The sequence below is a fragment of the Liolophura sinensis genome, chromosome 12 (genome assembly GCF_032854445.1).
Source record: "Liolophura sinensis isolate JHLJ2023 chromosome 12, CUHK_Ljap_v2, whole genome shotgun sequence".
In the NCBI taxonomy this organism is placed as follows: Eukaryota; Metazoa; Mollusca; class Polyplacophora; order Chitonida; family Chitonidae; genus Liolophura; species Liolophura sinensis.
This window is the reverse complement of record NC_088306.1, coordinates 438,725-510,813: the sequence shown is the minus strand read 5'-3', so window position 1 is coordinate 510,813 and position 72,089 is coordinate 438,725. Positions and strand designations below refer to the sequence as shown.

Below are 72,089 nucleotides of genomic sequence, written 5' to 3'. Positions count from 1 at the left end.
TATTGTAAAGGTGGAGGTGGGGGGGGATCCACGACCATCCGCAGGTTGCTGGTACGCCTTCCCACGTACGGCCGGTGAGGAAGCCAGTATGGACTCACCGCATCGGTCAGAGGCTTTTGGGTCGCCTCGGTCACGGAGGTGCCAGGATTTCACGACAATGTTGAAATAGTAGCAGCCTGTACGCTCCATAGTACCATGGCTTAAGTAGAATTAGGTAAAAAAACACCAGTGAAGTTATCTGCAGCTTACTGAAACTTCACTCAAAAGCTGTGTTGTCGTCCAGTACTGACATCTGAATCGTCAAATACAGATCTGGGTCCATGAAAACAACGCTTTAGTGTGCGCAGCCAGTCAGGGCCCTTGTTTTTTGTATGGGTGCTTTTTGTCATTTTCGTTTTTGTCGATAAATTTTATCAGATTTTATTTTTCATCTTTACAATTCATTCGTGAATGTCTTAGCGATAATATTTTATATATTTAAATAATATTTAATTATTATGAATTTCAAAGAGACCCACTAATTTAAATGGAAGAAAATCTTTGTGTATTGAATATGTGTGAATTTCACGTTTTGCATACACCGTGATATTATACATGTAGCTCAAAAACCTTGTTACCATGCCTTCAGTCAGAAGTAAAAAATGTAGAACAAGCTTTGTTGTTGGAAACGTGTTTCAAACAGATGCAACTTTTGGCTTATTCTTGGGCAAAGTTGTCTTTGTCTCCGCACATGTTGATAACTCCGCATCATAAACCCTCACTTTTCACACACCTGTTTGAATTGCTACGACATTTATGGTTCTTTATCTTCATGTTTTTGATCCTGGCGTGGGAATTAGCCAGAGAGAAACACGCAGACTTGAAGTTTCTAATGAACCGGGGCCTCTGTGGTTAGTGAGAGATAAATATACCTGTCATCAGCGGATGACGTGACACTTGTCAGGTGAGTTGATGACAGGTAAGACGTTATCAGCTCGATGTGAAGATGACGAACCCAGAGGCCCGTCAGACCTCGCTAGAGTAGGGGAAAACAAGTACGTAACTCTTAAGCCTGTCCATCGCGACGAAACAAAAAAAAAAAAGCATTGACAGATGCAGGAAAGACTTATACAACGAAATGAGTCAAACACAAAATGATTAAGTGGTGCAATCTCACGCACAACCTGTGAACTAAATTTAGTCTGTTTCCAAAGTCTAATATTGTTGCCAGTGTTGTTTTCATCTGATTGTTTGTTAAATGTGATGACACAGCATTTTGGCAATTCTTCATCACCGACATCTTATAAATTCCAATTGAGATCACTGCACCTTTTTTCTGTTTCTGCCTATATGTGACGTGGTGCTAGGCGGATGTGTAAGTTGCTACTTTTTGAGCATTCACGTGAACGTAATAAAACTCAAATCGAGGTGAACTGAAACCCGGCTGTATTTCACGGGTTACGTGAGACCATATGCCAAGTGTATTACACTGTCGCCAATGTTCTGGTTTTATTGTGTATGCTGTAGTTTTTAATATGTCAAAAATTAAGATTTTACTGGTAGATGGATGTCCCAAAGGCCTTCACGATTAAGTGGAATAACCTTTATGACTACCATCTGCAAAAATCAAATATATATCACGGAGGAACAAAACTTATCATATATCCCAATGAGCTATGCAGAAAATCAAAACTTGACAGACTGTATCTGATCACACAAAGCCCCTGAACTACGCCCACTGGACAGGTCTCCACATATTGATATCTGCCCCAGTTGTTTATCGCAATGTTTAATTCAGTATTAGTACATTAGTTGTGCATGAGATCAGATTTTACATATACACAGTAAAAACTAGTTTGTCAAAATGACAGAGGACCGGTGTTTTCTATTTACTATTTTCTAATATTCGATTGGTGTTTTTCGTTGTACTCAAGCATATTTCACTTATACGACGGCGCCCAGCATTATATACATTACTATACTGCATTTCTATACATTACGGACGTCATCTGTTAATTTCAACAGAATATTTGGATATGATGTTTCAGTAAAATAATATGACGCTACAGAAACATCATCTATTCGGACATCACTCGAAAAAACATAATTATTTTTAAGGTAACACATTAGTTTTTACTATTAAATTTATGATAACTCATGTTTTCTTTTCTTTTTTTTTCTCTGCATGAACATGAGGGATCTGGCAAATCTTGTTTGAGGAGTGAAAAACAAATACGTAACTCTAAGAGTGCTTCCCCGGAAAAAAAACCCACTCCAGATATGCGAACCGAAGGGTAAAACCATGGGGGAAATTGGCTATGTTATATTAAAATTCTTAAATATTGCGGTGAGTAAATTTCTCTTTTTAGTAAATATAGACGGAATGTTCATAACCCCTGGCATCCTTCTTCAAAATTATCTGTAACGTCGTTTCTGTCGAAACTACAGTATGCATCGTGTTAATTCAAATGACCATGTTGGATATACGAACATCCAGTTGCAATCAAAGGCCAACTGAATGACATATTTTGATTGACAACAGCTTATGAATTATGAAATGCTTTAATGTTTGAGCATGGATTCCATTCGCGTGGCTAGAACATTCTCTGAGTCTCTCAGACATCATTATTGACCTGGAACATCCAGTGTTGTTGCCGATTGGTATATAAGTATCTGTTGTTTTAAACCATAGCGTAACAAATGACAGCATTTTTGACTTATCATTTTTGTGACAATGCCTTATAATTAAAGTTTATGCAGTGGGGTTATACTTGCACGATGCAAAGATGACGACTCAGAAGCTTGGCAGAAATCACCTAAACAGCAGTATCCTACTGTGGATCTCTGGCGTTTAACTAGGTTCAATTTGTGTGCAAGCCATTGATGGTATTTTTGTTCAATCTCCCGCGGAGAAAATGTCTTTTAACAACTTTAACCTCTGTCATGTATTTATCACATTGAATCAGATCTCCTTGTTGGATATTTGAACGCTTGCAATCAAAGCGACACATATTTTGATTATCGACTTACAAACTAGCGGGAGCCTCCCTGGCTCAGTTGGTTAGCGCGTTAGCGCAGCGTAATGGCCTAGGAGCCTCTCACCAATGCGGTCGCTGTGAAGTCAGGCTGGCTTCCTCTCCGGCCGTACGTGGGAAGGTCTGGCACCAGCCTGCGAATGGTCGTGGGTTTTCACTAGGCTCTGCTCGGTTTCCTCCCACGATAATGCTGGCCGCCGTCGTATAGGTGAAATATTCTTGAGTACGGCGTAAAACACCAATCAAATAAACAAAGATAAACAAAAAAGTTGTGGTATATCGGATTGACGGAAGGTGCGGATATACTCCTCTGTTTGAGAAAGTACTGGTGTTTTTTAAATAGTTCCTCCAGAATATAGGTCGTTAGAGAATACGTTGATGTTGCGGCAGTTATTGCATAGTGATACTGAGCTCCTCTCCAAGAACCTGATAGTAATAATTCTTGCGGATAAATATACTATTATTAGGAGCATTGGCCGCTGGACCAGTGACGTATTTTCTGTGAAGGTCATCAAGTATATCTTTCGCACGGTTGTGACACATACACACTGAGCTTATCCTTTCGGTGAAACTGGTACGTCGGAAAGTTAGCCAGTTACTTGCCGAACGTTGGAAGTTACTCCATGCACTTTGATTTCCTTCTTAGGTGACCGTTGTGCTACATAATTTATTTATTTATTTATTTGATTGGTGTTTTACGTCATACACACTAATATTCCACGCATACAACAACCGCCAGCATTATAGTGGAAGGAGACCTGGCAGAGCCCCAGGGAACCCACAGCCAGACATTTCCACATACGACCGGAGAGAAAGCCAACAGCATTGGCGGGGGACTCCTGGATCATTGCACCGCGTTGGTAAACTAACCATCTCGGCCACGGAGGCCCCTCTATATAATTGAGCACGCCACCAAAGTTAAAGGCGGGTGGATTTTTCCTTAGAACTTGAGTTATGATTTGGGGCCTCCGTGGCTCAGTTGGTTAGCGCGCTGGCGCAGCGCAATGACCCAGAAGCCTCTCACCAATGCGGTTGCTCCGAGTTCAAGTCCAGCTCATGCTGGTTGTGGGTTTCTCCCGGGCTGTGCCCGGTTTCCACCCACCATAATGCTGGCCGCCGTCGTATAAGTGTAATATTTTTGAGTACGGCGTAAAACACCAATAAAATAAAATAAATAAATAAATCAGTTATGATTGTCCATAATCACTGAATCAAATTCAGAACCAAGCAGTATTTTGATGTAACTCTGGAAATCTAAAATCGTCACAGGCAAGAAAGACTCATCATCGTCACCAATTTAATGATAGATAATAATAATATTAACAAACCTATTCTATAACTATCATCTCTTGCCCAAGATTTCAGATAAAACTTATGAATGTCAGATCTCCTATGAATTCTTTAGAGTGAGTGAGTGAGTGAATGCTTGGGGTTTAACGTCGTACTGAGCAATTCGGGTCAAACAGTCGTTGCACCATCCCCTTCATGCTGAACGCCAATCAAGGAAGTTACAACTTCCTCTTTTAAGGTCTTAGGTGTGACTCGATCCAGGATTGACCCTGAATCTACCGCTCCCGAAGCTGACGCACTACCAACTGTACCATTGTGGTCGGTAAAAAATTATTTAGAATTTGTCACTTTCGCGATAGTATTAAGGTCTGTATGGATAAATATATGAAATGGTATACATCCGATGCAGTAAGAGCTGGATTCGAATCCACTTTTTAAACTAAGTGTCCAACTGCCCTATGTAAAACATGGAGATGTCAGTTAAATGCTGCTTAATTCTACATACAAGTTATAACCACCAGATAAATGTTAAAGTGCAATTTTGCAACATATGGCTACGTATTCTTGACAAATTGAAACCTGAATGATACACTTGTGATGTAGATCAAAGTCATCATTTAGATTTTCTGGATCTATAGGTTAGTTAAATATAGGGAGTGTTGTACAGGGGTCATATCATCAGGCTTTTGCTTTCTTGACTTTTAAACAAAAAAAATCTGAAATCATCCAATTGGAGGAAACTTCCCATACCTGTTTAATATTCACGGTCAGTCTGGTTCCTTCCACCTATAAACGTTACAGGGGCCTCGGTGGCCTAGGGCGTTGGCACGCCAGCGCGGCGCGTGGACCCAGAGGCCTCGGTGGCCTAGGGCCTTGGCACGCCAGCGCGGCCTATTGACCCAGGGGCCTCGGTGGCCTAGGGCACGCCATAGCGGCCTATTGACCCAGGGGCTTCGGTGGCCTAGGACATTGGCACGCCAGCGCCGCACATTGATCCAGGGGTTTCGGTGGCCTAGGACACTGGCACGCCAGCGCGGCGCAATGACCCAGGAGCTTCTCACCAATGTGGTCGCTGTGATTTCAAGTCCAGCTCATACTGGCTTCCTCTCCCGCCGTACGTGGGAAGATCTTGCAGCAACCTGCCGGCTCTGCATTGTTTCCTTGCACCATAATGCTGGCCGCCTTCATATGAGTGAAATATTCTTGAGTAAGACGTAAAAGACAAATGAAATAAACAAATAAAATAAAATCATAACTGTGGTAACTTGAAAATAAATAAATAAATAAACAAATGTAAACGTTACCATCAGTTCGAAAAAGGAAACATCAGTCCCCACACCGGTGGTTTATATATACAACTCATTGTTTAACATTGCTACTGAGGGGGATCGAGCTGACAAGAACTTATTGATGATGCTCTTCATGATGGCAATTATAAGTACATATGTTAGTTCTTCCGAGTGTGATGATTATTTACTAATTATTCTGACATTAAAATGGGGGATGCAGCCGTGATGCAGTCGTGATTTGAGGAAATTCACCCGTGCAGACTGATATAATCAGATCTCAACGCGTAGGTTTTCTTTTGTATAACTTATCAAAGAAGCCATGGTGAATAGAAAGCGAGAGCCGTCAAGAATGGTTAATCTAAAGGCAAAATGTTCAAACCTTTGAGTGACAGAGTTTGACAGAAGCACTGGTGCATTACTACTTTAAATTAGGAAAACATATATTATGGTGTTGTTAATTCTGCACGTACTCACAGCCATACTATCACTTGATGTAACGTAATTAGGCTCGCGGCCCCACATTAATCTTATGCATAAGACGTGTTCTTTAAATATCTATGAGCATTTTTAGTTAAATTAGAATTAAAAAAAGTACGACTGTTTTTCTGTATTTAATGCGTATTAAAACTAGAAAAGAGCGTATAGACAGTATATTCGAGGGTTTCCCCGGTTTATGATCGGTTTCCTCCCACCATGCTGGCTGCCGTCGTATAAGTGACAGATTCTTGAGTATATAGCGTAAAACACCAGTCAAATAAATAAATAAATATAGAAAGTAGAACTACAGCAGTGTGATAGCTGGCAAATGGTCACACGTAACCGGTGAAATACGGCCTCAATTTACCTCAGTTAGTGCTTAGCTGTTTATGGTAATGCCAATAAATTTATTTATTTATTTGACTGGGGCTTTACTCACGAATATTTCACTTATACGACGGCGACCAGCATTATGGTGGGAGGAAACAGGTCAGACGGTGGGAGTAAACAGGGGGAAAACCACGACCATCCGCAGGTTGCTGGTAGATCTTCCCATGTGCGGTCCGAGAAGAAGTCAGCATGAGCTGGACTTGAACTCAGAGCCACCGCATTGGTGAGAGGCGCCGGTGTCATCGCCCCCTCGGCCACGGAGGTCCTACAGTGCCAAAAGTTTATCACGGTTTAAGCAGTATTAGGTACAGAAAGGCAGTTCACGTTAACAGCTATTTATTACACAACACTATATATATATCATTTGCAGCCTTTTAATGAACACTGTGTGACCAGAAAGGTCAAACCATATCTGTCGCTCATGTTAATACTGAGTAAATATCGAAGCTTTTTTTTTCTCACTATCATAATTTGAGGCATTATTTTTCTTGTTCTATATGCATTGTAGCCTGTCTTGAGAAGAACAACGATAAAAGCTAACAAAGGCACTGGCGAATAAATGCAGGAATCTTAATGATATTAATGCATCAATGCATCATTAAAGCGACGACGTGATGAATAGGTCTTTATTCTTACAGAAATATTCCCGCGGCTGTTTTAGTTGTCATATCAGCAGACTGAAAATTATTCTATTAAAGTTTCAATGAAAATCACACTTGTATAACTTTAATTTAACAAATACAGAAAGTAACACTCGTCCCGTAAGTAATGCGTATAGAGGAACTCGACCTAAGAGCGACATGTGCTTATCATATAACATTCGGATGTTCGTCTGTGACAGGTTTTCGTGGTCAAATGGAAAACTTTATGCGTCAGAAAATATTTGTGGAGGTTCATTAGCTAAGACTTACACACAAGAGTGGAACACTTTACGGTAGTCTTCACATCTTTAGCCACTATCAACTCGCTCAAACTCGCGATGTGTACGCTCTGCCTGCAGAACCTTCGGGCGAACTCTTCTTTTGCGAAGGTAAAAAAAAAACTTTACCATATCAATTATGTATCCGTGAATATCAGCGTAAATCACTTGACGTTAAATTTTAAAAGCATTAGTTTAGGGGGAATGACACTGGGTACAACAAGCACGTTGTAGGGGTGTTTTACTGCCTTAGGTAGAACATGCTCAGAATGCGCCGGTGGGAGTTATAAGCTCAAATTATGCGTCATTCTTTTCAAAAAGGAGTGTAATAAATAAAAACTTAACCAACAGGACTCGTTCCGAGAGCAACAGCTCTTGTTTATGTTATGCAACCTCTAACTTCGTAGCCATTAGTTATGTCCTTGTAGACATAAGGTTAAGCGGATGTCGTAGTACGCCACAGGCCTACGTATGTGAGTTGTGTACATGTACGTCATGTGATCACGTGGCTTTCTGACTGACACGAAGATGTTTCTTAAAGCGCATCGTCCGGAGGTATGGGGTTCAATTATGGTCTTATACAGCGAATTTGTTGATTTTTCTCCTCTTATTGACTTTGGTGACATAAGCGGTCGTTCAAGCCCCTGTGGCCCCATTCGCGCAGTCTAACGTTCGTAAGACCACTGGTCTTTCACCAGTATTATTGTGCGCATCTATATATACATCATTGTGGAATTAAGTCACAACCAAATAAATAAATAAATATATTACGAGTAGGACGGTCGCGAGGCTATAATGATGCTTTATGCTGCATTAAGTAAGAAGGACTACTGAGCAATAATATGGAGTCCAGTAGCAGATACGGCCTTACGTCAGGAGTTGCCTGACACTTGTTGACGTGCGGTTGTTTCCTGCGCATTCTGCTATATATGTTCCTCGTGAAAACGTATTAATCTGGGCCCCTTTTGTTCAAAACTGGTTTAAGACTTAATACCAAATTTAACTTAGCCAAGCCTTCAGTTTTGTACTTAACCTAAAAAAATTGTGTAACATTATATTAAATACGAACTAAAACTGCTGCTGTTATACGTTGTCTTTGGAGAACGGCGTTGGCTGCAGAGTTCGGCTAAAACTTTACGGATGATATATGACTTAATACCAGTATTAGCTAACACACTTTTGGAACAACTGGGCCCTGCATTATACAATAGCTTCACTCCGCAGTGCGGCACAAAACACCAATCAAATAAATAGTTAAGAGGTATAAAACCTACACGAGTATGTGACATCGTAAAGATAAAACAATATTGCTACAGGCGTCATTCATGTACTACCTTATCATCAGCTTGCATCAGACCTATGACACATATCGACTTAAATGAAGATTTATATGAAGTATGCGATGCATCTACTGCAGTAAGTTGCAATTTAAATACTTCGTTACTGGAAATGACAACCACTGTGTAACTTGTTCGTTTTATTCGAGTTTCATTATTATTATGCATGACTTTGTTTTTAACGCCATGTTAATCGTATTGTTCCCAGTTGCACCAGGTAGAAAAACCCTTATGTGTTTTTTTGTCTGTTTTCGGTTTTGATGTGTTGTTTCTGTTCTTGTACATTAATTTGATTCCGTCAAGTTTTCCACAAAATTTATGGCCATTACAGTGTGGTCCGTTGTGAACAAGGCCAGGTGAGAGCGAGAATTGGCGGCAAGCGGTAGATATCTGCGGGGCAAGGGAGCGCTGACTCCGCCGGGCAGAGCCACTGTCAAATGCCGGACGGGACGCCGATGAAAACAAGATTGATGGCAGATATTTTCGATACAGATTTCGTCTGTTGTGATATGTGAAAACAAGGTGCTTATCGAAAAAGAAGTGCACAAACCACACAAGTAGAAAAGTCGAGGATTGTATCAGTGTTTAAAAGTCCCCTCCCCCAGTCTCCCTGCCCGGGGCAGGTCGTTTGTTTTAATGAAGTTTTTGACAAGCCTATCGGGGAAGAAGCGCTGCTCTCAGCGGCGCGGACGCAACGACAGGCGGCCGGCCGCAAAATGAAGCCATGTGGCCCGGGGGTGAGAGTCGGTGTTAGCCCAGTCAAGCAACGCGCAGGCTGTGTAGTGGATCCGCGAAATTAACAACAGGTAGAGAGGTACAAGGTGTAGGCGCTAAGTCACTACAGATTTACTAACAAGCTCATCCATCATAGCAGTAGCCAGCCCAACGGTAGAGGAAAGACAAAAAACAAAACAACAATGGCGAGATATCCTGGACGAAACGAAATGCGGGACCTGGACCCAGACGCGGGCGCGAACTAAAACCAAGCCTGTTGTTATTAAGGTCCCAGTCTTTGTTCAATTTAGTCATTATCCGCTCTGATTTCATCAGCTCTAATGATCTGGCGTTTTCATGGTGATTTATCGATGCTTACGGTGATCTTATCAGTGTCATTCAGCTTCAGACAGTTGCCATGTTGAGTTACCTAGGCAACCAACATCCCTGGAAGCTCTAGACGTTCATAATGTAGGATGCATCTCTGGAGACAATTCTATCCATTTCCACTGATGAGTTTCGCAACGTAGAGTGCTTGAAAATGGTTTAAATAAAACCCTAATATTGAAGCATGTATACCGTATCGCTCTGCGTCGTTTGTTGGGGGTTGCAACACTATACTGTACGGTGGTGACAGATTTTTTCTGAAGTAAATTTTTTCATACATTGTAGTTTTCCACAAAGGAAAGGAACCCCAAACTACACTATTCCACAAAGAAAAGGAACCCCAAACTACACTTTTCCACGAAGGAAAAGAACCCCAAACTACACATCACAACAAAAACAAAGTGGATGAAGTTCTTTTTGCCGTTGTCTTGGCTACAGGACAGACATTTCGATTGTTGATTGATTGTTAATTAGGCTTTATTGCTAGTGATCGTGATACACAGTTTACAGAAGACAGTCTTGAGCGGGTTGGTAATTTACATAACTGGCGGCAAGGAAATTCATTGAAATGCTTACTTTAAAGTTCATTATGAAAATACAGAGCTTTGTTCTGGCAATATAATATTTAAACACTGACTTTGTTTCTCTTTAACTGACTGGTATCTATTTTTACAAAGCTGCCTCAATGGAATGCAATGTTGCAAACAGCAGGTATGATGTCCCGTTCAGTCGAACATTGAGCCGAGCAATATTAGGTGTATCCCGTTACACTGAGGCTTCTGACGAGGAATTACAAAATTCTTTATGCGGTTGGCTCCATTTATATGCATTAACATGACAACTGTGTTGACAAGAAAAGGGAATTATTCTTTTATCTGAGGAAGCTAGGTTTGAACTCGCAGCCTTATTGGTGCTTTGAACCGAGGAAGGGTTAAATGGCCACGAGGTCAGCGATGAATATGTTGTAAAATTTCTTCGAAACTTCAAAGCTGGTAGGAAAATATTACACGACATATATCTATTTTGTATCTTGCCAGTGCTCATGTAAACTGCGTACAACATATCTTTTCGGTGAAAAGAAAAGAAAAATGATGCATTAAAATGTACACATTTACTGTAAACACTTCCTTATTTGTGGAATGTAGGACAAATTAGACAGGCGCATTATCTTCCGTCTGCAGTCTTCAAATCACGCTGACGTCATGAAATTTTACGTCATTAGGACAAATGTATTTGACCTTTGACTGGTCGCCTGGGCTGCGAGGCAATGTCTCGCGAATTATGCTTATGTAGGACAGTATTAAGACAGTGTTAGTCTTGCTTGTCAAAATAAATTAGTTTCCAGACATGCTGAGTAAATATGAATGGTTTTCAGTCTTGCGCCGTCGAGATGTAACGCATTGACGAGTGTATGATTTAATCTGTGTGTTTTTTTTTGTCTGCGCCCCAAACGTGTTGTGATACTTAGCCGGAGGCAGGCGGCCATTTGCAAAAACGCAATCAGACAAGCGGAACGAAAACGGACTGCTAGGCCACGAACAGAAATGAATGATGTTGTACATTCACAAAAGAAAACATATTTGAGATGACATCCGATGAAGACAAATGTTGAGAACTTTTCAGGTGAAGGTTTTGGATATAACGAAAGCTGACTTTATAAAACCTTATAAACCTTCAACTTGTATTTCATTCACCACACATGAAAAACGATCCAATCAGCCTAAAGCAATCACGAGTACAAGCATTGCTAGAAAGTTATTTCTTTAAAAGCAAATTTAATTGGACTTTTGATAAAGTCGACCCAGGCAGACCGACGAGATACTGATTTACAGATCAACGAAACACGCGACAAGGACATGGGTTGCCTTTCGGCCTAACTACAAGCATGGTGGTTTACTTATTTACCTGAATCGCTACTCGAGAACTGTTCACTTATACGACTGCCGTCAGGGAATGAGGAAACCAGAACGCCAGAATAATCCACTGGACGTTGGCAAGTGGCTCACAAACTTCCCCACGATTGGCACACAGAGTTTAGAAGGCATGTTTATTTATAGAGGGGATTCAATGAGAGGCCCATTATATCAATTTTATTAAAGAAGTGGTTTCATTTTCATTTGTTCCGAGCCTTTGGCGAGGAACAAAGGAAAATTACCTCACAAGTTTAATCAATTGTATATATTGGGTCACGAACTGCATATCGTATTTATACCCTCATTTATTTTGAACGGCTTTAGGTGGTTGATAGATTGACGTCATGCGATGACTTGCAGGGTGCGAAAAGCGGTGAATTCGAAAATCATAATGAACAAAATATTCAAATTCACGCTTTTAACGCAGACAATTCGCCTCAAAACTTATTTGCCGGTCTCACTAACCATCATGGAACTCGGAGCAACAAAATAGTGTCTACCATGTTTCAAAGGGCGTGATTTTGGTTCTGTTTTGGACTTTCCCTGTGATTTCAGGGGTGATGCTGAATCAAAAGGTCAGATTTGGACCAATTATCGTGTTCAATGTGTCAACTAAAATGGACTAGATCTGAAAATAATCTTGAGGTACATCAGTTTCAGACCAGTTCATACACAAAACACAACTCTTTGGTGTAAAGCGGTAAATTTGTGGCTGTTTAATTTTGAGAAAATCTGATACCGAGGCATGCTTCTGTCGTTGACGGTTGAACTTGTGTTTGTGAGTACCGGTACCTTGGTTTAGGAGTACAGCGTCAAGCGCTTCATTTCCTTTCACCAACCTTTGCCATTTTTGAGATTTCATGAAGACAAATTTTATGCCTATTTAATGTCCAAAATTTTAATCGTTTTGGTACCAAAAAACCGCTGTCACGGTGTATTAAGTGATCGCTAGCCTGGCTTTTCTTTTTTACGTCAAAACACCACAGATTTATATATTTGATTGCAATTTACGACGGAGACAAACAATGGAAGTAGTCCGGTATGCAATTATACTTTTTCATTAGATGATGCTGGTGATCAATCCGAATTTCGGGTTATTTATATATTGTTTATATTCGGGTTATAAGGAATGGAATATGTTATATCACTGACACAAGCTAATTGTGGGATAATTCCGTTTATTTGATTGGTGTTTTACGTCGCAGGCAAGAATATTTCGCTTACACGGCGGAAGCCAGCTTTATGGTGTGAGGAAACCGTCGCAGTTTGCTGGCAGACCGTTTCAGGTACTACTAGACGGCATGCAAAGGATCGCTAACGAACTTCCTGTATAAATAGACAAGTTAAATAGCCTTAATAGCGATGTCGACCAGACATTACTGCCGAGAACAATGAGAAGGGGGCATACGATGATTAATAGATTACCGCCATGTGGTCAAGAGTGTTTCACTCATATCGCCGTGGTCATCTTTATGAACACGGGATACCGCAGCGCCTGCAGCAAACCACCGACTGTCGTCAGCTACCTGGCAAAAGTTTTTATTTAAGATGACAAGAGCTGGATTTGAACACGCGAACTCACTGGTCTGCGGCTTGATAGTCGCAGCGAGCCAGGGCTTTAACTGTCCGAGTCTGGGACTGCCAGGTGACATCTAGGATTCCTTGTTCATTTAGGGCTGGATTAATCCAACAGCTATTGTCATACATCCATGGAAGGACAAGCATCTGTGTCCACTTAGCCATGACCAGCACCTCATCCACCCTGTCTTTATAGAACAAGTTACAAACTGTCGATACATCAACGGTTCCTGGCTTGTGATACATTAGCACAGTTTGGCTATCTCATTATGTGTATGTACATGTATGAATGGACTTTAACGTCGTACTTAGCTACTTTTCAGTCATATGACGACAAGGAATCATTAGATGTGTTTACATATCCTGTGTCTTCTTGTGGCAGGGCGAGTGCATAACGCGAATGTGCTGCCGCCACTGAAGTATCATGCCAATGACACCAGACATCACTACCCACCCAATGTCATTATACTGACACTGGGCCAGCCAGTCTTGTCTCCTTGCTGTAACCTCCCAATTTGAGCGCCAAATTAAACGAGCCAGCAACAAATACCAAAAGTCCGACTCGGGTTTGATCCCAGGTGTGCCCACCTTTTAAACCGTTAGGTCACTTAGGCGGTGATTTTTAGTATGTCTATATGTGACGAAGCTAGCCAGCTGGTGATTTGAACCAGCGATTGCTGGTGTTGGAGTCAACGCTTCTGCCTCTAGACTAAGGTAGATGGCGCTTATATATCACCCTGATAGATTCACCCCCGGGAAGGAGAATCGAACATACACACAGGGTTCACCAAAGCATCTTTTTAAGTCGAAATCTTAGAATCTTATCGCTACAGTGTGCAATGTTTTAGCATAGGCCTAAATCGCCTTGTGTTTTAGTGTGTTCTTTAAATATTTGAAATAATATAGTAATATTCTTGTTTGTCCGTTCAAACGTCCTATTCAGGTCCGAAAGTGCTGGGATTTCTAATTACTAGTACAAACGGCCACAGCATGATAAGTAAAACCAGAACAGGCAATTGGTCAACACGTAACCGACGAAATAGGGTCTCTTGTCAATCTACCTCAATGGTCAACACGTAACCGAAGAAATAGGGTCTCTTGTCAATCTACCTCAATGGTCAACACGTAAAAGACGAAATAGGGTCTCTTGTCAATCTATCTCAATGGTCAACACGTAACCGAAGAAATAGGGTTTCTTGTCAATCTACCTCAATTAAATCTTCCTCCCACCATATTGCTGGCCGCTGTCGTATAAGTGAAATATTCTTGACTACGGCGTAAAACACCAATCAAATAAATAAATCAATAAATTAAATCTTTGTTTTAACTCTTCGTGTTAATGCTTAACCGGTAGTAATAGTGTTGTGCTGACGATGACGTCATAATTTTTGTTTTTACCCTAAACCACACACCACATGTTCAACAGGTGTTTTATATTGTTGTCGTACATGTTACAAAACGTAATTCATAAGCCTTTCGATAACCTAATGTGAAGGGAAAAAAACAAACCCTGTGACGTCATTGACTAACATAATGATGAAAAAAATTCAATATTAAAACGTATTTAATTCTGCCCAAGAAAGTTTATTAGATGCAGTTTTCATTGACAATGACGATGACAATGATGAGACTGATCTTATATTTTTGTTGCCTTTTTCCTGTTAAAGAGACAAATATTCTAATTACTCCGCCATTGCTCAGCATTCATGTGTCGAAATAAACACGCATAAACACGTTTCATTATTTCCTTCTTATGTAAAGTTATATATTCAAAATGTTTCCGGGTTGGAGAAAACCCGATTGCCAGGGATAAACCCTTGGGCAAGTTACTGACGAATATTTTCACACACCACATTGGTGGAAGACAAAAGGTCTTCAGTGAACTATAGGATGCGCAACGGCCATACGAGTGTTGTGGACCACTTGGTCACTAATTCATGGCTCCACAAGCAGTGAGAACTGCCGCGCACCATTTCAAGGCTCTACTAGCAGTGACAGTCGGAGTACCATTTCAAGGTCCAATAAGCAGTGAGAGCTGGGGTAACATTTCAAGGTTCCACAAGCAGTGAGAACCAGGGTACCATTTGAAGGCTCCACAGGCAGTGAGAACTGGCGCGCACCATTTCAAGGCTCTACTAGCAGTGACAGTCGGGGTACAGTGAGAACCAGGGTACCATTTCAAGGCTCCACAGGCAGTGAAAACTGCCGCGTACCATTTCAAGGCTCCACAGGCAGTGAGAACTGCCGCGTACCATTTCAAGGCTCCACAAGCAGTGACAGCTGCGGTACCACACTCCACAAGAAGTGAGAATTGCCGCGTACCAATTCAAGACCCCACAAGCAGTGAGAGTCAGGATAACATTTCGAGGCTCCACAAGCAGTGAGAGCCGGGGTACCATTTCAAGGCTCCACAATCAGTAAGAGCCGGGATACTATTTCAAGGCTCCACAAGCAGTGACAGCCGGGGTAACATTTCAAGGCTCCACAAATAGTGGCAGCTTCGGTACCATTTCAAGGCTCCACAAGCAGTGACATCTGCGGTACCATTTCAAGGCTCCACAAGAAGTGAGAATTGCCGCGTACCAATTCAAGGCCCCACAAGCAGTGAGAGTCAGGGTAACATTTCGAGACTCCACAAGCAGTGAGAGCCGGGGTACCATTTCAAGGCTCTACAAGCAGTGAGAGCCGGGGTACCATTTCAAGGCTCCACAAGGAGTGACAGTCGGCTAACATTTCAAGGCTCCACAAGCAGTGACAGCCGGGGTAACATTTCAAGGCTCCACAAGCAGTGACAGTGGGGGTAACATTTCAAGGCTCCACAAGGAGTGACAGTCGGCTAAAATTTCAAGGCTCCACAAGGAGTGACAGCCGGGGTAACATTTCAAGGCTCCACAAGCAGTGACAGTCGGCTAACATTTCAAGGCTCCCCAAGCAGTGACAGTCGGCTAACATTTCAAGGCTCCACAAGCAGTGAGAGCCGGGGTAACATTTCAAGGCTCCATAAGCAGTGAGAGTCAGGGTAACATTTCAAGGCTCCACAAGCAGTGAGAGCCGGGGTACCATTTCAAGATTCCACGAGCAGTGAGAGCCGGGGTACCATTTCAAGGCTCCACAAGCAGTGACAGTCGGCTAACTTTTCAAGGCTCAACAGGCAGTGTGAACCGGGGTACCTTTTTTACGGCTCCACTAACAGTGACAGTCGGCTACCATTTCAAGGCTCCACAAGCAGTGACAGCCGGGGTACCATTTCAAGGCTCCACAAGCAGTGAGAGCCGGGGTACCATTTTAAGGCTCCACAAGCAGTGACAGTGGGGGTACCGTTTCAAGGTCCCAGAAGCAGTGACAACCGGTGTACCATTTCAAGGCTCCACAGGCAGTGACAACCAGGGTACCGTATCAAGGCTCCACGAGCAGTAAGGCCCTGGGTAACACTCCATGATCCATTATCCTCAATGCGTAAATATATATAATACTCTGTCAACAATTCGTTTAGACGAAAGCCATCCGCTGCAGACACCAAAATAAGCTATCTTTATAAGACTCACAAAGTTGGCATGACGCCTTCTTGTTTAAAATAAACATAAAAATAACACATAAATAGATTATTTCACGAGATCATTTATTTGGAACACTATAGTGCAGGTTCTTGACGATACCTTTCACACAATAAATAGGAGCTACATATCTTGTACACACCAGTATGCTTTTTGATACGGTATCATGTTGGCCATAAATTATAACAATGTCAGCGTTAAATTGATATGTTTCAGTAATTATGATAATGTACCGCCAACTCTACAGCTCATATGGGACGGTGTAGACACGGGGATTGGGCCGACCACCGATATTAGAAAAGTTTGTCGTCATACATGATATGTGCTATATATAACCAAAATTGATTTTCGCCTAAAAAACTGGGACAGATTGACTGGATGACAGCCTAATGAATATTCACCATTTCTGTCAAAGTACTCCTTTGTTTTAAGTCAGTGTTATACATGGAAGACACATTTTTTAATTTCTAGCAAAGTTTAGGCTGAGGTAGAAACTGGAAATTCCTGTGCGCTGCTGATTTCTATGTTTTCTTCCTCCCGTGAATATATTGTACCTTTGTTTATATGAATACCCCATCTGAGCACGCCTTTTATAATTGTGTCAAGATCTTGGCTTAAAATGACAAAAGCTCATAGTTAACCATTTCTGTAAATTTTCCAGATACATTGTAGTTTATAATGAAAATTTAAGACAAATTCAGAGATTAAAATGTAATGTTGGGCATTTTTGGTGATAGGCAGGACAATTATAACATATAATTACTCATTTTAAAACCCACTTAATTAACCGTAACTGTAACCATGTATACTTTTCGCTTGGCAAAAATTCTCGCATTTCCACACACATGTAAAAGCACTGGCGAAATAAGCACAATTGTTTTTTTTTTAAATGCACAACACTTTGATTTTGTTGAAATATAAGATTCCAGTTGTGTGATTCCTTGGGTGGACAAACCGACTGCTAAGTGTCTTCAGCTCTTAAGTTTAATCGGAGTGCACATTGATGACGTCGCAGTCCGAATCTTCATCAGATGTGTCGTCGTGGTTGTCATCTGGTGAGCTGATGGCGCTGCCGTGGCTATGTAAGTCATCGTGTGACGTATTTCCCACGTGATCGTGTTCGCAACTGTCACTCAAAACGTCATCATCGTCCTCACCGCCCTGTCGTAAGTGGACTTTTCTATGTCGTTCTAAGTTACTTTTATGACTGGTGGCATAGTCACAAACGGCGCACGTGAAGTCTTTTTGGCCACTATGCACCGATAGGTGGCGCTTTAGCAAGGCTTTCCTACAGAACCGTCGTCCACAGAAGTGACAGGTGTAACCATTATAGTGAAAGATCATGGCGTGTTCTCGTAACGAAGCCTTCGTGTTGAAGAAAACCCCACAACATTCTAAAAGTTTCGAGCACGTTTGATGCATTGTCAACACATGGCGTTTCAAATTGTTCCTTCGGTCTGTCAAATAGCGACATTGTGGACACCGGAACACTTTACGACCACAGCCATTTTGAGGGGCAAACCGTAGATCCCAATGAGGATAAGGCGCCGGGACGATGGGCGAGCGTGGCACGAGACCGGAAATGATGGCAGGATGTGGCGCATGACGACCAATCACAGACTCCCGTCTGAACAGGTTCAACTCAGACAGTCCTACTCCGCTGTGAGCCGTCAACATCTGCGGAGGCCACATAGCCAGTTCGGGGCGAAACAATGCCGGATACTGACGACGGTAGGAGAGTTCCTGCATCTTGGTAGGAAAAGCAGAGACTGGGTTGATTGGCACCGGAACTTGTAACTCCCCTGGACTCTGGGACGCTTGCACTTTCTCCCAGCAATCTACATCAGTCAATTTGCCTCCCGGGTCATCATTTGTTGAACTTCTTCCAGGAGGTATGCAAATAGGGGAGCAAATCAATACCGTTTGGACCCCTACAAAACGTGAAAAGCACATCTGTTAACAAAAAACGCTCAAATAACCACCTACTTTGCCAACATAAAAGTTTTGTATCAGCTTAAAGATGTTTACAAATCATTTATATTTTATAGGCAATTCACACCTTTTCTAACCCGCATAACTGCTTTTAGCAACAAATTTGAATTGACAAATAAACGGATAAAACTGTATCCGGAATTTTGGCAAAAGTTTGATGAGAAACTCATTTAAGTCCAGTGAATTATGACTTTAACATTGACAAATAAACTAGATAAAAACCACTGTGTGTCAGTTTTGCAAAAGTTTGATTAAAACCTCAATCAATATTAATAAAACACCCGAATAACATCGTTGTCAATACATATAGGACAAACGTGTGAAAGACGCAGGAGGTTTTCTAGTGAAATTGTCAATGTTGTTGCCCTTCACCGTTGTGACAGTACTTACTGTAAGCTTGACTTCAAGATTTACATTAATATATACATATATATATATATATATATATATATATATATATATATATATATATATATATATATATATATATATATATCAAATGTTGTTGTGATTAAGCCATAAATATAGAAAGTCATCACTTCATAAAGCTTAGCTAAAGGTATATACTTTAAAGTGTTACTTGTTTGTATATGACAAAAAAAGAAAACAAATTAAGTTTCATAATTTAAAAGTATTGTAAATAGAGTGTGTTAAAAAGAAAATGGTCGACCACTGTTTGGTGATACCCTGGTGTCACTTGGTAACACAATGTTGGGTAATGCCTGTCCTCTCATGTTTAAACATTGCCACAAATACTTGTGCAATATTTTAGTCTGTAGTTCAGCTTATCAGATAGTATATTTCGATAGCCTATAACCACTTTGTAACGCCCAGTGTTAGGCGCAGTGTACTCCCCATCGAAAGCAGGTGACGTGGCCATTAAGAAGAACGTCTCCACCGCGAAACACCCACGATTGAAACATTGCATCTATAGCATGCAGTAAAATGTAATAAATTACAACACAATGACCCCTCAATACATTCCGCAACAATTTACTCTCATCACGTGACACAAGCACCTGTGATTCTCGTTTTTACCCATTCATACCAGGCTCTGTTCCGAGCCCTTTGCGGCGATTATGGTTTTAAAGGTAACCAAGTAATGGGCGGAGCGAAATGGAGGGCTCAACCTGGCATATGGGATCGAGACTCAAGTAACTGACACAGCCCGCGGTTATAGTGCCGTGAAATTATAGGGTATGGAGTAATTTTCGGACTACCAGTAAAGTCGATAGCGCACACCTGTAACCAAACTACAGGACTCCGCAAGGACAACTAGATCTCAGACCTCCGACACTTTGGCATTTTGGCATGGTGTGTGGGTCGTGTGTGGAGAACTCAAGAGAAGCAGTTTGGCGAATTGCGGGTGAGGAAGAGGCTAGAACCAGTATGGTCATTTTCATCTTCCAAACATCCAGATTACGTATAGCACATTGCTCATAAACCTTGCAGAGGTAAATTTACAACAGCATAATTCTGATAAAACTTGATTTATATATTCTTTTTAAAAAGTTGTTAATTGTCTCAATGTATTGTTATGATGATTTTGTAGCTTCAGAGCTAAAAATGAATAAAACACGTTTGACAGCAAATTGTATCTAGTTAAAAATTCTACAATCGAGCATTGTTTTGCTGGCCATACTACGTCTATGACACATTCACTCCTATGGGTGATGCCCGTCACTGAAATGGCTCACCTGATTAAACGTTAACATAAAGAAAGGGTAATAATGGATTGTGACCGCCAGCAAAGTCTGTCGGAAGTAAAATTGAAATTAAGCAGATGTTAAAGTTTTCGCGGTGCATCTTCTCAGGAGTACTGGGAATCTGACGTCTTTTTATACGTGAAGTATCACTACTTTTGTAGAACATTGTCACAAAAAGTAAAAAGTTGGCCAGTGCAAACAGATTACGGCATTTAGACAGCCTTTTATCGAGCCCAAAAGTTAAAAAAAAAAAGATAATCTCTTCGCACCATAAGGACCTATTTATGCCTGTGCCATTCCTCCTTTTTTATTATAAAGTCTTGAATTTTGATACCTATCAACTTTGACGTTCAGTTTTGCAGCAGGTTAATATTTTATATAATTCTACGCAGGGTTTATCGGGTGGGAACATTGCCGTCGTGTTATGAAACACCAGACGGTTGTTAAGCCTGAAGGCGCGGGAGTCTATAGCGGCCTCCAGGCTCATCGATTCTGGTAAACCAATCCAATTCGGCGACAATCGATTTTAACCGAGAGTCCTTAAATTTATTTACTCTGTCATGTTAACTCTTGGGACAACCGCCATGCTGCTAATGGCGGCAAGCGGTCGGTCGTAATCAATAAATCACGTGATAAGTCTGTGTGTGTCTGTAAGGACCTGAGGAAAACGCCACCGCATTATTTGACTGGTTCTGCATTTTGTTTTTGGTTACGATGACGTTGAAATTATTATTATGTAGGATTATAATTTTTGCCCATCCCACAGACTATGATTTTAATTTGCTTGCAAGTCATGAGAAATATACATTTTGAGTAAACATTGCATTGCCATATCCCAAGCAATCTATTTGTTTCGACCGGCACCGATAGTTCCGTTTGTAGAGCGTCCGCTTCGGGCGAAGTAGATCCAGGGTCAATCCAGGGTCGGGTCACACCTAAGGCTACAAAAGAAGTTGTAACTTCCTCGATTGGCTTTCAGCATTAAGGGGGTAGTGCAACGAATGGTTGAGCCGAATCAGTATAATGGCTCGGGAGGGGCACCTTAGGTAAGTCGTCTCAGTGAAGCAGCACTAGATAAAAGAGTGGTGGAAATCCGTCCTACAACAAGGAGGCACATTAAATGCATTCTAAGGACACCTTCGTCCTCATATGACTGAAAAATTGTTAAGTACGAGGTTAAACCCCATGCACTCACTCTATGTGTTTGGGAAATGATTGCTCTAGTTATTTAAGCAATACAGGCAGTTGTCTGTGTGTATTTAATTTTAAACCTCTGGTGGTTCGCACGGCATCATGGGAAGACGGCAAAAAATATAGTTGTCTTTTCCCTGAGTGCTCAAAAATAAGGTTAATTATTTGTGGTCTGTAGGTAAGCTGGTTTCACTCGTTTTTGTTCCTGTCACAGAATTACAACTGTTGACAATTTGTCCAAGCACAACCACTGTCACAAAAGTTTTATCTTCTTACGACTATGAACATAATAACTGACAAGCAAAGAATTTTTTTCTAAACAGAGACAAAAAAGGCCGTTCTGTAATCAAGGCGAACCATTATCAATTGTCAAGCCGTTTCTTCTTATATATTTATATGCCCGTGAAAACCAAGAAATAAAATCTAATTCTAAAGAAACGGAAACAAATATAGACCCCACAATCTGGATACTATCATGACATTTTCAAAATTAAGCAAAGGGCAGGTGGAAAGAAATGCTAAAGATGCTCAATGTTAAAGCCTTTTTTTTGGCGCAAGGCAAGCGTTCTGTGAGGTCCGTATGCAGAAATACAGTTGTTTTTATGTTATACATAAATTTAATTCTTTGAGAGAACGAAATTTGGACAGTGCCAACAAAACATCAACACTCCGGGAATGTGAAAGGGTTCAAAGCAAGACAAAAACGGGTATTTATAAAACAAGTCTTTGTATCACTTCAGTAACTTTCCCATGGTAGAAAACCTTGACATTGTAAAATCACGGAACCTGCCGTGCGCTCTTGACGTGTAAAATAATACTGTTTAATTCTTTCTTCTGACAGACTGGACCGGACCAACCAGTCAGCACTATCGATAGAGGAAATCGTTTTTTGTTGACCAAATCTCCAAATCTCGTGAGAAATAATGATTAGCGAGATAAAACTCTCCTTTCTAACTTCATCGTTCGTTTGTTTTCTTCCCGACTGGCCCATCTGTTGAACCAATCGGCAATTTCCGTGAAATAGATCCGAAGAGAGGAATTACCGGAAACTGAGGAACGCACAACTGATCAAGGTTAACGGTCATTGGCTAAAATCAAATGAACGGTTAAGAGATGTTTAAACATGGCATTCCACTCAGTGTTTCCCCAAGCATGTAGTCACCAAGACAACTTCGGCATCTGACAAGACTAATTTTAAAACTTTAGCCACTAATTGTTTTAGGTGGTTCAATGTTCTCGAAATTTGATCTAATTGTCGCCCTTCCTCCCCCACAACAGCAAAGAGTTTGTCCTTTTGACAAGTTTAATAGTTTCCGGTGAATTTATGTTCGTACCTTTTAACAGTCGATGAAACTTGTAAACCTTGTAAAAATAGGAAATGGAGGGAAACATGCAAAAAATATGTATGTTCGTTTGCGTTTTTTTCACATAAAGTTGTTATATTATATTCAAAACGAACACTACAGTGCGTGTATAAAACACGTACATCCACACAAAAATGCTGCTGTACGTTGTATTTCGGAGTTCATAAAAAGCCTACATGGAACAATAATTCCGTAAATCATAGAAAATTAATATGACTGGCCTACACGGGTGACAGGTGCTTAATTTCATGTTGTGTATATATCGGTAATTCGCGGTGGGTTTAGCACTTCCAGGCATTGTGATATCAGTGAGAGCGATTTCCGCGTGTTTTGGGTCGTCAGATGAAGATAATTATACCAATATATATATCTTGATATACTCATATGTTGTGGTTTTGTGACAGGCCTTTGGTTCTGGGATACAAAGCGCATGGGCCACCTTGATACGTTTTGTATACATCTCTCACTCTTTTTCGAGCGAACGCTGGGTACTTAGCTCCAAACTTACAATAAATGCTTTAGTTCTAATGGATTTGGAGGGAAAATGAAAAAAACATTGGGGTTTATAGGCTATACTGAGCAGGTGTAAGGCAGACCGCAAAGAATCGCCGGCGGAGGAAATGGTCCTGCGCATGCGCCGACGTCAGGAGCTGACTGGCGGGCCTCGGGGGTTGTAGTTCAAGAGGGGGACACGAGTGTAGACAAATTGAGTGACGTGAATATGAAATCATCTGTCGCCTGCTAATTAGCTAATGGGCTGGATAAAGATAAAATCATCAGTTTAAATGAATTTATAACTACGGTTACTGTCGGATTCATCGAGTAGTAATTAAGTCTGGATTCTGGCCCAAGATCTGCTCCGATGTGGCAGACGAAAGCGGTGCGGAAACTCACGAAGAGAGCCCTCGGGCGTATTCGTTCATCATCGACTTGACAATACATCTACGATACAAGTTTAACAATCTATCATCACGCAACTGGCCGCCTCTGTACCTCAAAGGATACCACACGATTGTTAATAAAACAGCAATTAGCTCTTACGAATTATCCCTCATGTATTTCGTCACCTCGACTAACTTGGTGGCGGGGACAGAGAAAATGGAAGGAAATATGGAGCGGGGGGGGGGTCGTTTTTGTATTGACACCGATTATGACCTAGAGTCATTTGACAAACTCGACAAAGTTGCTGTTTGCCACCAGTTTTTGCTATATAACTATGTATACCACGTCAGTTAGTTTCTAAGGCATTACATGCAATACGTGATATATTCAAGAAACATTTATTATTAATTTCTTAAAATATTGGTTCCGGATGTGTCCTAGCGTATAAATGTACACAAACTCATATAAAGAGTCTTAGCTTTTCGCACTGGGGAGTAAAATTGGCCTTACGCAGCAGTTTTCCTATGTAGAGGTCAGTGGGAAAATGAAGTAGCCGGTTGTCGTCAAAACAACTCTATGGGGAGAAAAACCCTCATGGGTGAAGCAAAGCTTATCCTGCTAGGCCAGTAAGTTCATACCCTGACGTCATTTCAGAAAACCTTTCACTCTTGACGGAATATTTGCATAAAATAAGGATTGATTTAAGAGATATAAAGTATGCTTAAAAAAATTTGTTTAAATATTATTTTTTATGGCATAATGTTTCTTCGCTTCCCTGAAATCGTTGTTTTAGAGTTCCTTTTCATGTATCCTTTCGTGACTACATTTGGGCTTGCGTTCACCGTAACTTAGATAACTTGATCTTCATTTATCTACAGTCTAGATTTAGCAATATTCAGCAGAACATGCCAAGATCCCTCGTTGGCTAATTCATCTAAGGCGCTTTTCTCGAAACAGCCGATGAGCCAGTCAAGTTGCAGGCTTGAGTTACCCATTTTATAAACAGTCAATTCTTCAACGACTTCTCAACCTTACTGGTTAAATATCGATATCTATACTCACCTGGAAGCACACACACCGTAGAAAAAGTAGTTAAAATGTGACAGCAAATATTTTCTTATTAAAAAATATACATTGTATTTTAAACTCTTTTTCTTTATTCATAAAAATCGTGAGCACTGAATTATTCGTATAGCCGAAATTTCCTTCTAACTCAGCTAATTATGACCACTGTGAGAAAATTAATCAAGGTTCGTAATTAAGAGAAAAGAAATTCAAATACTAATTACCATAAACATAGATATAACAATTAATGGTACCTCAAAGGAGTCGCTGAAATGAGGAGATGAAATGTTGGGATAACATTAAGGAGTTATACAACAACAACAACAAATTCTTACGAGTCAAAAAGATATGCTAATTAGGCCGCAACTGAGAGACAAGTCTTTCTTTCAAATGACTTGGAGAGATATGCTAATTACCAAGACCTCGAAAGGTGTTAATCTCTGCCCAAGGGATCGCGAAAAAATTTACGTAAGACAAGAATTTATTTTTTTCTTTCAGAATACTAATAAGAATTTCCATCAGACTTTGTAACAATCGGGCGGTACACATCAAGACGGTGTTGCGACGATAAATAAATAAATATGGAAATATTTATTAAGTTAAGGCTGTGACTGACATTTACTGATAGACGACCCTGTCGTTGTGAATTGCTTACGAAGAGGTGTCGTAGAAAATCATTCGCCAAACGAATGTTGTATTAAAATTCATTGGTGAGCGGGCGACAGCAGTGAACAGACGACAGCAGTTAACAGACGAGGTTGGCTTACATTATGACTATGGAAAGTGAATGTGCTATAGGACACATTTAGTAATTTCTACGCAAAAACATAACCATAAATGCATTAGTGACCGCACAAGATTAGTTAATGTTATAGCGAAGGCATACGTTTACCTAAGTCACAGTATGGCGGAAATCCTTGAAAAATGTTAAAAGCCATCAATATCCATATCATAATATTAATTATACGAAACTTATTTATTTATTTATTTGATTGGTGTTTTACGCCGTACTCAAGAGAATATTTCACTTACACGACGGTGGCCAGCAATATGGTGGGAGGAAACCGGGCACAGCCCGGAGGAAATCCTATATAAAATATAAATTAATATCTCCATCAATATTTTATTGGTATTCTTGAGGACGGCGTAAAACACCTAACAAATAAGTAAATAAATATTTGATTGATGTTTATCGTCATACTCAAAGGTTTTACCGTTATAACACATTAGTCTGGGTAAAACCACCGCCCTCAGGAAGAAACCTGTCATACTTCCTGACTCAAAGCCTCTGCTTATAAGACAGCAGGGTTAGATTTGAACACACAACCTCACTGGTTAGGATAGTCAACTGATAATGATATAATGACGATTAGTGACGCTAAACCAGCGCTGTTAAATACATGCCTCAGTCATAATTCATCTTTTTCAAAGCTGATATGAATACCTAAAAATGTATGTACATGTACAGTATGTGGACACGCATGGACTTGTCAAAAAATATTAAACAAAAAAAAAAAGAAAAGCCAAAACAAAATTATAAATATGCAAGAGGGAGAGACTGACATGCTCGCCAGTACAGATCTACAGATAACTTGAAATAAAATGAAAGTGAGCGCTGACTGATCACATGTGGATAGAGGACATACGGTATTGAGTCACAGGTGTTTTATTCCGCCGGTCACGTGCGCCGTTACCATCAGTACGAGCGTGTGTGTTTTCCCAGTGCAGACCCAGTATTATTGGAACAATGTATAGATAAATAAGTCTGTTACAAGTGTGAGCTATAAATCATTTTAATTGCTTGTCATCCACTGAATACTTGATATAAAAAAGAAAACAAGGTTTTTGAGAGAGATCCTGAGTTTTTCCCTGTCACACGGGATTTAGCGAACTTCTCTGTTTTAAAAGGTTAAGACTGCATACAGATGTTGTGGGGTTAGCTCAGACTAAATACAAGCTGTTTGTTTGTCGGCAATTAGCAATTTTTGTCTGGAAATTATTAACATAAATATTTTCTCCGAGCTCCTTTGTGTCGCTTTGTTACAGTGTCTAGACCTGTTTCACTGTATATCTTTACGAGCTGAAATGTTAGTATGTTCATACGGATGGGCGTTACCGGCAACTACCACTCAGGAAAAACGCTATCTTTGGCTATGCACCTGTGTCCGCAAACGCTATTTTACCTGTTCCCTGGAAATTTACTTGATTTATTGTCTTGACTTGTGTTTAACGTCGTACTTAAACATTTTAACTTATATGACGGCTGTGTGTTTCATGGGTGGAACAAACCAGGACGCCTGCCCACTTATATAACGGCTGCCTGTTTCATGGGTGGAACAAACCGGAACGCCTGCTCCCTTATATGACGGCTGCCTGTTTCATGGGTGGAAAAAACCGGAACGCCTTCTCCGTTATAAGATGGCTGCCTGTTTCATGGGTGAACAAACCAGAACGCCTGCTCCCTTATATGACGGCTGCCTGTTTCATGAGTGGAACAAACCGGAACGCCTGCCCACTTATATGACGGCTGCCTGTTTCATGGGTGGAACAAAAAGGAACGCCTGCTGACTTATATAACGGCTGCCTGTTTCATGAGTGGAACAAACCGCAACTGCTGCTCACTTATAAGACGGCTGCCTGTTTCATGGGGGAAACAAACCGGAACGCCTGCTGAGAATTAAATACCCATCTTCGACAGGTACTTAATAAACGTTCTGACGAAGTAATCATAACTAGATTCGAACGTGCGACCTCACTGGTTAACGCCGTCATATACAATGAGCAAGCTAGCGCTTGAGCTGTCTGAGCTAGCAGGCCTTTCGTGACACTATTATATGAAAAGACATGATCTCAGTATAGAATCAAAACATAATGTTTCTTACTAGGTCATGCGTGGTATTTTGGAAATATTTTCCTAAATCATTTCATCTCGACGATCTATTTTTTTTATCTTGATATTAAATTGTCCGTGTAGTCTAGCCAATGCAAATATCAATGTCTCGTTTCAGTGAATATTTGATATTGAAGAGAATACACACAAAGACATCCCACTGGTCACGTGTTTGAATTGACAAAGATTTAATACGATATAAAAAAAACAATGCAACTCTGAAATACATATAGCGAACCGGTCCATTTCCTATAATGAAATATGCAAATACCGTATTGAATTGATAGTGTGGTCAAAGTTATCTGGACATACTACATAAGTAGTACAATATTTTTCTTTATCTGATACTGTGAACAAGTTGAGAGGCTGTCTAAAATTGTTCATTAAACTATCACTAAGAGATGAACCTGTTTAATTTAATGAAATGTTTCTAATTTCGACACAGATTTTTTTTATTTATAATAAGTATCTTAAAAATATTTTTTCACATATCTCTATTAGTTAATTCTCTGCCTCATTTCAATTGACAATGTAGTTTGTGAGTCGAAATAGACATTCGTGTACCAGCCCGTCAACCAGTAAGGACGTTCCGCGTCAATAATTGAAAGACCAATTCCCAAAACGACGTTTAACAACAAGAGCTAAGAATTACCAAAGAACTGAGAAAGTATATTAAGTACTATAATAGGACGGAATCATACAAAGAGAAGCGGTCAACAGTTTTCATTGATGTATGAAAGACGCAAGGACCGCCTTGCTTTAAATGATATCAGATTTCTTTGTCTTTTCAGAGGAGTTGTTGTGTTTTTGCGCCAGAGACTGATTATGTGACCATAATGTGGAAAGGAGAAGAGGTTTAACCTAGAGGAGGGCACAGTTTTGCTTCGTGCGCTCTCTAACTCAGCAGATTCGACAAATTCAAGCCAATATTGATCATAGCCATGCAGGACGCATCTTGCAGACGGCTATATGGTCACTTTATAGCCTGACCAATCACGTGAAAGCTTCTCATCACAGTCCCTCAGCGATTGGTCGGTCAAATCTGACAAATCGACGAAGAGAATCACACAATTTTTGTCCTGTCATTGGGCAATACACGATGAAAGAGTTAACCGTTACATGTGACCATGGTGATTTCGTTTGAAAGTTATGTCCGTTTTTATCATTTTTGTTTTGAAGTTTGTCACATCTCTTACCTTTTTGCATTTCCCGCAGTCGAGATTATTTGTTAAGGTGTTTGTATATGAATGTTTCTATGTATACAGCGTGTTTCTCAGTCTTAGGACAACTTATTTATCATTCATTATTTGGCGTTGATCATTATTGGGAAATAAATTACAAATAATAATTACTGTATTTCCCCTGATGCTTTTTACACTTTCAGAAAATAACAAAGGCTTTAAAATCACACTTTTGATGCCAACACACACTTATGTCTTTCTGATACCACATGAATTAAATGCACACAAAAAGCCCTCCTAACTGGCCATATAAAGTGGATGAATCAATCAGAACCACGCAAATTATGTGTTTCCTCTTGATGTTTTAAGATATCCTGTACAATTATGTCTTATGACTCACAATTCACGATTCATCTGTACACATGTTTGGGATAAAATGCAAGAACGATCAAACTTTTCTATCCAAAGGAAATCAAGGTAAGGATTATTTTGTTATGCTCTCCCACCAATATGGTGTCCATATCGACGTCATACCTGACAAAGTTTGTCAGTAACTTGTCAAAGGTTGCTAGTTTTCTCTACCCATAAAACGGTGTTTTACGCCATAATAAAAAAATTCATGGTGACGATCAAATAAATATTTGTGTTTTTGTATACAGGAGGGTTTACACAAACATGGTCTTAAAGGCGCATGTCAATTTACGGTTCTGTGTGGTTTTATCTGAGGGCATATAGTGTTCACGGTGACGGAAAGCGAATTAATTCGTTTTGGGTAGCTTTCGTGTAGGTATATAGAAGTAGGCGAAAAACATACAGGTAGTTTAAAGATATATATAGGTTACCTGTGTGTAAAAATACCGCCCCAGGTGGTAAATCAGTACATGGTTAGAAAAGTCAATGCCCTGTCGTATCGCAGTCGCTGTCCGGTGACCCTAATAAGGTCACATAGGTAAGTATTACATAAGTAATACCCCGCGGTGAAGAAATTTACCTGTAATTTAGGAGAAACGCCCCAGGTAAAGAGACGGATGGACACAGGTTCTAGTATATTGATATAACAATGACAAACCTTACAAGAAGCGCGGTTTGATATGAGTGCGTGTTGAACGAGGTAAAGAGACAATGGATCGAGCAACTGATACCTGTTAGTGCCGAGTGGGGAACGATCATACTACACCGTGCAGGTGTTTAAATTGGTGATAGTCAGGGGTTTGGTTAAATCACACAGGTAAAAAAATTCGCCACGGATCAGTTATGCCTCTAACTTCTCACAGGTGTGTTTGGAATCCACGACGGCAATGTGAGGGAGGGAGTGGAGGGGGGGGGGGGTTAATATCAACCCCGATCATTAGGGGTCTTTGAAGAATAAAAAGACCAATATCGTCAAGATTTCAAGTTAAAGTCACAAAACCACTTGCATCCAGTTATTCTCCCCTGGGTTTTATATCAAGTCCGCGTCCGGATAAATGGCCGATTCCGCTCTTTGTTTATGACCCACTACATAATCTACTCGCCCCTGTGCACAATCGAATCACAGACGACATCAATTACGGACTGTCAGTCAAACCCACCAGCATCCTTTGTGTAAGGAAAAATTCGATTAAAAGTTTAAAAGAACAACCGATTAAACTTAATTCTATTTAGCTGTGTTACCTTAACATTAGAGGGGTATTGCTGTAAAGCCGTGTGTATACGATTGTACGGCGCTCATTGCACATAGGCAGGAAAAATATCCCGAAAACTTTCTGAGAATAAGGATAAGGCAAGCTTAAACATGGGCAAATTAACCAAATTTAACCAGTTTGTAATTAAGAAACCAAACAAATCATGAGATACAGGGGAGCACGCTTAATAGTTTATGAAACTGGTCTAAACAGAGCACATTCTACTCTGGTTTTGTGTTTAATGTATGTCTCGAGGGATAAAAGTCAAGTTTTATTACTTCTGAGCACTACAATAATATTTGTGTCTCCACAATTGTATATAACTACCTATCAAAGGGATAAAAATTTATTTATAATTTATTCAAAATTGTCTATCAAGTGTAAAAAGTGTGAACTTTACTCTTGTTGTTTTTATCTAAAATTTCCTTTTGGATATAACGGATTTATTAAAATTTTGTTAGAATGAAGACGTAGGGGTGCATTGTAGAAATGCTGAAGTCTTTTTCTTGTCGACAAGAACGTATGAATGAACATGATGAAAGTTAAAAAAATAAATTGGTGAAAATTCTTGAATATGAACAATGAAATAAAAAAAACAACAATCATTTGATTGTATACTGTCGCTGTTTTAAAAACCGTACGCAAATCGTGGCTTATCCATAACAAAAATTTGGTTGAAAACGTTGTTTTACCCAAAACATGCAGAGAAACATGCAGTAGCTTTGGTTAACATTTTCCATGTATGTAACAGCTGAACTATTATAAGACACGTAGATGACATTGAAAGACAAGGCTATTGACCAAACTGTAAATAATATCAAAGCTGCATTTTTTATCCAAGACTTTTAAACAGAAGAATTAATCTACAATAAGATGGGTTCCTAGGCCAAATATAGTTTCTTTTTATTCCCAACAATTTAATATCAGGATTTCCATGCATCCATTTTTTAAACCACTGCTAAGTTTTTCCTCTCCTATCGATACAGACATGAAAACGTCTTCTTTCACATTTTTTGGCAGCGTCTTCTCTAACTTCATGACGTCTTTATCGTAATGACAAATTGCGATATAGCTTGAATGGTATTTTTGTGGTATATATCAGAGGAGAGTCACTGTTAGAGTGACTTCATGCGAGCACGACCATTACAAAACCAAAGTACTTTTGGCGAGTGACTTGCAAACATTATAACAGTGCCAAACTGTTTGTGTAATGGTAATTTTGATGATTTCATCCTACTTTTGTACAGCTTTTATATGCATTTTCACAGTGGATATATATATATATATATATATATATATATATATATATATATATATATATATATATATATATATATATATATATATATATAAACACAATTATTATCGCAATTTGGAAACACACTTCCTGGATATGACACAGATTGGAATGCAGCATGGTACCACCTTGCATTTGGCATAGCAGTAGTTTGGTATTTAGACACAAAAAATTTTTAAAAAACTGAACCGATTTGAAAACTACGCTCAAAGACTTCAACATATACCTCAGGCGGATGAAACAAAAAACAAACGGCAAAATATTCTGTACCGGAGGCTTATAAAGAAAACCCTATGACTGGCATCGGAAATGTGACGTGGCAAAATAAAGCTCTTTGTCTAAAATGTAACCAGTGGCAACAAATTGGGACTTTTCAGAATTAGAGATTCGATTTAGACAAAGAATCGGTATCTATGGAAACGTGCACAAATCATTTTTGCTCAACCCTTGGGCTGTTTTAACTCCCAACGTCACATGTCGATCAGGAGCAAGTAGGAGGGGCTACAAGGACTCGCAGAAGTGAGCAGGAGAAATGATGAGAGAATCAGACGAGAAAGAGCTCGCCAAAAATGTGATATGATAGGTTGAATTAGCTTGATCAGTCGAATGATGGGCCAAATTAAAATTAACTGGGCGATGTTACTAATCGAGGGCTCTGTTGGTTTTTATAAGTCCAAATTACACGTCCTTGGCACGGAGTCGAAGAAAATATCGGTGTTTTCCTGAAACGCTCGTATGTCTCCAGAGCGTGGCGGTTTCAGAAATATGCCCTCTGTCCACTTGTCGGCCATGGGATGAGGATAGAGTCATGGGCCCAATAAGTGACCCCTGAAACAACAGGTATAATTATCGCGAGATCGCCCATGTGGTCAGGACAAAGACGTGACCACTGGTCAAGTGACGCGCACTCTTTTAGTATTTCAAGACGTGGCTTTCCGGTTGAAGGACAAACAAAGCGGACAGATGTTATTTTTGAAGGTTAATGGTTCAACGCACGAAAAGATTGGAAAAAACTTATTATTACTTTTGTTAACTGTCAAGCTAAGCTTTTGACGCTTGTGTTCCTTCATTTATTCTCGATATTTTATAAACTGGCCGCAACCTGCATAATTTTTACCTCATGTTTGCATCATTGCGGAAGCATAAAGTCGCTTACACCAAACGCTGGTGGTTTCTTATAAACAGAACAAATAATACCGGCTATAATTATTATTTGTAATTTCCACAGCATACATACATACATAAACAATACGATAATTGTAGCCTCGATGGCGTCCTCAGATGCATCCATGTATATACAAATCTTCTCAGTGAGTTCATTATTTCGGCTGTTTTACAGCGTAAAAAACACAATTCAATGACGTGTTATGTACTTTAACAGCCGTGAAAAATGATGTGACACGGCTTGAAACTTCTCTGAAAAGTTTCATATATTAATCGTCAAATTTAATTTATTGTCAAAAACAAACAGCAAGACTACACTTCTGCCTCTCCCTCGTGTTAAACTGTTTCCCCAAGCAACTCTTGTGGTGTAAAAAAGTGAAAATATTGCCTGGGTATACATAGCAGGTAAGACGAGAGATAAAACACTTCGTGAGTTCGCATTGAGATTGTTTTATGAGGCGTACTGCACAATCATGGAGGTGCGGAGTATGATGGGCCTGATGAAAGCTTACGATAGAGCCTGAGACAAAGCCCTTCTTAACGTCTGCCCCTTAGGGCCACGGGGAACTACACACACGTAATGGACGCTGGTAAATAAATATATTTGGAAAAAAAAAGAAAACTATAGACAGCCAACTCATAAAGGCTATTCACAATTTGAAAACTCTAGTCCCTAAAACACGTTTAAATATTGTAACATTTTATTTCTATTATGCTCTTTTGTGTGCTTGACTCATTGTTCGGTGAGGAGGTGTCGTTAGCGTTATTAGCATGGTCGGTCTAATGAGCTCTTAACGCTGAAAGACAGCCTACAGCCTGACAACTGTGTATACGCATCAGTTAAATGCCTTCCCCCTCCCACACCCTACTATATACCCACCACACACAAACGCTCGTCGTTATATCGCTGGCCTTATCCACATGCTAAATTAACCATGAACTTAAAGACTTTCAAGTGAAGTCCTATCTACTCCTATACTGACGGTGCGTCAAGTTATTCACGCTCTTCAACTCACAATTTTAATTTAATTTACGCCCTTTTTAACACCAACTTTTGGGCATGATCATATCGCAGATGCTTAACCTTCTTAAAGTTAGTAATACTTGCATGGTCTATCACAGGAGTAGGCGTTTCCACGCCCACAGTCCATTTCTTAAAGCAAACATGACATTAAAAATGTTGGATCTATAAGCAGTGAATTAATAATGAAGAAAGCTCAAGGATGTTTCATAAAATACAGCAAAACTGTCTTTAATGTACACTGAAGAAATGTTAACTTTGTATCTAGTTGGAACGCATACAGAGCGACGTGTTTGTAAATTTCTACATACACATATGTAACCATGGCTACATAGATACGGGACATATAGTTTAGAGACAAGACGAAATATATAAGGGTGCAAGTCTTAGGCCTAATGACTATATATTTATTTATTTATTTGATTCGTGTTTTACGCCGTACTCAAGAATATTTCACTTATACAACGACTTTCAGCATTATGGTGCATGATAATGGCTATATGTATGCATACAAAGATATATAAGCGATGGCGACAGAAAAACGGTGTAAAGTTACACCCATATTATATAGATTATATATAATCTGAAATACAAGGAGAGTCGAACCTACATAACAGGGACACTGTTATTCGTATATAAATTTCTGGCTGAGCAAAAATCTGTGTATAAATATTATATGATTTTTATATAACTTTACAGTACATGTATACAGTCAAATATATGTAAATAAATAATATATAGCGACAAATACGATATTTCACAAGTCAGAATATATGATTTTGGCGTATTAAATAAATAACTCTACTGAAGTTCCTTGTCTCGTGGTTAGCGATATCGTTTTAAATTTCAGCAAGCAAAATCTTCTGTGTTTCTAAATCTGAACTCTTCTATCAGGCATGATCCATACTTCTAATTTCTCCCCAAGCGGATCAAAATAATAATTAATTCAGATCTGAGCAAAATTGTGAACCGGTGAACAGATATGAAACCGAGTTGTTATTAAAAGCAACACAAACCTATGAAAAATTAACGGGAACTTTGATATGAAATAAATTTGCAAGTTTTGCTTTTTTTATAGTAATATACCTGAATCGCACATTTTCCCGCAGGTGTTAAACACTTACGTCCTAACACATCGGATAGAGTCATATTGTATTTCACTACATAACAGACTTTGTGCCGTAGCATTGAATCAAATCAAAATAGCCGTCATGGTTAAAATATGAGGTTAAATCACAGCTGTTCAACAGCGCACTTAATCATTACACAATACATAGAAAATTGTTGAGAGCAGATTTAACTTCAGTATGAAGCATATATTATGCGGACAAATGAATCAAGACATATGGTAACATTTCAACTGTAGGCCTATATACATGTATCCTTTATAGCCGAAATGATAATGAAGTGTGCCTTCTCTAGCATCCTTCGTGCTTTAAAATGTTTCACATTTTACGTGTTCGTGTGTTTTACATATAGGTTTAATTCTGTCTCATTTGGAACCAAGGCGAGATGACGGTTTAAAACATGTTACTTCACTAAGTGTTCATCTTACATGCTTATTTTGTCTTACATATAGGTTTAATTCTGTCTCATCTGGAACCAAGGCAAGATAAATACCGCCTTTAATTATATTGCATTATTTCTGAAAATTGATCGTCGCTATTTAGGCTATCGGTGTCTCTGTATTGCAAGAGACAAAAACCTGTTTGTTGACAATACAAGTCATCGCGCTCTAATTTGTGGCTCATTAATACCTGTTATCGAAGTACACATCTCTGACCTCTAGCTTGACCACACACGCCGGAAGTTTCAACGCCTCGGTTATTAGTTCGTCCCCTGTCTGGCAATGCTAATCACGCTGCCTAAGAGCTAATAAAGCTAACCACTCAGGGTTCTCACGTGAGGATTTATGACTAGTTGATAAACCTTAGGCTAGATAGCCTCAGATGCTACTTAATGCTTCAGTCCTACCTAATAAACCTCCGCCGGACGGAGCACGTCAGTTTGGTCTACTTAGACGGCTGTTCAAATGAGATGCAGACAGTTATATCGTGAATTGGTCTTGTTGCTATTATTAAGGAAAACTTTTAAAACAATCCAGTTTTACTTATCATCCATCAAAAGAGAAGTAGACTTCATTTACGGGGGTACAATGAGAGAGCTAGCAACGGTACTAGTTTCTGATGATTATTTACATAAAGGCGGGTGCGCTTCCTTCATTAGTTGATTTTGCGTATGCGCAAGTGACACTGTGATCAGCAGTCAAGCATGAATATGAATGGTATTGTATATTACATTTACCTGATGATGGATCTGTATGTATTGTCTGGTAGGTCAGAATGTTGAGTTAACTCGCCTCAGAACGACCCTAAAATCACCATCTTCACTGAATATCTCCACGACTTGACAGACTTGACAATGTTAACACATTTTGAAACACGGTCTTCATTAACATGAAAATCGTCGCCCGTTTGATTTGAATTTAATAACATTAATCGCAAACTAAACACTATATTCAAACACTTGACAAATTTGTAACACACAACATATAGAAAACGGCTGTGTTTCCATTAGGATTCCGTCCTTTTTTCGTACTTTATATACCTTCTTAGTTCTTTGGTAGTTTGCGCAAAACGTTGTTTTAGGAATCGTCCATGCAATTATTAACCTGGAACAGAATATGGTAGCATGTTTTGTGAGTGAGGCCAGTACAAATGATACAGTACTGAGTATGCTTATTAAGGTGGGAAAATTTCAATGATATATGTATGGGTGCGATGAAGGCGATTCACCTGTAGCAAATGTTCAGCTTGCCCCCTCCCCCCCCCCCCCCCCCCCCCCCACACACACACACACACTCTTTCAAGGAAACGTGAAACATGCACTGGTAGGGTTGGTCGAGCTTATAACGCCAGACAAGTCCCTAGAGTTCACAATCAGCTCGCACGTGTGCCTAACTATATCATACAGAGTCAGACCATTGATGGGACGAATGAAACTAACTCGAGCGTAAGTCTACGTACAAGCAGACCGTGCTGAGTGTAGTCTAAGTCAGCCACGCTTTGCGAGGTACGCGGCCAAGTGCTTTACAAATGTCCTGTGAATGTGATGTTGGAAGAATCAAAACTCTCTCTTCTCTCGCGTGTTTTTCTAAGTTAAGAGAGCGAAGTGGTGAAACACTGGACTCGGTGTGTACAACCCTCGAGTAGTCTCGAGATGCACGTGAATGCAGTCTAAGGGCCCCAATGTGTACACTGACGGCGGGACTTGAAGTACTCTGTGGTCTCTCCACTCATTCTATTCCCCGGCGGGTTAGGACATTTGTAAAGTAGCTTATCGTGTTTGTTATAGATGTATTAAAAGTTGAAGTGGTCTTGTTTGGCAGTGGCCTATAGGTGTAAAAAGCCTCACCTGCGCCTCTGCTGTGTTCAATACGTTCAATGGAAACACCGGGCACTTGTCGCCGTGCACAACTGCAAGTGTAGGCCTACAGGACAGCATTGAGGGAGAAGAGCCCATGTAACAAAGCCAGCGTTTAACTAGTACGGTTTATTTCTCCCACCTGATTTCAGATTCAGGTAAATTTTAGCTATTAAGGAGTTTCCGTCACAACGGGTTGCAACCTCTTGTACAGCGGGGGCGAAACACTCCATAACGAATTTTGTACTTGATGTTTAGTTCAGTGTATTACATTTTTTAGCAAAAGTTTTTAGCATCTTGTACACCATATCGCACGGCGATGGATACGGCCTGCAAAAATACGGTTTCTTACCCCAATTACATATAAAATCTTCCAGAGTAAATGTATGTAGCTAGAACGAAAATAATGCTATATAAATATAGTCACTAAATATTCAAACAATATTCTAGACGCTGAATGTATAATATTTCGTGGAGAAATAAGGTTCCAGATTCACGATTAATATTTCAGTCATGACGAAAGGTCTGTTGAAAATGTTTCTACAACCGGAAAGCACTTCTTGTTATTACGCAAAACACATCAACTATATGTGTATAAATAAACGCGTATTTATTGCATAGCTTGTAACAATGGTAAAACAGCTTGCCGATGTTATATGATAACAGATTGACTCTACAAACTCGGACGTATTCAGATTACGTCCCCTATTTCTGCACAGTAATTATCCTTTGGCTTATATTATGTCCCTCTCCCATTTTGACAAAAATAAAACACCTCTGCGGGCATTCGAATAAAGCAGAATAGGTCCGTGTAATAATGGCGATGAATGGAAGGTGAACGAAAGTGTTCGGTCTTGGGAGGTGTTCAGCGGTTCTCGAGAGACACAAAAGCTTTTTTCTTTTCTTGTCAGAGACATGAAGAAGTTAAACGAAGTGTTTAAGTGAAAACAGTTTGGCTCGATCAGAGTCAGTTGGAAGAATATAAAGCACGACGGCAGTTTAAGTTTGGAGCAGAGTCCGGATTGTGCCGTGCCATGGACAACCGGCGTCTTTTCCAGTCATCCATCATTTGCTAATTAGTCTGCTTGCTCCAGTGTTCCGCTCCCCGGGTCCAGGGATCCCGATTAATACATCAACTATATTTAAAAGTTACGCGTTAAAATATCTTTTCCCGTGAGATGGTTTCGGTCGTTGTTTGCCCTCGCTGGTGGCGCACGATTCAATTAATTGCCGTACCCGTTGATTATAGGTCCGATCTGGCAATATAACACCCCGAAAGCGATCGCTGTGGCAACTCCAAGAACACCACGGCTTTCTTCTCGTTCTCAAGATGCGCATCCATCTTGGGCATAATTGAATGGGTACCACCAAAACCGCCCTGCGCTATCGTCAGAAGAGACCGCCAGATAGAGACCACGGCTTTAGCAGGCAGATTGGAGATGGGCAAGGCTATTTAAACACCAAGCTTCAAGACCGGCAAACGTCCCAGAGCATCTGTCAAGTGTGAAAAATGCAACTCGTTCTCTCGGTTCGGGTGTTTATAATGAAAAGTTTTTCTCTCAAGCAGTTTGGATAAACTTCAAAATTATGACGCCACGGGTTTTGCCCCCCGCTGAATTTACGATACAAATGGCGTATTATAGGATACAGTAAACAGCAAAATCTTTCTCTGAGATAATAACGGTTTCTCTACCCCCACCCAACCCCACTATCCCCGCTCGTCCTAAACTATAAACGCTTTTATTTTGTATTCGTGGCAGTTATCAGGTACAAAAAGCGCTGTGTATAGCACATGGCGTTATGTCACGTGAGTTTTGAGGCTTTTATGTTGTTTTGAAACTTTACAATTTACTTGAAATTATATAGTGTCATTATGATAATGCCAATAGTGTCTATCTTTGATATTAAAATTGAGTTTGTTTTTAAAAGTTTTTATCATAAGCAGATTTAAAAAGCATAGCAGACTCATTTGTCCTGACAGTTTTAACTGAAAACGGTGTTTAACTCTTCAAGCAGAAAATTAAACTTTTCGAAGCGGAAAAAGTGTCAAAATATTAATAAATAACGGTTTTCGAAATGGTTGGTGTTAAACACTACTGGACATATGGCAGACGAAACACAAAATTATATACGAATTCTCATTATATCTGTTACCAAAGATGCTCCACACAAATTTTATACACATGTGAGAAGGGGTGGAGAAAAGAGTTGTCAGTCAGACAATATCAGCCGTACCCATCGAGTTGTATCTATAGTCCATGATGACTGGGAGAAAATATTGCAAAATTCTGGTTTGATCAAGCAAAGGAATAGACCTAACACCTGTTAGAGGTGTAGCGAATCGGAGTCTGGATATTTAAGTCTCATGTTACGAAATAATGAAATGCCCTTAAATTGAATAATACCTATTGGAAGGAAACTTTTTCTGAAGTATTCCGAACAGCAAAAGAATAAAACATTTGTACTGGAAATTTGTGTAAAGGGATGTGACAAAGATAGCTCAAAATTTCCTGTCAAAATTCTGTATGTGACTTGAGAATTTTCAGTTTTGATTGTCAATTTGGCGCAGAGCGGAAGAAAACATAAGTTGTGTTAACTGTGTGTATGGTACATAATTTTATAACATTATTTGCTGACTTTACAGGTGCCATTTTACTCTATCTATATGGACTGAATTACTACATATACCTACCACAACTGATTACGAACCGTATATAATAATGGAAAAAGCCGCGTGGCGTGGCTTATACAAGTATAAGATTTCTTTAGGAAAATTTTGAGCGGGTTTTGGAATAATGTTTTAAATCCTCAATAAAATTTCATCAATGTTTTATCAAATTCACTCTACCGGAACAAACATTTTTCTGCACTGATCGTTACTGGAACATGAAGAATTAATGACATTAAATAGTGAAAGTGTGTGTCCTGATAAAAAATATTCAAAAGGTCTGAAATTTTAGTTGCGTAAAACATGTAGCTATTGAATTGTTCTTGAAATATCGCAAGTAGTTGATGGACAGTGTATTTTATATATCGCAAGTAGTTGATGGACAGTGTATTTTCTATGTCTCATCTTGGCTACACAATTATGCTTTGGAATACTTTGACTGCAAAGATACAAGTGACCAGGGCATATTTCCATAGTTACTCATACAAATGCTTCGTTTTTATACAAGTGAAGAATTAGTTAATTTTATTAAAACAATGTAAATGCTATTACCTTATTTTACTTTTAAAAAAAATTGGTATAATAAAATGTTGCGATAAAAATTAGTCGGAACTCGACTTTCGCATCAGCTAAAATACTTTTAGTATTATGAAAACCATGAATTTGATATAATTAAATTAGTACATATAAATAGATACCAAATTAAACGAATCAAAAGACACAAACTTGGGCTAACACAAAATTTCCTGTTTTAAGGCAATAAGTTAAGAAAAAATTACAACACTGTAATAGTCTGTTTGTTACAAACGATTTTCAAAATCGTTAAGGTATAGGCACGCCATCCGCAAACTTTAAGAATGTCTAAACGATTTGCAATAAAGGATGGTTTTGTTTCGTAATAATTATGTGGTTAGAATTAAAATTCTTTTTGATAATACACCCTGGTCACTATCTGATCACCCGGTTACTAACCACGTGTGTACAGCAGAGGTGTGACAAATGTTAAGGATGATCCAGTTGTTTAGGGCTTGGGGGGCTTTTACACCTGCGAACAACTAACAGCCTCATATGACAAATAAATAAATAAAAAACATGCCTATAGTCATATTAATATATCAGCGCATCCTTGTTAACAATGGCCGACTCACCTGATCTGAGGTCGCAGAAATATTGACTCGCTGGTGGCTTGTGGAGCAAACATGGTAGACTTGCGTATGGAAGGTGATGCCACAAGGATGGAGGGGGTCCGATGACGTACGGTTCACTCCCTCTGCGTCGTGATCCCAACAGCGGCTGGGACCCGAGTCTGGTGGGTGCACCGTGCCTCCTGTAGGGGATGTACTCCTGGTGGATGGTCTACAAGCAGAGGTAGCAACTCTCAGCACCGCGGTTCTCTCGCGAGAGTGATGCACAGAGAGAAACAAAGATGATGGTCCTCTCCCAGGTCCGAAATCTGATCACGAACCGTCAGGTATAAAATATTTAAATATGACGGGACGAGGTGAGCCACTGGAGTTTCGTTATTGTGTAAGTGGAATCATTCAAAGCAGTAAAAGGAGGCGTGGCCTCTTCGTCCTCTCCGGTATTCCCATTGGCTGCCGGCATCACGTGCGGGTAATGGAGTGACAGGTACCAATCGAAAGGCGGTGAACCTTAACGATTTATACTGTCCCCAAATCTTGTCAAATCCCTTGTGTCAAATCTTCTTGACTTGTGTCGGGGCCACTCGCTCAGGCATTTCAGGGGTGTGTATGTGTGTAGCCATTCACGTTTCCAGGTTCTGTGAGGGAGACACGAATCAGCCACGAATCAAACTACCTGACATTAACGAAACCTGTAGAAATACGTTCACAGACCCTGCAAGATGCGAGCTACTGAACTGAAAGTTACATTTGCAAGGGAAACTATACCTTCGTATGAGGCAAAACACGGCTAGCACAGCCAAGAAACATTCGTTTATTGTTTTTCCAAAAAATTCCTAACTGGTGGGAGATAGGAGAGTATATCTTCTTACTGAATGTAAAATCTCGCATTCCTCTTCCGCGTATGTTACACAGGACACAAATATCCCTAAGTGTCTACTATTTAAGCGTTAAAATAAAATCCTAAGTCATGTAAACTGACAAGAGACCGGATTTCATCGGTTACGTGTGACCATTTGCCAGCTATCGCAGTGTCGCCACTGCTTTGGTTTTTATTCTCTGATGCAGCATTTTATGTTCCATAAGGCATGTCAGATTAACTGTATTTCTGAAAGACTTATCTAACTTATATCCAAACCGGATATAGCTGAAGAATTTACAATGACCCAGGGGCGACATATACGACTGCAGAAAACAACGTTAACATAGGTTTTAACAACAAAATACCCTACCATTGCATGACTTTCCAAGAACGAATGTTCCACATCGGAAATAGACCTACCAGGTTATGGTCACGCCCACTGGCCCCTGGGTAGCAGAGATTAAGAGCGAAGGGTCAAAGATTGGAGAGCTTAGCCTCTCGTCGTCTTTTCACAGCCACCATTGAAGGGGGCCGTACTATATTAATGGTCTTTTCCAGAGGTGTTGTGATCCGATTGATTCGCCAAAGAAAGTAATCCCCTCATGTTGGCCAAACAGACAGGTCTTACCTGACCGGTAGTGTTCGGGACGGGACGCCGAGGCTATTCATACCTGTAGTCCTGATGACCACATGCGGCTGGCTTTTTGACCGTTTCTTCAAATCCACTCATGGAATCGCCCGGCTCCCATTATGACGGCGAAGCCCGATGTTAAGAGGCGAAAATCCCCTCTCTGGCCGTCCAGCGGGGATAATGATAGGTGTGAGAGGAGAGTGTAACACGCCGGTTGTTGAAATAGGACACAGGGGTCCTCTCGTCTTGTGTCTCGGTTCACCAAAACGTACACAAGCCTCTCGGGGTATAATCCACCTCGACGGCCTATTCTCCCGTCCCACGGTTGGATGGGCAGCCAGCCGCTGGGCCAAACTTTAGCTCTGCCTTCAATTTTCTCCACACCCTAATACCTGTCTACCGCGCTCCCCGCGAAAAGATCTATGAGGGACAGAATACCGAAAAACAATTTCTGCTCCTCAACATGCTAAAGGCTGAAGTATGGTTGTAAGATTTTTTCTCCTCTAGAAATTTGTTTAATTTCTTCTTTATTGTACCGTGTTGAGATCATTGTTCAAGCTGAGGCTCTGATGATAAACTGTGCTAGCGGGGAAAAGAAAACGGCTTGTCCAAGCCTATCCATTTAACAACTTAGTGGCCAATTCAGAAGTGAGATTTGAGGAAAAGATAAGATGGAGAAGACAGATAGTAATGTTACCTGAGGTTTAAATAACAATCACCATTGTGGCCGCTAGGAGCTTACTTGAAGGACCTCTCGCCAAGTCAGATATATCAAGCCATAATAAACACCGTTTTTCGTCGCGCTGTGCTAACTTTGATATCTCTACCCAAGCGTTTCTAAACACAACACAATATATATGTACAACAGGTAAGCGTTTAACTCGATGACAGTTCCCTACCCAGACGGTTTAAACGTCGGTGTCTTATCCCGCTCAAATCTAGCCCTCGCCATAAGAAGTCCTGGTCGTCATCGCCTTGTGGCTTCACGCCATTCTGCCCCAATCTGGCGCCAGTCTACATGTGAACAAGTCGCTTTAGGATACCTTATCCGTCCTACCTGTCATCACCGGTGATCTCTATCAAGGTAAACGTACACTTCAGTCGGCGATTAGCCATATCGATTAAGCTGATTTTAATAGATTTGTTTGGAAATGCTGCCATCGCAGACAAGAATTCTGTGCCAGGGGAGACTCTCTTGGCAGATCCAGTTGCATGTAGAGGGGTAATAAACAACATCCATCTTACTAAAGGGGACCAGCTATATGAGGATTCGCCGCTAAATGAAAATCTACAGCTTCATTGTGGCAGCTATGTAGGGTATCTTTTCTTGCACCTACCCCAAATCGCCCCAGATTCTTACAGTTCAGTGTATTTCAATGTAAACGCATGTAAACTAAGTCTACAAACAAACGCAATGGATGAAAACTTGTTTCACTTGTAACTGAATTAAACACCAACCGCAGCTACTCCACTGAATACACCCGCTAAAGATATACACCTTGTGCAAGAGATTGCACTTACAAACCTAAGACAGTTTTATAGCAAATCTTCCACTGCCGTGGTCTGAGTGAATAAAACAGTTTCAGTGTACAGGATACGTCTGTCTCCTTATATTGATTATAATAAAACTGTTGTTGTTTCTGTACACCAGCAGTATTGGAGCCGTCGATGGGATATTTGGGTACCGCTTCGAATCTCAGTATGGGAAATCCAGTTATTCGTGTGTTGTTGATACTGATATATTATAGTCAGTAGGAAATACATCATAAAGTAGGTAAGAAGCGATACATGTATATTATAAATATGACTGCATTTTTTGCCTGTTTTTTTTACTTTTTAAGCATTTATATGAACAATTAGAATTAAAGCCTAACTGAAGGTAAATTGACAAGAGGCAGTATTTCACCCATTATATGTGGTCATTTGCCAAATATCACACTGTCGTTGCTGATCTGGTTTTGCTCTTATGTAAATTTAGTTTACTCCGCTAAAATTGTGACTCAATTCTAATGGGTTTATTTTATTATTGAGAGTAACCTTAGACCTTCATTAGCAATCAAATTCTAATCTGAATTCAGGAATAATACTACAAGGAAGAAAAAGTCTCACGTAAGTCTGAGACAGTTTCGTGACCCTGGGGCTTGGTCAAGGAGTCACGATTGCTATATGATGATTGAGTGAGTGAGTGAGTGAGTGAGTGCGTGGGTTTAACGTCGTGCCTAACACTTTTTCAGTCATATGGCGACGAAGATTGCTACATGGATGCTGAATATGGAAACACCTCCATATATGTTAGCTCATGTGCATGAAAGGCCTAAAGGTCCAAAATTCAAATCCAACCCTCGCTCTATCCTTTTGTAAACATAAGTACATATGAATACATAGGAAAAAAATATCTTGGATTATTAGCTAATTGTATCTACAATGACTGTAACATTTTTGAAAAAAAAAACCCCAAACAACAACAACAATAAATTGGTAGAACTATTTAATGTTGTGCTAGATCGTTTTAAACCAACGGTATATAATTACAATATAAAAGACAATATACAACATGTATGGAGAGGGCAGCGACGACAGTGTCATAGCTGGCAAATGTTCATACGTAGCCGGTGAAACACGGCCTCTTGTCAGTTTACCAGAGTTAAGCTAACTGTCCATGTTAATGCTGACATAGTAACAACTTAGTGTACACAGCCCTGTAACATCATGGCTTTTCGGATAAACAAAATTCACCGTCACATTTATATAAAGATAGCAGCATGCAGCCTGCAAATAGGGTATCGTCGATGGAGTAAAAAGTGTTTTGGCAAATTTTTTACTTACGAGTTTTAGACATCACGCACTGTTTTATAAGTACAGGTTGTCATCACATTTAATAAAGAGTAACACGCAGAAAAATACCACTGGCCCATTGTATATAAGAGACCTAGAAGTCCACTACAGGAAAATACTGGTTCAAACACAATCGTAAAAGCTTTCGGCGAGGTAGCGAGAAACGAATTCAAACTCATGACCATTTCAATGAAATGCAGTCGGCTCTTTTCATGACCTTTACAAAGCCTTTAGAAATAAAACATGATGCATGTTAAAGCTAGTTTTTCAAAAAGAACTCTCAAGGAAAAACTGATTTTGCAGGGTTCCATAAAACTTATGGCATCCAGCAATTCCGGAACATACCAATATGTATTTGTCTACATGTAGTATGTCAGTAAATTAATTTGATACTTTTATCCGTGGTAACTTAATAATTATGAACATGACATGTGCTTAGGTTCATAATATGATGACAAATCATGCGGGCGTTTAATGCGCGAAACTGTAAACACTTAACGAATTGTCTATGTTTGCTTTAGTCTTAAAGTCTTCGATTTCTTCATTGATCCCTGGCTATGTGTATTCATATCAGCTCACAATTCAATACAGGATGTTAACAAAATAGCTCTGTGTGTTTCTGAAGAACATTGCATGGCAAAATAGTTTTTCCTAAATGACAAACCATGGACGAAAATAGCAACACATTACCCATAAAGAGTCTACCATGAAAAATGAGTCAGACCGCTTTTTGAACGTCAAAAATAGACGGACGTGATACAGAACTGGTATATTCCATTTATACGACCTAAACCTACTCCCCTTCTAATCCACGCAATCTTGAAAAGTTATCAACCGTGCAAAGGATCATCCCGCCTCCTGTGTGGCCGAAAAGCTGAAAACACAACCTAACTCCAATAAGTTATTGTGAAATCCACACCGTTTGTTTGTTCAGGGGTTTGCTACATGAACACGACTGTCACATGTTTGCCGGAAGATATTTAGATTTGGGCTGGTTTCTTCCTTGGCATCGCCCCTGGTGTAACACTGACATGTTACCACTACAATGGTAACACGGCTAATCTTGACAAGTAGATACAAGGAGGTTTGTATTCATGTTTTCACGCATTTGCTGTGTATAGTTAAATACTTGTAATAACAGAGCCACCGAAACGCAGTCCACTGAAAGTACTGGGGAATTTCTTTTACCTTTGTACCTGCGGGTTATCAACTTCTAAAGCTAACCTTTAGGAAAGACTGTCATCCCTAAAACTATATCTTTTTTCATCTCACTATTAATCTATGACTAAATTCTTTCTCAATTTGTATGCTGCTAATTTCAAGTCTTTTTACTTAGTGCAAAGTGCTGGATCTTGCCTTATACAATATATACGATTAATATTGTCAGCGGGTTATATATGGTGTACCACAGCATAAACTTTTTCTGTCTAAAACATGGGAATTAGATAATGTGTTGGAAAAAGACAAAAGAAAAAGTCTTCTTTTTGTCCGTTTTTCTTTTATATTTTTAGTTTTACATGTTATTTGTCAGCCGTATTTGTGAATGCTTCCAAATACTTCTTTTATAACTAAAGCAATAAAATGACAGCAGATATCATTGTCATCATCTTCTCAAAATCAAGCACAAACTTAGCACGCAATAAAAACGATTTTACCACCTCTTACTTACACAGCTTATATTTATGGAAGTGCCCATTTTCATTGAATTACTTTAAAAACCGCAAAACACAAAACTCGCCGTTGGAAAATAAGACATTCTATATACATTTGCTCTTTAGCTTTTATATAACAGATCTGCTTAATTTCCAGTGCACAATGCCTTTTCAAGGGGTTGCAAAGGCGCAGCCATGAGGAAGACTACTGACACTATCGTGTTACGATTACAATAACAACGACACTTGTGCGATAAGAATGAGGGGCTCATCTGCTTTTTTCCTTCAAGGGCTATCGAATTAATGTCTTGTCTAGTGAGCAAAGCTCTACGAGGACTGTTGATCGCTGAGAACACGGTCAAGAATAATGGGCCAATAATAAAGCGTATTGCCCTCAATAGGCGTTTAATCCACTTTGTGAGCCCGGCCCATTACTGTTCATCTATTGAAGCCTCGTCGCACAACAAGTCCTTCACTTCACCCCGTGGAGTGGGTTTTTGTTTGTTTTCAAAGCCCCGTCGGTTGCACCATACATCTGGTGTAACAAATCCGTGAAGGTTATTCAATCGCAACATGGCGGAATCCATAAAAACCAACTGGAGAAGTTTCTAGTTCATTAGAGATCGAATGTAACGTTTCCCGGCTATTGGCCCATGCAGGGCAGGGTCACCGTGTTACTAAGGCCATTAAAAGAAGACCATGAAAACACTGGCATGTCGTTAAACATCCACTTCTATATTCACTGAACATCGATTACCAGTGGCTGTTTGAAAAGAGCAACACGAAAAATGGGCAAAACCTCTCCTAATGAAACAACCATTACGGAGTGGTGACATCAAAATTATTAACGAAACAATAAACGTATTGCTCCACCCCGACCTCCAGAGAAGCGAACTGGTCAAGTTTTTAAGCTCGCATCACCCTTTTCAATTTGTCAACATTCCCGCCCCGGATCCGCCATTCGGACAACGCGTGATCAGCAGAAGGCATGGCGTCAGGTAGCGTTGACATGTTTTCGAACTTGTTTTCAAACCACAACAGTCATACTAATGTACTAGATTGCCGGTAGTAAACATCCCGGAGACCTGATCACTTTGTGTTATTTTAATGGGATTGTATGTCAGATGTCATGACAACATAGTATTTTGAGTAATTCTAGACCAGTGACGACTAATAAATTCCGATTAACATCACTGTATTATTTTTTATCTAATTCTGCTTAATACATTGTGTTAGGGGCGATATAAGTTTGCTACAATTTATGCATTTACATGAACAGTCAGAATAAAATCCTAACTGAGGTAAATTGACAAGAGGCCGTATTTCACCGGTTACACGTGGTCATTTGCCAGCTATCACATTGTCGTCGTTGCTCTGTTTTTGCTCTCTGTTGTACGTCTTTAATTCTAATGATATTCTAACGTCTTTGAATATAAGCGCGATTCAAACCCGAGGTAATAATGTTAGCAAATATTAAAGACTCCTGCATGCAGTGTAAAGACACAGCACCGACAACAGTGTTATAGTTGACAAATGGTCAACCGTGATCGGTGAATTCTGCCCTCTTCTTAATTTACCTCATTTAGAGTTTCACCCTCACTGTTCATGTAAATGCCTAAATGGCACCAACTTACAGCGCCCCTCCCCCCTGGCAGTCACTGCGTTAATTACCCATTGCTTATTTGACCAAACTATGGCGTTGCAGGGCGTGTTTAGTGTTATATTTACAACCATTATCAGGAATAGCGTAACGCTGACGGCGGTGCGAATGTCTAACAACCACGTACATATCAGCCAGTTTCATGTGACGGTTCGCTCAGCATAAAAGACTACAATAGCAGATCGTCTGCACAGTGGCTGTCGACTTCATTTTGCGGACTGTTAAAAGCGATGGTGTCCATAATTGACGGTTGCATGTGACACTTTCCCTAATGTCCTCTATATTATCCTTGTTGATTTTTACTGAATTCACTTTGCAGATCGCTCATAGCGATGGTGCTACAGAGAAATGTGATGTGAGTGAAATGAACTCAAACAATGACCTGTTTCTTAATTGTTGCTCAAAACTAACTTCCCTGGGAAGAGACATCAGTTTTCAGATTTAGGCCCTAGGGGCATATTTCCTAATAGGGTTCACCAATTAGAATGTCAAGGAAAAGGTTGATCTCTTTATTTGATTGTGTGTCATTCTTCACGTAAGGGATATCTCATAGGAATGAAGGCCGGTCGATGACTGAGGAGGAGGTGAGGACCTATATTATAGGACTGGGAAAAACGATCGACTACCCCCCCCCCCCCCTCTTCCACTCCAAATAAAGGTGCATACCATCAGCGGAGATACAGGTTTCGACCATTGATCATTTGGTAGCCATCGCTCTGCGTGGAGAACACGTTACAGAACTTGGCCATCGATGGAACCATGCAGTTGTTGTTGAGAGTCTTTAATTTATTCATTTACTTGATGGGTGGCCGTACACAAGAATTGTTCTCCTCTTGCGTGAACTCTTCAGATGAAGCTATAGGTAGAGCCAAATCTGAGTTTTCACATACGCTATGAACGATTTGGATAAGTTTTATTTCAAATTACAAACTTACATAACTTACAACTGGATTCATTGGCACTGTTTTCCAATTACCCTGGTATAAAAGGCTTAATGAGTAAAACCAGAGCCCCGTTGACAGTGTGATAGTTGGCAAGTAGTGATATGTTACGGATAAAATAAGGCCTCTTGTTAATTTACCTCAGTCAGGGTTTTATTCTGACTGTTCATGTAAATGCCTTAATATCACACCATGTGCTTATGCAGAGTTAGGTAAATAAAAATGTGTAGTGGTGTTAATTGCAATTTATGTGACGTCACTGGCTTAGAATTATTCATAATGCCGCATTGTCATCGCAATTATTATACAAACACATTAAAACAATACAAAAGGATAATTATACTGGCATAACTATATTATTATCATAGTACCGCAATGATCATGTGTCAAAGCGACCCCTATACTACACGAAATGGTATCAATAACACCTTGTATTTACTATTTATAAAGCTGACTTATCTCGCACAGGGGATGTACTCTCAAAAAGGATGTTTATTACAACTTGACAAATGAATATAAATAATATATACTAGTATTTTTTAAGAAAATGTTAAAATTGAAAGATTATTCGATGTTTGAAAATTTCTGCCCGGGCATGAGGAAATGTACTGAACGATATTCAGATCGTTAGGATAAACGTTGTAATAGGTAGCTGCCATGCGCAAGGTATGGCCTACACACAGCTTACATCCGGCTAATTAGCTTTAACTCGCTTCGCCTGTGTGTTACGAATAAGGTGGTCTGTGTAGTCACACTGTTACACAGACAAGGATTATATCACCTTAACTACTCTAGGTTCAGATACACAGTGATTTATAACAATCCTTACCCCCCCCCCCTAACCCCCCTCCCCCAATCCGCCCCCACACACACATTCCCCGGCTTAGTTTATTTTAACATGCAAAACGAAAGACTTTGTGGGAATGTAAAATGTAAAGCTCAAACTATATTCATAGCAACTTTTTTTGACATTTCCTAACGGGAAATATTTTTTCTTTTCTTTTTTCATGAGTAATTGCTATAAAATAGATTATTAGGTGTAAAAGGAATGTTTCAACGCTATACATTTGCGACCGTATTTTCCAAAAACTATACTTATCAAAAAGTTGCTTACAGTTTGTTTACAATTTATATATATATATATATATATATATATATATATATATATATATATATATATATATATATATATATATATAAGACACAGTCTCAGTCGCCATTTTGTACACTGATATTATAGTCATGACAAATAATATATTTTAATTTTGCTTATCGTCTTTATCATCATCATTACCACCAACAAGATATTCGTCGTCGCCTTCATCTTCATCAGCAGTAGTATCATCGCCACTATCATCACCATCATCCAACGTCGCCGTCGTGGATGTCGTCATCATCATCATCGTGGTCGTCGTTGTCATCACCACCACCACCACCACCATCAGCATCAGCATCACCACCACCATCACCATCGTCATAGTGATCATCATCGCCTGCATTGTTATCATCACTGCCATCCACATCATCGACAGAGTGTGTATTTCGTTTTCTTCTTCCTCATAATACGTTCGTCACATTGTTTCATTATCGTGTCATCATTTCCCGACAGTTTTAGCTGTTTTATAACACAGACCTGTTCTATTAGTTTATTGTTCGGAGCGGATATAGTTTTCAAGGTGGCAACTTAGACGAAAAACACAACGCCGAAGTAAAAAGAACGAAAAAGTGCATCTTAGATGGCTTAATCCAGGAGTATTAAAACTTGCCCTCTGCGGAGATTACTATTTATCTTTTGCGCCACATGTATTATCGAAGTGACCCAAAATACAATATTTTTTTATTTTAGAATAATGCTCAATTATTTCTAGAATTCTGCAAAAGTATCACATAAACTGTAGCCCTGATTAGGACGTCAGTATACAAAAAGTAAGCACACAAATTTGTTTTTGCATTTATTTCGTGAGCTGTGAAACAAGAAGGATTGAATCTACATCCTTCCTCCAGCATGTTGAACGAGAAACAGTTTTAATGTCTGGTAAACCTTATATATAGCACAGTGCATTAAGCCAAATTCACTTGACATACCAGGAGATCTACATGTAGCTCTATGACTAACAGGTAGTTCATGATATGGCCAAATATGGCTTCCTGTGACGTCAGTGGCTACAGTGTACATCAGTGACTATAGGTCAGCGGCTTAACCAACGCACTTTGTTCATTAAAACTCATCGCCATCGTATAAATGATAAATTCGTGAATATTTTGTCGAGCAACAATCAAAACTGGGCCTACTTAAACAAATACCTTCAAAAAAATTTACTGCCCTAATATAAGTATGGACATCTATGATTATGTCTACGAAATCCTTATTTTAACACCCACAGTTTAATTCTCATGACAAAATTACCAACGGTATACGGTTCAAAACTTAGTTGAAGACAGCCTTTTGATTCCGAGGCCAGTGCTCTCCCAGACTATACCAAGTACCGTTTTGGCTCTTTTAGATTCTCAATAATAGCATTAAATTGGAGATAAGGTAACGATTTGGCAATTTCATAAAAAATAACTAATTTTCTCGTACTATACTAAGTGCTGTACGAGATTGCTGTTTTAAAGTCTTCATAATAGTATTGCTTGCCAGTCACAGTTTGTCAAGAAGTTTTTTTAACAGAAAAACGACCCCAGAGAGCCAAAGAAAGCTGAGAAAGCTCAGAAATCCTCTTAACTGCACACAAAGTCGGTACAACTGGTCTGTGATCATCAGTTATTTACACTGATTTGATAACAATGCCGATGATTTTAGCGAGGACGGGGGCATGCATGGGGTAAAGACGCTGAATCGGACCTGAAGGGAACCTATAGCTCTGAAAAGAGAAAGGAGTGAAAATATAGACACGGGTGGTGTGAAAATCCCTGTTCAAGTGAATTTGGATGTCGCGACGAAGTGAACTGTTCAAAATCCGGCGTGCCCAAGAAAAGGGAGTAACCTGGGCAAGGTGACAATTCTGTTGTTGAAGGTGATACAGATTAGCGCGTGATAGGTTCAATAAACAGCCCGCCACACCACCAGATCGAGGCTTAGTCGTCACGCTTCGATGGAAATCCAGCTATTGTACGTACGGAATTGGCGGCAGAAGCGGTCCTCTAATTATGGCTAACAGTTATGTAAAATGAGAAATGATCAATTTGGCAGATAAGATCGGAACTTCGCGCCTCTCCTCGCTATGATATCCTAATCTATGCGCCATTACAACGAGGTGTGGGAGACGCTGAATAAAGAATCCAGCTATTGTGACGTCACCCACCTAGGCTGGGTCGCGCTGGAAGGTGGGTCTAGAGTTACGGACTTCCAGTAGCTCTCTTTTAATAAAGGAAACAATGACTTCATCAGTATACCCAGTCCGTCTTTTGACTCCAAACGAAAAGTAACTTATTTTTCATCAATTAAGACAGAGAGTATGTGTTAAACAACAGATGTTTACCAGTTTAAAATCAATTAGGTTTTTGTATTGTCAAAAAGCACCATTGGAATAAAAGTTTAAATGGTGGCTAATATTTTTGTGACGCAGAAAGTGAAGTGAAACTCCGATTAAAATGCATACCTTTTTGATTTGATAAAATTTTAATCAAATATGCTGACCAGATTATTTTAATGATACAACTATAATAGGAAGTTAGCGATTTGTAAAATAACTGACTACAATACTTCCCTAGTGATGCGCAAATTATTATTATTATTTTACGTTTTCGAAATTGTCTTTTACAGCTTAAATTGTGAGTTTCAGCACAGAATTCTGGCACTTCAAGAGTAATTCAGGATTACATTGTGTCTAGATCGCGTTTTCTTGAATAGAGCTTGTGTGTTAATACACTGCATGGTTGTTTTATTCATTCTTTTACTAGAATGGCAAAAATCAAGAGCAACCATCGTTGACTGAAAACACGTTCCACAGGCTACAACAGCAAGTATTGTCATTTTCTCCCATGTAAGTAAAAAGTTTTATTGGGATGGATTGAGATTGATTTTGTCATAACTGAAAGAGTGACAAATATCCGAAATCAAGCAAAATCGGAAGCGCATCCCCTCAAAAATGGATAATTCGCACTCGGCACTCCCGTTTTCTCCTCTAATAAAAGTTGCTGCCATTGTACAGGTGATATTTTCTTGGGTATGGCTGTACAAAACAACAACAACAGAGTAATGATGTATGACACACATTGTATGACAGTTGAAAGGGATGAATTCCTCCCAACAAGGCCAAAATGTCATTAAGATCGTTTCTGTGATTTAACTGGAAAAATCCAGAACACTTTACGTGCGAGGAAAGATCGGACAACTAACCTGTGATCTGGAGGAAGGAATTGGTCTAAACACACACCTATTCTACATATTAAGAACATCATCATAGGGTAAAAAAAGACAATTTCAGTTTTCTAAAAGTTTTTTGTACCCTCTCCACACGACGTACACACGACGTACACACGACGTATATATATTTATGTGGCCTGTCCATTAATAAACCTTTATTAAGGTTAGTTATTGTTATTAGATTGACATGTCATGTATTAGCTGTCCTGATGCATTTGGTATGTATCACCTATCCGTAAAATAGGAGCACGATCACGAGCACTGAACGACACCTTCAGAAACATCAATGTAAGGCTATAGGCCTGCAGTAGGTCTTTAAGGATTTGAGGGTTCCGTCAAAGCTAATTTTGTACAGGATAAATTTGAGTTTTTGTTCGAATGTTCGAGGAATAGCCTTACCGAAGCACTGAAATGTTGAGGTCATCAAAAATGTGTAGCAAAGTGCGTGTGAATGACATTACTTCAATGTTTTCGTCAAAATTTACTTCTGTAATCAGCCGGTCATTGTCATGCTGTGTTTCTTTGAACTCGCATTGGAGATCTTTATCTTTGTCAACGCCCTCGAAAATTGTCGCCATTTCTTTCCGACGTCAATGGATCACATGCCGCTAATGATCGTCTGTAACAATGAAAGAGCGCCGTCTAGTGGGAGATCACTTCACTGATGGCGTTCTAGATCACTTTGTGACAGGGCAGTAATTTGCTTTCGTTCGCTGATATCTCTCTCGTTTTATTTATCTTGAGGCAAAACTTGAAGTGAGCAGTTAACTTTATTTCCTCTTTAACAAACCTGTTGTTTTACAATAAAAGAAAGCCGAAGCCGGACTTTACGCTTCTTTGTCGGGAGGCCCTTGACACTCGGCATGCGCTCGTGACTAGAGCGCATGCGCACGCACTCGACACGCGGCCGATAATGTGACGATTGATTCAACGCTTATCTCCCTTCCGTTGGTTAATTCGTTTTAATCACCCAAAAGGGGCTCAATTAACTCTTGATAAAGTCATTTTCGGAATTCGCCTACCGTATGGCCAAAGTAAACACCGGAACTGTAGATCTGATCGCAAAACCAGCGAATCGTTCAAGAGAGAAAGAATAAGCGTTTCACAGCAAGTATATATAACATGATTCTTTCAAATGACAATAAACAGGCAAAACGCCCATTTGAAGTCTAAATTGCCGCAATTCTTTATGTCTGAGTGTGAATGATTTCAATCAAAAAGAAAATTCAGCCAAGGCTGTCTTTATGCTCATTATTTTCACGCTTGTCAAAACAACCTGAAAGTATCATTCTTTTCTCGATTTATTTCCTTATAGGCCTATCCCCTTCGTCCGCCATGCTTGAGACCCTCATATATTTGGATGCAGTAGACTTTCAGTTGCCAAACACACCCTGAATGCTTTAAAAATGTCCGTACTTTCTACAATATATTGTGTGAACATACACAGTACTGTGGCTGAATATTGAAAATCAGCACGGCACAGATTATGTAATTTTCAATGCTAAAAGCACACAGGAATTTTTCGAAAGGACACATAGGTGATGTAATGATTCCCTTTACTCTACAGTCTCATGTAAAAAAGATATTTCAGTGTGATTGTAGCAGGTTACCTTTTTTTTACCACTCCTTCACTTCTGAGCATGTTCGGAGCTTTATATTTATTTGTTTGCTTGATCAGTATTTTTCGCCGTACTCAAGAATATTTCACTTATATGACAGTGGCCAGAATCATGATGTGCAGCGCTATATTTATTTATTTGGTTTTTTACGCCTTACTCAAGAATATTTCATTTATACGACAGTGGCCAGCATTAAACCGCACAGAGCGGAAACCCACGGCCATCCGCAAATTGCTGACAGACCTTTCCGTTTTCGGTCGGAGAGAAAGCCAGGATGAGCTGAACTTGAACTCACGGCGACCGCATTGGTGAGAGGTCCCTGGGTCATTACGCAGCGCTAGTGCGCAAACCAACTGAGCTACGGAGGCCCCTGCGGCGTTAACATTTTTCTTTTCCTGTGTAACTGGAAAAGAAGGCTTAAATAAAACTGAAAAAAGAAGTGGCCTTACGAGTATGTTGGAAACAATCACTCACAGCCATAGTCAATTTTACTTCTCGAGGTGCGCCGTTTCTTGTACTGGGGCAGATTTTCAGCCTTTCCATAACAGGGCCCAGTTGTTCAAAACTGTTTCAAAACTAAATACCAGATTTAACTGTAAGCCAAGTCTTCAGTTTAGTATTGAAGCAGTAAAGAAAAAAGAAAGAAAGAAAGAAAGAAAAAAAAAAGAAGAAAAAAAAACCACAAAAATATATATATATATATGTATGTTAATTGACGATTTTTAATCAGCGTCACAAGTTGTTACTGCAAAAACTAATGTGTCAATAGTTAAACCATCAAACGCCGTCAAAAACTTAAGTTTCTTAAGTTTTACAATGAGTAGAATTCTCTTGAAAGTAAAGTAATGGCAGCGACCAGAATCTTTGGTACTCTGCCTTATGATTGTGTCTGTCTATTCATCGTACAAACTGAGCTCCCCACACTGGATATAGGAATAATTGCAGCCCAAGCACAACTGAGATTACAACTTATATACTAACATGGTACACGCTTGGCATTCTTATTTCACTCTACAACATATCTTGCGTCTTTCCAACATCCTTGAAAACTGTTGACTGCCTCTCTTTGCATGATACTGTTCTATTTTCGTACTTTATATACTTTCTTAGTTTGTGGTTTGTGTTGTACGTCGTTTTGGGGAATTGGCCTTGCGGTTATTGAACGTTCTTGGTGGTTGACGGCTGGTGTGCGAATGTTTCACATCACCAGTGATCTAGCATCACAAAGCTTCCGGGGCCTAGGGGGCCTCTGGACTCTCGCCTTTTGTGCTGGAATAGTCGACTGATGGCTGTACCACTTTCAAATTGCTTCCTACTCACCGGCTACAGAAAATTTTGTGCTGGAATAGTCGACTGATGGCCGTACCACTTTCAAATTGCTTCCTACTCACCGGCTACAGAAAAAAATAATTTCCTCGAAACGGGAATTTTGTGAATGCTTATATTTTGACAACCACCATTGTGTTTTACCTGATATATACTTCATTTTAGTGTCTTGTTGCCTTTAATACTGGTAACATACAGCGTAGCAGTTCTACTACCTGTCACATTTTACACCCGAAGAAGTTAGTTTACTCTCCAATGGCCCAATGGCAGAAGACAAAAACAATATTGGAAGACAAGTTAAAATTACTGGTAGATACCAGCGCACGTGACTCTCTTGTATATGTCCAGGTGTTCCCGTTACGCCTCAAGATCAACATTTACGTTACATTTCAGCCAGCTGAAGCGTAGTTATTTGATTTTCAATCAATTAATTTATCTGTAAAGACACAATTTGCCCAGACCAGACGACAAGCATATAGAACCACGTGATGGGCGAACCACACGTGCCGTATCGTGAGTTCATTCGCTGATTTCACTCGCAGGTGTCTTTCATGGGGGCGAAAATCTTCTCGGCTGATTAACCATGGTTTGAATTCAAAGCCTTGCGTATTAAATTTTAAAAAAAGTTTGGTATAACGGTACATAAGGTGTTTTGGCAGTGGTTTATTTCACCGTATCAAGTGTCCACAACATGCAAACAGTTTATTTTTGGCACATATGTAAATGATGCTAATAAAATGACGCCGTCGGGGACTGTCTGACCACAGGCTACGAATCGTCGCATTAATATACATTGTCATAATTATGAATAGATGCAAATTACTAGCATATATTGTTTTAATACAGACGTTTAATAGGACTTAGATCAAAGCTAAGTCGACAGTGTGTAAACGTGTGAATAATTTGTCTTTGTGGTCTATATACAGTCCTTCCGATATCTGTCGTACACATTTCAACTTGCATTCAGTTTAAGATTCATAGGTGACCTTTGCCACTGACACAAGAAAACGAATCTAATTTAGTTCAGCAGATGCCTGTATATATATATAAACCTCAAGCATTTCTGGGTGTAAGGTACGCTTATACATAAACAGCGTCTCGCATGAAACAAATCCCAAGATCAGCCTGCTTCTTTATGTTTCATGCCCAGATCTAAGGGAGATTCGGCCTGTACATGGATAATGCCCTATCCGCTTTGAGAATTCAGTTTCCCCACCGGAATGCTGGCCGTCGTCATATACTAGTGAGTGAAATATTCTTGAGTACGGCGTAAAACACCAATCAAATAAAAATAAATAAACTCAGACCTCACTTTATTCCATTTATATAATGATAATAATGATGATGACGACGACGACGACGATGATGATGAGGATGATGATGGGCCGATAATAATTAATTGTGAGCCGATGGTGTCTTGTGTATATAATGACGGGAATACCTCATTTGCTGGACGTAAGTCCATTATGCACGGCGTCCGTGTATGAGGTACATGAGGTTCGTGTTTACAATGTGGATCATGAAGTGGACAAACAATTCAGTTGGAAAATCTAGGAGAAATCCAATAGACCCGTCTTTAAGACAAACGGGATGATTTCAATTTTGACCTTGTCGGTTACCCATTCACATCCAGCGGTATATACATACACGGCCGTTGGTATGGTGAATGCTTTTTGCATAATTTGATTTGATTTGATTTGACTGGTGTCTCAGCACCAAAGACTATTTCATTTATACGACGGTGGTCGGATTTATGGTGGAAGGAACATTTTGTATACCTGACTGCCTTTGTCAGATGCCGTGATGTCAGTGATGACGGCCAGTACACATGGCTAAATCGCAAACTGCGAAGTTTGCATAGGAGGACAATAAGCATTTGTAAGAACTTTTACGTATTACATGGGGTTTGGAGGTATTCTAACAATCAAGAGTATGACATAAACATTATTTGGCTGGCTTTTCGCCTAAAAATGTATGATGTGGGAAAATTAGTTATACATGCCAAAAGCCGGTGCATAGTTTCCTACCTATACTGAAAATATTGTACCTTAGGTGAAATGTTCATAAGTACAGTTAATATAACAATCAATCCACCAATGGCCGTCCTGTGAAGGTTTTGTAAGTCACAACCAGTGCAGACCTGCCACTAGTTGTGATCTCCGGCATTTTATTTCACAGTTATTATTCCGCTGAAGGCTGTACAGAAGCCTTACATGCATCACCGGATTAACACCTACAAGCTGTTTTCAGCTGGGAATCTAATTTGTATCTCGTGACCGGACTATCAAGTGTTTTCTGACAAGATGGATGACAACTTTGGTGCATGTATTTTCTTCTTTTCACAGCTGTGTCGAAAAAGAACCAGTGTCAGTTTTCACTCCTCCCTTCGCTTGTTTTCCTTTTCATTTATTTATTACTTTTTTATTTGGGGGGAGAGGGTCAGCATTTGCAAAACTCCGTTTCGTTGCAACATCGAAATTTGCAATTTTACAATAAGTACAGTGATTTGTGTATAGTTACGTAGCCAAGATGCTGTTGATTTTGTCGAATAATAATACTGGCCAACAGCAAGAAATATTCCACATTATAAAACAGTGTAGTTACTGAAGCCATGTTTAGGCATTGAGTCCATCGATTGACATTCATTAATCCGCAAAGAATTAGAAAATAATTTGATAGCTTGAGACGCTTTAAGAACATACGTTCTAATCGTCCTTTGTTGTAATGTTATAGATTGATTGAGGGATTGATGGATTGATTGATCGATTAGTCCATTGATTGATCTGTTGATCGATTGCTTGAGTAATTGGTACATACAAACAGCATTTTACTCTCTGTGTTGCTGGGTCTGTTCATAAAACGGGCTTTACAAACAGACAAATGGTACTTGTTGCTGCCTCGCGTGTCGCTCAGCACGGAGAGGTTAGAGAACGAAACAGGACTGGTTGGCCCAGTGTCGCTATAATGTGAGTAAGTGGGGCCTCATGTCTGGTGTCTTCGGCGTCACATTTCAGCGGTGGCAACACTTTGGCGGCATGGACTCGCCCTGCAACAAGAAGATTCAATATATGTACACACACCTACCGATTGCTAAGTTGTTAAAATTTTGTCAGCAGTTTTACTGTCATAAAGGCATAAAGGCTTTAAAATTGTTTTTCGTTATTTAGGTAAAAGTTTTGATGTCGCAGTTTCCTGTAAAATAAGATTTCATATTAATTTTTGCGAATTCAGTTTATGTTGACTTTATCTTTGGTCTTATGTGGTAAGCTCTAGTAGCAACTTGCGGATGGTTGCGGGTTTCCAACAGCCTCTCCCACCGTCATATAAGTGAAATATTCATGAGTACGACGTAAAACATCAATTAAATAATTAATAGATAATAAGTGAAATATGACTTCAATGAAAAAAAAAATAAAATGTCGTGTTTCTTTTTCCTTAGCGATGGATTTACCGTCCATTTCTACATTATTTCAGTCATATCACGACGATGTTGCCCGGTATATACATATACAGTAGGCTGGAAACGACGCCGACACTTATATACGTACAGTATATTATAGTACCATGTTGAGGACACCAGGCACGACGCTCCACCCATTCACCATATATTATTAGTTACACCGGGCTGACAATACATTATTTTGCTCGTTCGATTATTTTTCGCACCATAGCTTGTATATTTAATTCTTTATTTGTTGTTTAATGTGAGTATGAACGAGTTTATCTCACGTGCTATTAAATATGGGTTTTATATTTGCAATGTAAATAAAGATTGGGGTTCTGCTACTGAGTTTACGGACCAAGTAGAACCAAAGAGATATCACCGATTCTTTCAGATTCTGATCAGATTCCGGGTGATTTTATTTCCATTTTATTCACTGTGAAAAAGCTGTTAATTTAACGTCTTATTTGGAAGCAGTGTGAAGTAGCTAATTACATGATGCGTACTTTAGGTAAGGTAGGTTGGTCAATTTAAGCTCTGTCAAGCATCCATTCCACTACGAACAACGCTTGCACAGCGCGTTTTTCGCTGCAAATTAAAAAAATCCAAAACAACATAATTTCGTGTTTTCGTTTTTGTAAGAAACGAGGGCCTAAAAAGTCCATTTCATCAGCTAATAACAAAGCATAGGAGTGATGATTAAGACTACCCGTCATCAAACCCGATGATAAATGTATGATATGAACAAATATCACATGGTTATGAGCCGAGATGTACACGAACTTAGTGCGCCAGCGTGAGGTGACAAAGCTGTGTGTAGGTGGACACAAACAAATGCTCAATTACATCCTCAGCACTGTTTTTTGACGGTGTCCCATTTTTTTGTGTTATTTGTACAATGATATCGATTACACAGGATGACAGCGCCTATCACGTGGGGGATTTAGAGGAGAGACGCCAGTTCAGCGACCTACAATTTCCGCGCAAAATGACATCTCGGGTTCAAGCTAGATTGACTCATGCTTCTTCCAGTGTATGCCTACTATTTATTTATTTAATTATTTATTTATTTCGTTGGTGTTTTACGCCGTGCTGAAGAATATTTCACTTATATGACATCAGCCAGGATTATGGTGGAAGGAAACCAGGCAGAACCCGGGGGAAACCCACGACCATCCGCAGGTTTGTAAGACACTACTCATCTTGGTTCCTTATTTCCGATGTGATATATCGTCGCCGGTGTGATATATCGTCGTTCTCAATATCTGCATTGTTTGCAGTTCTCATGCAATCATACATCTGTGCGTCAAAACAGCCATGTGTTTACCCGCCGTCTGAGTCAACAAACATTGACGTTCCAGGTCAATAATCGCAAGACCAATTCGTAAAACGACGTTTATTTATTTATTTATTTATTTATTTATTTATTTATTTATTTATTTATTTATTTATTTATGTATTTATGTATTTGGTGATTTTACGCTGTACTCAAATTACTAAAGAGATAAGAGCGTATATAAAGCAAAATTTGGACAGACTCATGCAAAGAGAAACAGTCAGCAGTTTTCAGTGATGTTGGAAGGACGTAAGGAATGTTCCGGGCCAATGAGTGAAATCATTATTTAAATGCTGTACCATGCTAGTATACATACATGTAAGTTGCCGACAATAAAATATTTATCTCAGTTGCGCTTTGATTGCAACTGTTGATATATTCAACGTGGCGATCTAGTTCCACACGATGAATATACATCCCCTTGCCACGGGTTTGGCGGACTCAGACACAATCATGGAGCAGGGTGCCAGAGACTCTTGATGTCCTGTCCATATGTACTGGTACATGCACCACGCACAACGTCTCGGCGTAGCAGGTCGACAATGTCTCGGCGTAGCAGGTCGACATATTTATACTTTGCCTCAGTAGAGCACCAGGGTCGCCAAGCAGTCTTAAGTCTCTGTCTTAACTTGACAACAATTTACTTGACAACTAAAATTGTGACTAATATTAAGAATGTTTATTTTTATACTTAGATTTGTCGTAGACTTTCATGACAAAATTGAAGAGTAGCATTTAGATTCAGCTATAACGCCACAAGCTCATATTGATCTTAGGGTAGCGGTATCAAAAACAAAGTTTTAGATCAACTGACCGAAGGCAATATATCACATATGCCCATGCGCACTTACTTGAAACCTGAAATGTAAAAGTTCCTTTTTATCCTTGATTGGTGTTTAACTCCGTATGTAAGGCGTTTTTACTTCACGGCGATCAATAATTTAGGTGGAGGACGGCTACCAAAAAGACAAGTTACAAAGGAAAGGACAGGAGTCTCCACCGAACTTTATAAAGGAAAGGACAGAAGTCTCCACATAACTTTACAAAGGAAAGGACAGGAGTCTCCACATAACTTTACAAAGGAAAGGACAGGAGTCTCCACCGAACTTTACAAAGGAAAGGACATGAGTATGAGATGGGGAAATCTCGAGTATTCCGTGCCCGTATATGAGACTAAACCAACTTCATATGTGTCCTAGACATTGGAAAACAAACAAATTAACCCCTTGGTGATGACCACTTCCCCCTTATATGATTTTGTTGTTTAGAGTTTAGAATTCCAGCTTGTAACTCTCTACATTTTCTGATCAGATCGGCCTGCACATTGAGCCACAAAAAACAGATCTTGTATTTACGGTGATAATTCCCCGCATTCTCGTTCCCGGGCCTGTCTTCGGCAAGCAAAAGTGATATGAGGCCTGGGAACAAGGATGCCGTATACGAATGAAGTTTCACCGAAATGTGACCTCTGACCCCACCTCACAGTTGACTGGATAAATCATTACTCACGAACAGGTAACAGACCAAACCTATACATGGTACTTAGCATGCAATATACATCAAAGCCCATTAAGCGAGTATCATTAACAGCACGCACATCTGTCTGGGAAGGGGAAGGTGATGTGTATTTTTTCCTGGAGGGCGACCCAATCAAATCTTTTCTGTGTTATTTCAAGTGGAAAATCAAAAACCAGCCAACATTTGTAATTATGGAAGGTGATTTTATTATTTGACCATCCATCCACGGCCCGGTAGGGGAAAAAATCTATCCAGTTGACAGCAAATACTACCAGGGTGGTATTCTACATATAGCCTGTCTACGAAGCTTTGGTGACACCAACAAAACTCACCCCATCATATCAGTGAAAAGGTTTTGAGTGTGGTTTTAAACAACAATCAAGTAAATAAAATATTCTTACTTAAAGAGGCCTATATAGCTAGAGAAAAGTGTGAATTTGATCTCAAATTTGGTGTGATTCCTGATGTGTTTTGAGATTTTATTATAAGAGTTCACTAGTCATCACGATGTTCGTTATTTGTCTTCTGTTTGATTTACATAAAGTTCAAACTCAGTACACTGGTGACACAGTGTCCCAGCTTAGACAGAAAGTGTAAAGTTCGTATAGAGTTGGGAATGCGAAACCCACATTGCATGTTTTCTTCATTGTGAATCTTTGTAATGGACAACATTAAAACTTCTCTATTGAACCCCGTGCGATCAGATACACCATTTATGGGCGGGGCGATATCGGCTCAGTTATATCTCGCTTCAAATCGGCCATCATCATCGGGATAATATAATGTACTATCACTTCCGCTTTTTAAAATCTAAATTGTATTTTGTGGTATAAACTTTTTGTCGTCTATGAAAAAAATAATGGAAAATGGCTAAACGTTGAGCATGTATGAGTTTTATGGATGAAAGTTTAAAAGTATTGACTTAAGGGAAAATTTGAATGGGATCTAAAGCTCATTTTTCGGCTTTAATATAGGTAATTAGAATATATTCCACTTCATCAACATTATCCTGGGATAAATGTATCCGAATTTCAACTTCCGCTACCAACAGCTAAACACTGTGAAGAGTTTTCAGATTCTGACATATCAGAAATGGCCTCTTGGAATCGGCCCCTGTTATGCATAGAACCAGACACTGTCGGTCGACGAACGTCAAGACTTTCATGGCTGGTTTCTTACAAGTTGGACAAAGTTGACAGCGGTGCTTACTGGCCATCGGTGTTGGGGACTGAAAATTTTTAACACTGATGCTTATTGAAAGTTAATGATGTGGCAGTTGGCATTATAGTCGTATAGAGAACAAAATACGAGTTCTGGGAAAAATCAACGTCAAATGCATGGATGTATATACTCTATGATAAGAGCAGAGGGCACATACTTCCAAATGCAGTGCTGTCAGGTCAGCTGTCGACAGAATTAGCTGTGAATATTCCCGTTTACTAAGATTGCATCTGAGGGTTTGAGTGTGAAGCTTGATGTCGTCCTAACCTGGAAATCTCTTCCAGAGTGCTGAAATATTTTCGTCTCAGAAATACTTTTTAACTTTTTTGGCAAGTATAAATCAACGTAAAATGTTTGATTTCACGGAGAACATTGAGAATAAAACTGTCCATTTAGTAGCTTATATGTGAGCACAAACGAAATGATTGAAAGGTAGAAATCCCGTATTTAGGTGAATGTGAGACATAACAATGGTGACCGTGAGCAAGGTCCACCTTACAATTCTAGTCTCTATCCCGGTAATGAACCAAGACGTTAAACTGCTTGCCTTATTATCGGTACTTCACACAGCACCTTGGTGGTTTCTCATGCAGTTCTCTGCAGTCCAATTGCCAGGAAAATGACAATCATGTCGCATGTGGAAAATTTGATTTGATTGTTGTTCAACACCACATTTAAGAACTTTTCATTTTTACTATGGAGGTCAGTCTTATGGGCGGAGAAAACCGGACTGACCGGGGTAAAACCACCGACTTTCGGCATGTTACTCACAAAGATTTCCGCATGGTCGACCGATTATTGGTACGAAGGCCCTCACGAACAGTACAAGCGAGGGATCTAACAAATTTGGTCTCTAATATCGAGTTTGAGACCGCACCTACTGTGTCCTAACTGTTGATAGACAAGCGTCTTAACCACTCAGCCAACCATTTTGCCACGAACCGTTTACTAGCCGCTAGCACATATTAAAGACAATCGCTAACGTTCGTAACTCCCACTGGCAGTTTGCCTGTACGTCACCGCCTAAAAAACAGGAATATAAATTTATTTAGTTGTTTGATTGGTGTTTTACGCCGTACTCAGGAATATTTCATTATAAGACCGTTTCAGCATTATGGTGAGAAGAAAGATTGGTGTTTTACGCCGTACTCGGGAATATTTCATTTATTTGACGGCGGCCAGCATTATGGTAGCAAACCGGGCAGAGAGTGGGGAAATAAATAAAGTTATTATGCTGGAATAGCTACATCATTCGATGAAAGTGCGTCGAGATTTGCATTATTTACCCGCGAGCGTTTATTAAATGTGACGACAGCATATGGATTAATTTTATACCTGTGACATCTGATGAATAGAATATTACTACATTTGTTAACCTAATTCTGCTAGTGGCTGATAATTTTTACCATTTATACATTTACATGAACAGTTAAAATAAAACCGTAGCTGAAGTGAACTGGCAAGAGGCTGTATTTCACGTGTTACGTGAGACCATTTGCCATCTACATGTACCACACGGTCTTCGCTCCTCTAGTTTCCTCTCTCTGTGGTTATCTACGCGGTAAGTCCGACATTCGTATACCAGTTGTTTGTCAGCTGCAAACCAGTCGTAATTCATGAGTGAGCGTTCGAAGTCGATAGTCGCAAGAGGCAACTCCAAAACAATCTAACGCACCAAGAATAGGTTAAGAAATAATTATATAAATAGTAAATAACGCTTGTAACATGTAAGAGAGAAGCAGTCATCAGTTTTCATTTATGCAGGGAAGACAGTTGATATTCAAGGCATGAAAACCAAGTCAAATTTCAAACTGGAAGTCCGTTAATAATTTTTCAGTAAAACACAAATCTTAAAACTGTGGTGTGAGAGGAGTTTTTTCTGACCCAAGGGACGTAACTGGGAAGGTTTAAGTGGCCTTGGCTGTGAGGTTATTTCCCTTGATGGGATAAAGTTTGAATTTGGAACGTGCTAATCTGTATACATATATCACGTGACTTGCGGGTTTGATAGGAATTATTGTACATGTGATTTCTCATTTTAATCTCTTGAAATCGATTCCCGGGGTATCTGGGGTTTAGGATCTTCCGTTGCCTAGCTGACCCTTTGCCTCACTGCGTTTTGAGCTGGAGTTTTTACTGAGATTTACATGTATTTGCTTTGGCCGTGATAAAATCGCTGTTCTTTACCAGATTGGTAAAATTCGAATGAGCTCCAGTCAAATGTATTGGCTGCTTGTCAAGGTGACCATGAAATATATTGTAGCCTATAAAATAAATCTGATGTCACTCTAGCCCCACCTCCTGTCCTGCTTTCAGCTTGGAGTAGTTTGGCTGGATTTTTTTATTTGTGTTGGACAGGCCTTGTATAAGAATACCACACTTAAATTCACATTTAATTCATATTCTTATGAGTTGTAAGCGCAGCTTGTCTCGCCTAATTCGGCTGAGGTAGCACGTGTTCGTTTAAGCCACAGAGTAGGTTATACAGAGAAGTTTTGAAAACAGGCAACACAAGATATAAAATGTAATCCAAAAAGCCGAACGTGACCACAGGGATTATATAATCATTCAGACTACATTCATTTGATCAGATTCAAGAGATGAGATAAGTTTGTTTTGGGATGTAATTGATAAGCATAAAAAATGATGTAAAGTGATAAATGGCACAGGCACATCGGGGCATTTCCAAGGAAACAATGTATAGATGAATGACTATTGTAACAGTTGAATTTGTATAAGACTATATGTTTTTGACGTGAGTAATTAGAGTTTTGACACTTCATTATTGTAATATGCATAATTTTATTTATTTCATTGGCGTTTTACGTCGTACTCAAGAATATTTCATAACATGCATAAAAATCATTATTTACATTAAATATTATCATATCTTAAAAATTTGGTTTTTAATTTTAAATTTAAATGACTAAATAATGACCTACCTCGCCAGCTCTACATAATCGATGATTTTACCGCTCAGATTTTACAGAGTTTTTTTAGAAGGCATTCCGAAAGAACCAAATCTCTACTACATCCATCCTCTAAAGAATCGTCAGATGATAGTCTTTTTTTGACGATATTTTCTTTCAGGAAAAGGGGTATTTGTAAATATTTGTGTATGGTGAGTATTTCGGACCACCTCTTGGTACATATTGTAATAATAATGTATCATACTGCATAATAATGATCTACATAAGGAGACCGGCTCAATATCTCAGGCGGTGGGTGCAGGGTCAACCCTGGGTCGTATCACACCTAGGCCTTAATACAGGAACTTGTAGCTTTCTCGCTTGGCGTTCAGCACCATAGGGATAGTGCAAGGTTTGGCTGACCCAGATTAGTATAATGGCTCGGATGGGACGGCTTATTTACCTTAGGTCAGTCGTCTCAGTGAAGCAGCACTAGATAAAAGTGCGATGGAAATCCGTCCTGCGACAAGGAGGCACATTACATTCTCTCTAAGGACTCCTTCGTCGTCATATGACTGAAAAATTGTTAAGTACGACATTAAACCCCAGGCACACACTCACTCACTCAAACAGGGATGCGATACGTGTCTAATATTTATTTTTGAATGTAAATGTGTTGTCTTATATCCAAATGCATGCATTTGATCTTATTTATGATAATATTTATGAAAATATTCAAACTATAAATATGACCAGGTTGAACACCAGCTTTTTGTGCAAATATATTTATTAAACATGTGTTACATCCTCGTTTATAATATTATTACTCAAAGACAATATATACCAAGAGGTGGTCCCAAATATCACACTTGTGCCGGAGGACAGGACAGTGTGACAAACAAGAATCGCCGAAAAAGTTGGATACATTTGCGGAAATTTCTCGACAAAGTATGAGGTAGATTTAGGAATCCACTGGTTTTAGTTGAATGAATTCATTAACTGATATGAAGACGAGCAAAAGTAAGATACTCGATGGCCAGGAATAAATTGATAACAAGCACACGACTCTTCCCTAATATGACAGCTGTGTACTTCATTTTTCCTCATCGAAAAACAGTGTAAGGGAAACATTGCAAAGTTCATTTTCTTTATCCCGACATTAAAATTTGTACTGCTATCTAGAAATTTTTCTCCACAACTGTTGAAGAAACTGAAATTAGGTAACGTGAAAAATTGCAAAGAAAGGTAAGTCTGAAAAAAAGGGGAAAAGTATTAGGTACAGGAGGAAACAGGGAATAGCTGAAGGAAACAATGTACTGGCTGTTATTTATCAACAAGAAGCAATTCCGGCGGCAATAGATTTGTTCTTATTGGTACGTTATAAAACGTGAGGTGTAAGTCCAAACCCAGGGAATATAAGCCAAAAATCTGACCTCCTTTTCCAACACGATGAACTTCTTACGAGAGTATGACCAAAGCGCCATCAGGAATACCTTTTTCGATCAGTTCACAAAATACTCTTCAAAAATAACTAAATGTTGTCAGAATGGCTGTGCCTCTGTCGCACTTTTTACATTGCCATTTTGAAGTATGGCGAAATATTTACCACAGAGTGTCTTTGTATGCAACCATGTCTACATATATTTTAGAGGACTCAACTTTAAATTTGAAGTGAAGTGGTTGAGGATTCAGTGGTACTGATAATTGTGAAATATGATTGAAATAAGGACGTATTAATCTGTGAATATTGATAGACAAAAATGATCTGAGACTAAGCAAAACGGCTTGATGTTCTAAGTTGACGGCTTGATGTTCTAAGTTAACTTCTTGATGTTCTAAGTTGACTTCTTGATGTTCTAAGTTGAAGTCCTTTGAGATTACTTTTGTGTTGTGTTCACTTTGTCAGTAGTGTCACATTAAAGTTTTCATAGTGTGTGTTCTTGATTGATGTTAATTGTATTCTAAGTTTGATTGTGAGTCTGCAGGATATCTGAACGTAGTAGCCAGAGATTATTGTTAACGAGCGTCCTAAGATATTGGTGTTCATTGCCAAAATATTTCATCCGTACACAGGCAAGTAAATTCAGAAAAACACCCTGAACATCAGCTGTAAAACACCACCGCATCAAAACCCAGACTTTGATTGAGAGATACACATTCATACTTTGGCATATTAACGCTTTAACCAACTGTTACTATCAAAACCAACATAAAACATCTCAATCATTCTCTGAACGGACGGTCACACCCAAGATGATATGTTCATCAGATTACATCTATCATCTTCCTATATATCCCTTGTGTCCCTTGTGGTGTTTTGGTTTCTATTTTTGACATAGTCAGTTACAGAATACTTCATGAAAATATTATTCCACATTATGGTATTAGCTTCACACGGTAAAATTTACAAAGGCGTACCTTGAAAAAGACTAGTGACCCGAGAAATTATATTAACGGGAGTCCGCGCTCATTTTAATGTAGGACTTCAAATAAATCTTGACATTCCTGTCTTAACAGTTTATCGCATCATAGTAGTCAGATTTGATGTTTTTAGAATTTCCCGAGAATCCAGAGAATACCGGTTTACACTGCAGTGTGAATTAAAACGAGTACACACTGGCTGAGCCTATTATCTGCCATGCGTCTGATGTCTTCTTACTCCACGGTCATCATTTCCGGAAATACCGGAAGTCACCCTACACCTCACATCAAGCTCTGAAGTGTGTTTTCAGCATCTGAAAGAGTTGCATATTTAAGTGCACACGATCTAGGCCTTTTTCAACAACCAAAACTGGTCTAAAAGAAATAACTGCCACTTTCTGTGTACCCCATTTGCGTTGCAAAGAAAAAGAACACGCCCATGCTCTAAGACACCGATAGCGGTCACCGTTACGTCGCAAAGAGTGGCTAGTAACTGCATGGCGTAAGTACATATTCAGTCATACTACGTGGTGACACTCGTCAGGCTGCATCGTATTATATTTAAAGCCAAGAAGAATCACATGTTAAATATTCAAAGTAACTGATTTCAAATTCGTACGAGAATATTTTTTGCTAAGTATTGTTATTTAGTTCAAACAAAGATAATTGATATTGGTATTCAATAATTTTAGGAAAAGATAAAACTAAGGGGTGAAGCCAATTTACCGAAATGTCCACAGTCACAGTACAGGTCACGAATAGCGATACTGGAACGAAGTCCTGTTTGATGGAAGCTCCTTTTCCGCTGAGAACAAGCTTTATTTACTTCGTATTTTGAACAAGCTTAAACACCGGCAATCGTCCAAGAGCAAACAAACAACATGAAAAAAAACATGACGAAAATAAAAAATAATTAATGGGTTTGAACCCCAAACTAACAGATAACATATACAATGCGTCCAGTGCGGAAAAGCACAGCATCGTCTTGCCAGTCTTTGGCCTTGGCGATCAGCGCACCTGGTTAAGTATGTACATTTCAGGTTGCTCGACAATTGCGTGCAATCATCTTGTGCCCCATCTGGTTTGCCTGGGCTCAGTTCAGTTTTGAGAGAGGGCGAAGACAAAGCGCATGTAGCTGACAAGCATGTTAGGAGACTATATAAGGATATGAAAGTTTGGTCTAAATAATTAGAAGGAATATGTTAAATGTTAAATACACCGGCTTACATTTCTATGTCGGAGGTAGTGTGGTGTCATTTAAACATTTCTAGTGACAAACCTATTGATCATAGCTCATATCCGTTGACACGAGGTAGAAACTACATGTCTTGGGCTACAGTTTGGTGCAAGTCTCAGATCTGTAGCTTTCGTTGTGCTCGAGTTACAGGCCATTGAAATTACGTAAATGAAAAAAGTTTTTGACCATATCTCAAAAAGTTACAATGATAGGCAAATCGGAAAGCAGATTTGGAGTAAGCGTTGCCAAATACACCAGAAAAGATTAAAACATTATCAAAATTAGACACTTTTTGTGAGTCATAACTTCGACCAGTGGCTAGTTTCAAAGTATTCAATGCATGTCCAAGATTTTTTCAAACTTGTTCTAACTGGGATCACTCTACGAGTAGGCCTATGTCAAATTTAAAAAAAAATCCGTTCGATTCGGGGTTTGGGCAAGTTTTGAGGGAATGCCTTTTGTGTGTTTTTCAGTGTATATGCAGTAAATATTTACCAACTATAACTCAGCGATTCGACTTTTATATATATTGGCTGTGAATGGTAATACAGGGTGCAGAGTTGATGGTTGATGTTTTCAGAGGCAACAGATTTATCAC

The 72,089-nt window shown here is 39.5% G+C and overlaps 1 protein-coding gene across 1 annotated transcript; it reads right to left on the bottom strand.

Moving 5' to 3' along the window:
- Positions 1-17,036: 17,036 nt before the first annotated feature.
- On the bottom strand, positions 17,037-41,726 carry LOC135479618 (gastrula zinc finger protein xFG20-1-like). The gene is made up of 2 exons (XM_064759508.1): positions 41,519-41,726; positions 17,037-18,793 (listed from the first exon to the last, which is right to left on the bottom strand). Exon 2 carries the CDS (start codon positions 18,609-18,611, stop codon positions 17,847-17,849), a length of 765 nt encoding a protein of 254 aa, XP_064615578.1. The 5' UTR covers positions 18,612-18,793; positions 41,519-41,726; the 3' UTR covers positions 17,037-17,846.
- Between the last annotated feature and the right edge of the window lie 30,363 nt (positions 41,727-72,089).

Excerpts from the sequence above, each read along its gene's own strand:
- LOC135479618 (XM_064759508.1), bottom strand. The coding sequence starts at position 18,611 with ATGCAGGAACTCTCCTACCGTCGTCAGTATCCGGCATTGTTTCGCCCC.